This window comes from Musca domestica, unplaced genomic scaffold, assembly GCF_030504385.1.
Source record: "Musca domestica strain aabys unplaced genomic scaffold, Musca_domestica.polishedcontigs.V.1.1 59, whole genome shotgun sequence".
NCBI lineage: Eukaryota > Metazoa > Arthropoda > Insecta > Diptera > Muscidae > Musca > Musca domestica.
In genome coordinates, this window is record NW_026712362.1 from 9,224 (window position 1) to 81,312 (window position 72,089).

Consider the following 72,089-nt stretch of genomic DNA (forward strand, 5'->3'; position numbering starts at 1 on the left):
AAATAATAGCTAAAACGCTGTAAACTCAATATTTAAGGAGTTATGGCCATTTTAAAATTCTCAATAATTCATGCCTATAAAAGTGATCACAAATAATAGCTAAAACGCTGTAAACTTAATATTTAAGGAGTTATGGCCATTTTAAAATTCTCAATAATTCATGCTTCAAAAAGTGATCACAAATAATAGCTAAAATCGCTGTAAACTCAATATTTAAGGAGTTATGGCCATTTTAAAATTCTCAATAATTCATGCCTATAAAAGTGATCACAAATAATAGCTAAAAACGCTGTAAACTTAATATTTAAGGAGTTATGGCCATTTTAAAATTCTCAATAATTCATGCTTCAAAAAGTGATCACAAATAATAGCTAAAATCGCTGTAAACTCAATATTTAAGGAGTTATGGCCATTTTAAAATTCTCAATAATTCATGCCTATAAAAGTGATCACAAATAATAGCTAAAAACGCTGTAAACTCAATATTTAAGGAGTTATGGCCATTTTAAAATTCTCAATAATTCATGCCTATAAAAGTGATCACAAATAATAGCTAAAATCGCTGTAAACTCAATATTTAAGGAGTTATGGCCATTTTAAAATTCTCAATAATTCATGCCTATAAAAGTGATCACAAATAATAGCTAAAAACGCTGTAAACTTAATATTTAAGGAGTTATGGCCATTTTAAAATTCTCAATAATTCATGCTTAAAAAAGTGATCACAAATAATAGCTAAAATCGCTGTAAACTCAATATTTAAGGAGTTATGGCCATTTTAAAATTCTCAATAATTCAAGCTCAAAAAAGTGATCACAAATAATAGCTAAAAACGCTGTAAACTTAATATTTAAGGAGTTATGGCCATTTTAAAATTCTCAATAATTCATGCCTATAAAAGTGATCACAAATAATAGCTAAAATCGCTGTAAACTCAATATTTAAGGAGTTATGGCCATTTTAAAATTCTCAATAATTCATGCCTATAAAAGTGATCACAAATAATAGCTAAAAACGCTGTAAACTCAATATTTAAGGAGTTATGGCCATTTTAAAATTCTCAATAATTCATGCCTATAAAAGTGATCACAAATAATAGCTAAAATCGCTGTAAACTCAATATTTAAGGAGTTATGGCCATTTTAAAATTCTCAATAATTCATGCCTATAAAAGTGATCACAAATAATAGCTAAAAACGCTGTAAACTTAATATTTAAGGAGTTATGGCCATTTTAAAATTCTCAATAATTCATGCTTCAAAAAGTGATCACAAATAATAGCTAAAATCGCTGTAAACTCAATATTTAAGGAGTTATGGCCATTTTAAAATTCTCAATAATTCAAGCTCAAAAAGTGATCACAAATAATAGCTAAAACGCTGTAAACTTAATATTTAAGGAGTTATGGCCATTTTAAAATTCTCAATAATTCATGCCTATAAAAGTGATCACAAATAATAGCTAAAATCGCTGTAAACTCAATATTTAAGGAGTTATGGCCATTTTAAAATTCTCAATAATTCATGCCTATAAAAGTGATCACAAATAATAGCTAAAAACGCTGTAAACTCAATATTTAAGGAGTTATGGCCATTTTAAAATTCTCAATAATTCATGCCTATAAAAGTGATCACAAATAATAGCTAAAATCGCTGTAAACTCAATATTTAAGGAGTTATGGCCATTTTAAAATTCTCAATAATTCATGCCTATAAAAGTGATCACAAATAATAGCTAAAAACGCTGTAAACTCAATATTTAAGGAGTTATGGCCATTTTAAAATTCTCAATAATTCATGCCTATAAAAGTGATCACAAATAATAGCTAAAATCGCTGTAAACTCAATATTTAAGGAGTTATGGCCATTTTAAAATTCTCAATTATTCATGCTCAAAAAAGTGATCACAAATAATAGCTAAAATCGCTGTAACCTCAATATTTAAGGAGTTATGGCCATTTTAAAATTCTCAATAATTCATGCCTATAAAAGTGATAACAAATAATAGCTAAAAACGCTGTAAACTCAATATTTAAGGAGTTATGATGACCATTTTAAATTTTTCAATAAAGGTGGGTCCTCTTCCGAACAGCAGATGACCTGAAGGGTCTCTTCTGTTGACCTGATTTGTTCTATTTTGTAAATAAAAAGTACTTTTTTCTGGTACCCCTGATTGCCTGACATCGTTTGTTTTGGTCATCCTCGTGTTTCTCTCTTTCTCCCTCTCGAAAATAGGTCAATTTTTTGTTGTCCAAATCAGAATTCAATCTATGCGACAGAGTAACGTTCCTTGTTAAAAATATAAAGTAGCCCAGCTCCAAACACTTGCCATTAAAAGAAATGCGTAGCACATGCGTACGTCTTCTGTTTTTCCAAAGTCCGGCTGAATGGATGGTTGGAACAGGTTGTAGTGGTGGCCGGTCGATCGGTCGCTCTTGTGCGTAAGCATAAATCATGATGACACCAATTTTTTAGGTCTTCATGTGCTCTGTGGCCATTCCGTATGCCTTCTGCCCAAAAAAAAACATGAACGAAACACAACACGTTCTCTGCTTGACAGTCCGCAGGCATGGCGGCGGCATGCATTGGCATTTTGAATAGACTTGTTTAAGTTCTAAATTGGTTTCAATGTTGGAAATGCATAAAACATGAAAGAAAGACGGGGAAAGAAAATAAAGAGTTACATGTTTCGTTTACTTGGCTTGACATACTTGACCGTGGAACAGGTTGGCTGGCTGGCTGGTTGGTTGGGTAGAACTGTTATAGGCCAAAATCAAAGCCAGACCAAAAATAGGCCTCCAAAGCAACGAAATAAAAAAACGTTTAAAATGTTGTTGTTGTGAATTTTTGTTGTTGTTGTTAAGCCTTCTAGTTTGATGTTGTCTCGCATAAAATATTGCGTTTGACTCGTCCGTCTGTCTGTCCATACGCTCTGTCACATGTTGCATAGTAAGTAGCCGAGACCTAATTTCGTGGCCACCGTTTATTATTATTTTATGTTTGTCTGTCTGTATGTCTATCTGTAAGTGTGTTGTTGTGCCTTAATTTTGTGTAAGACTTAACAAACAACCACTAAATGCCAGCCAAACAGAATAAAAGCAAAAGAAGAATTTCACTTTTTAACAAAAATAATCAACAGCAAAAAATCACAAAAATAACTGTGCGTTCAGTTTATTTAACAAAAACAACAACAACGTCAATGATTCAAACACACACACTCATTAATGAACTTGCAAAAAATTCACACAACTACTTGGGAAGATGTGTGAGCAGAGCACGAAGCCGATCGGCTCGCAGTCGGCGTGCAGCCGCCGCCGACTTTTTTTAAGTGATCTGAGCCGCCGCTGATGTATGCGGCTCTCATCGGCTCAAATTTTTAGCCGACTGAGTCGGCTAAGCCGTTGAAAAATATAAATTTATACAGCAAATTTGTATAAATATGTCTTTTAATCTTATCGATAAATTAACATATTATAATGCTCATTATTGGACGATAATTTACATTGTGCGCTCGTCTTCGAGAGGCTAAAACGTGTAGGCTATTTATATTAATTATACCCTACACCACATAGTGGTAAGGGTATTATGACTTTGTAGATTTGTTTTTTTATCACAAAACCTTTGGCAACCTTTTGTAACTTACGAATTTTTTATGGAGTGGCAACCATATTTTTTGCCAAAGATTCGTTGTGTTTTTGCTTGTTCAAAGAAAAGAATGCAAAATGTGCCAAAGGAATATTAAAAATTATTTTTCCGCTAACTGAAAGGGTCAAACAGTTTTGACTAAATCAGAATCCGATTCTGACGAATCTGTTGATACTGAAATCAATATTTCTCCATATGCAGATGTATCTCAATATGAAGATCTTTTTAAAAAGAAAAATGAATTTAAAAATTTGGCAAAGGTTGTTGTAAATGAAGGTGGTATATCAATGTGTTGGAAATATTTTGGTGATCTCTATTTTAAAAAGAGGCATATTCTTCAAAAATATAAATTTTGCAAATTGTGTTTGGATGAAAAGACCAATTTAAAAAGGTAAGAATTTCTAATTTTTTCCATTCGCATGTGTGTAAATGTTTATGATTTTAGTTTTGGAAAATCAACATCAACCACAAATTATATGAACCATCTACGAGCTGTACATAACTTGGACGTGAAATCTTTAAATAACCTGAAAAGTTCAACAATGACACAAAATGCATTGAAATCCTCAACAAGTTGTAACAACAAACAACAAAATGCTCGCCGGGTCGCCGAAATGTGCTGTTGGGATTTGCAACCGTTTAAAATTGTTGAAAGGCCAGGATTTAAGAAATTGGTATCTTTCTTAAACCCAAAGGCTATATTCCCCACAGATAGGACAATAGCTACGACGGCTTTAAACGATGTTTATAACATATATTTGGACCACGTAAAAACAAGCCTTAAAGAGTCGCCCAAAAATGTTACACTTGTATTGGATATGTGGTCAGATAAACATAAGCACTTGTCTTACATAAACATAAAAGTGCATTTCTGCCAAAATTTTCAAATGCAAATTGTAACGCTCAAGACAGAGATCTTTCCACGACCTCACACTGGACTAGCAGTTGTAGAAAAAATTGAAGAAGCTTTATGTGAATTTAATCTGTTGGAAAAAAACATATGTGCTGTTACTGATGGTGGAAGCAACATCGTTTCAGCTTTAAAAATTAAAAATATACCAAGATATGGTTGTAAGGCTCATGTTTTACACAGATTTTTGATGGAAGATATACTAAACAACAAGTCATTTGAAAATATTAATAACATAATATCAAAATTAAAAAAAAATTATGGCAGCTTAATGTATAGCTATGAAGAAATATCAAATATTCAAAATATGGAGGAACAAAACGATTTAGAAAAAATATTTACAGAGGTTGAAATAATTTTGGAGAGTTTGGATAGTTGCGAACAATTTCCACATGGAGATGACTATTTTACTGAACAATATGAAGCAACTTTAAACGTCAAGCACCACACCTCTTTGAAAATTCCGTTGCAACACGTTGGAACTCTCTGCTTGCAATGATTCAAAGCTATACGAATAATATATCCACTATAAATGTAGCATTAGTTAAAGCTAAAAAGGAACTGTTAGTGATTGGGACAATGGAAAAGCAAATTATAACGGAATTTGGCACGTTTTTAAAATTTTTTGAGGACGCCACAAAACACCTTCAAGGCCAAGATTATCCGACGATATCTTCGTGTATTTATTTTCAGGAATCCATTATGTCCTCATTGAAGAAAGAAGAAGAAAAAGCGTCTTTTGAACTAACAATCAATTTATGCAATTTCGCTGTGCAAAACTTCACGAAGCGATTCAAAGTATATAGAATGTATGTTGTAGCTGCGCTTATGGACCCATGCCAAAAAAACTGGCCTGTTTTAGATAAATATATACTACAGATACCCAAACAATCGCCAAACTCCTTGGAACTTGTGCATGATGTTCTGTCTCCAATTTCCAAGGAGAACTTGATTATGGAAGAAATTGAAAAATTAAAGGAAATCGATGACACATTATTAAATGAGCCATCAACGAGCACTGAACCAAATGCAAAAAAACAGGTATTATGTTTTAATAAATGTAAAGGTAAACTTAACTGACGTATATTTTACTTGCAGAAAATATCAGCTAGTCGTCAAAGAATGTTGGAATTTATGGGACCATCGCCTTCTAATGTACAAAATAACGTAGAGTTAGAAATAAGAAAATATTTGGAAATGAAAGTCGAGGCGGTTGAGCCTCTAGATTGGTGGCGACAGAACAAACAAGTACGTTAAAGATTCACATCTTAAACTTGTTTTAAGCAGGTTACGTTTTGACCATTTACTTTTTATAGATCTTTCCAAATGTTGCTACTGTAGCAAATATGTGCTTTGGAATTCCAGCCACATCAGCATCTTCAGAGCAAGCATTTTCATATGCCGGGAATTGTGTAAATGCAAAGAGAAGCAGCCTGCATCCGGCAACAGTAAAGAAACAATTGTTTGTTCACGATAACAAGGCAGTCGTCGAACCATTTTTATCAAATTAAAGTATTTTTATTAATTTTTAATGAGCAACAAATGTGCATATAAACTTATATTTTCATTTTTATTTTAAATTAAATGAATTGACAGTTATTAAAACAACCGAAATTATTTGTTCACGTTAAAGTCGTCGTCTGTAGCCGACTTTTAGCCGCCGCCGGCCGTATATTGCTTTAGCCGCCGCCGCCGATTTTCTTTCGGCTGCAGTCGACTTTTAGCCGCCGCCGACTTTTTTATGCTTAGCCGCCGCCGCCGAGAATTTCACATCGGCTTCGCCCTCTGTGTGTGAGTGAATTGTGTTTACCTTTCTTCTCTTTCACATCTCTCCCTCTCTCAGAGCAAACTCCTAATGAGAGTTCATTGCTGGATACATGTTCGTGTCTTAAGTCTTTTGTATTTAACGCAGGCAATGTTTGTGTTTTAAGTCTTGGGACTATTAGGGTTTTTTTGTGAAAAAAATCAAAGAATTTAATTATTACTAAACAAATAACTACATATTTTTGGAAAATTTGAAAAAAAAATACAATTTTCAGGAAAAAAATAAATAACAAATTAAAATGTATCAGTCGGTTTTGCCCACGAATGTATACCCTTGTGTTATGATAATTCAAATTGTTGACCCTCTATGGAGTAGGTTCGGAAGGAATGGGCCAATATTGTCCATTTCGTGTCGGACCTAAATAAATGTGATATATTTATTGCGATGTGCCAGGTTTGGACTATATCGACATCTTCCTTCACTTTATATATCTCATATAAAGTGATAATTTTTTAGAACTATTCAAATATGCGTGAGGTAACCGATATAGTCGACCCAAGTATTACATTTTCATATTTCATCTAATACAGATTACAATATTGGTATGGGCAAAATTACAAAAAATCGAACATTTGTATCCAATGCGGAATCATAAATTTCATATTCATCTCAAGGTTTCTGGTTGAGAGAAATATTTAGATATAGCTAAAGTTGTAAAGAATCGCTGACTTATTTCACAAATTATGGCAGATATAAGTATTGGAAATTGCAACCATTTGCGGGTGAGGTACCAGAAGGGGTTCGCAGATATATATCATCTTCACAGCTCTTACGTTAGCAAAAACATTTGGATGTGTGAAAGTTGAAGAGAGTTGGATGCTTTTTTCTTTTTATTTGAGTGTTTTGTTTTTCAAAATCTGGAAGCCTATGTGTGGATGGTACCAGAAGAAATGGTCCGATCTCTAGCATTTTTATAACAGGCCTCGTCTTGATGGAAATATTGAGATGATACCAAGTCTAAATGGAATCGGTTGTTAATTTCGCATTTTATGAGCTTCATGGTATTCAAAATTTTGACCCTTTGTGAAGGAAGTACCAGAAACAGTAGATCATTAAAACCCAACTTCACACCACACCTTGGGTTAATAAAAATATTGTGACGTGGGTAATTTGAAGACAATATAAATTAGTTAAGACAATCGGAAAGTTAAATTTATTCAAAATTTTGACCCTTTGTGGGGGAGACACTTGATGGAATGGACCGATATTGTCCATTCCTAACCTAGCACTGATGCAAATATTAGGATTTTCCAAGTTGGAGGAAAATCGGATTAGCCTTTCTTTCTGTGCAGTAATTTTCCCCCGTTTCCCATTGGGATCTTAGTTCTCCCATAAAGAATCTTAGTTCAACTTATAAGAACGTGAGTTCTAATTAGTATGTTGATTGCATTTGAAAAATCAAGGACTTGTCACGATTCTAGTTATGGAAAAATATTCTGTAACAAATCTTTCATTTGTACAAATCCTTGAAAAATATTTGTAAAAAATCCTTATTTAACTGCTTAATTACCTTTTTTGAATGCTCACAATTACGGTTTGTCGTCGCACCTTACTGCTCATCTTCTATCTACAAAAAAATCTATTATTTTATCTATAGAATATCTTATTGTTTTTCTACTTATAACTTACTAGATTTCTTCATATACTCATTTCTCTTCGAATATTATCAGAATTCTTCATTGTATTACTTGTCCATGGCATTATTGACCATTTCAAAAGCAGAAAAAATAACGCTTCTTGAAAAGTCATCATTCACAATAGCTCAGTGGCAGAAAAATCCATCAAGCCAACAGCCATTTCTCTCCACATATTTTTCTGCATGATTCGCGTTATTTAATTTACTTCACAGATCAACTTTTGACTTTTCACATGTCTATTAAACTTAATTACACGTATTTATTATTTTCATAGCAGTTATTTCATTGCAAAACAGTAAATTATATTTTTTACAATATCCCACCAAAAATTCTAACTGACGCTGACTTATTGTGATTGATACACAACACACAGAGTTGTATTTCTACCACAAGTTGAACAAAGGCAAGGTGTAAACTATTGACGCCGTTATCTTTGTCGATAACAAAACTTAACAGACATGTTATCGTTCAACGGTGGTAAATCGATAAGGACTATGTTTACATTGTTCATATTTTATCAAAACAAGTCGCTTGACACAATTTTAATGGAATAGAGAATTCAATAAATTTTAATAAAACATATCTTTATCCCAAGGCCATATTAACCTTAAATGTATTATATTTTATTATAAAATGTGCCACTACTATACGCTGTTTTAACTGTCAGTAATATTATTAAGGTAACCCAGGGCAATGAAAAATTATATAAATGTTCGTAATTCCACTTTGAACATTTCAAAATACGCATCTTAGATATTACATTACATTAAGTCTACGTTTTGGTGTTTCCGGCAGATTTAAGGTATTTTAGGTATTTCAGTTACAATTTTAAACCGATTCCACTGAAAATTGGCAGTTTGTGTTCCTATAATCAAGGAAACATGTTTGCAAAGATCAGTATATATAGGTCCAAGTTTTAGTATAGACCCCATATAACTGTACATCCAAATATTCGTCATTTTGATGATTTGTGTCGTACTTTTCAGAGGAATATTGTCACATTTGATATTTAAAGTTCGTAATAGATTCCCCATCTTTGTGTATCCAATTTTGCCGATTTTAGTCCCCTTTTATACGAAATTATGTAAAATTTTAGTATTTTCTCTGGCAAATATTGTACATACAGATCCGTATTTTCATGGAACCCCCATATAATTGTGCCACACAATATTCGGTATTATTATTATTTTTCTTCGCTCCATTTTCAATACTATTCAAAAGGAATAATAATTAGAAGAAAATTCATTGTTGTTCTGTTCCAAACCTGAATGTACTAGTATGACATTTTTTCTATATCATAGAGGAAAATTTGTTATCGTAGTAAAAAAGTTTTACATTCTTGCAGTTTGGGACAAAGAACTTCTTGCAGGTTCTGGAACAGACCATGTGTCCCAAGTTGTTTGCGATTCTGGAAAAAATATCACTTTCAAAGTCAACTGAATGGCAGTTTCTAATTTCACTTCCGAAGTCAAATGGAACTCACTTTCCCAAAAGACTGACAATGTCGACTGGTTGTATTTATAAATCTCTAATCTTTAAGTCGCGTGGTATATGATTACTATTCATTTTTTATATTATTTTACTTCAGTTTTATTGATTTTTATAAAAATCTATAATAGTTGTGTTCCAGTACTTTTTTAGTAGTAAAACTAGCAGAAGAGAGAACAGTTCGAAATGTCATTCTCATTTAGGTTTGCTCAAAAAGTAAGGGAACGGAAAATTAGCAGAAATGCGATAAAATGTCAAAATTCAAAATTCCAAAAGTAAACAGCCTAAATCGGACTGGTGAAACCTTACTGAAAAGATCATTTTCTTTATTGAAATGTATCAATACATTTTTCAACCTTGTTAGCCCTGCCAATTATATGTCAAATTTACAATATGCGCATTTCTGCTCGGCCAAATTCATGTAGCTAAAACAAGCAGAAATGTGCACCACTCAGCGCCATTTTTTTCTCGAGAGAGCTGCAAGTTTTGCTAATTTTTGGAGTACGGGAACGCGTTGTAGCAGAATTAGTGCTAATTAGTACTAATTTGCAGGTTCTGGAACACAACTAATGTTTTTCCTTTAATATGTTTAATATTTCAATGAATAATCGATTATCTTTTAGATTTCCATTATCGACAACACTAATTCGCTATCAATCGTTCTCCATATCAAAATGAACGCCGTTAACTAGAGAAACGCGTCAACTTCGTTATTTCAAAATCGCCTTTCATTTTGTTATTCATTTTCATCAGTCATTCTTCAATGTCTCATTCGTCATGGAACGCTTTTAAATTTGTACATTTCGTACAGAAAACATCGGTGAATGATAATTCTGCTTAATAAAAATTAAATAATAATGCTAAAAAGTGTCAAGTGATATTGTGTGTAACTTCAAAAGAAAGCTAGAGAGGCGTACGTCATAATATTGTTGTAAAATTCATAAAAAATTAAGCAGAAAATAGTATTGTTGAAGAGAAAGAAAATTGTTGGCCATTTGTCAAAGTACGCCTTTCCTCTTGTGTGTGCCGTTTCGTTCGGGCTGTGTGGAGTGCTGCTGCTGTATAAAGTGTGAGTGTTTGTTCACTGGTGTGCGTGTGTGAGCAAGGAAAATTTTTTTCCAAGATAGAAAAAAAAAGAATAGTGAAATATGATTAACTATTAAATTACAACTGAAAAAGTACCAACAAGATATTGTGGAAATAATTGACAAGAGTCGGAAGAAAAAAAATCAATCCAAAACGTGAGTGCGTGTGTTTTTGCAGTCATACGATACGATTGTCAACGGCAGGCAGCAGGCAGGTGAAAGAATCAACCAACCAACCAACAGCTGAAAGGTAAAAAGAAAATGCACAAAATACGAAAGAACGAACAACAGTATAAAAAACAGCCGTACAAAGACGCCGCAATGAACAATTTTGTTGCAGGAAATTGCATTTGTTTATGATTTTTCTATGAATATATTTATTTAAAAACAAATTAAAGATTTCAAGAAATGTGAGGCATGGGTTGCAACAACACCAACAACGAACAATGGGCTTTTCGCGTTATATTTCTTTCTTCAAATTCTTATTGGATTTTTTTTTTCTTGTCAAATCTCAATCTCTTGGTTGCTCTCTTCTCTTGCATTGTGGTTTGTTCTTTCTGCTGAACAGCTGTCATTGTGTTTGCTTGCTGGCTGGAATGGAAATGTGGAAATGTATGATGGCTAGTTTTTCAACTTTAATTTGTGAAAAGTAAATCGTATTGGTTGGCTTTTAAGATTAAATTTTTAATAATGGAAAACTTTAATAAATACATGAGTGTGAGAGTAAAAGAGCTGTGGTGGAGAATTAATGTCAAGCATTTCTTTGGCAAACAAGAGCAAAGTTGATCAGACAAAGTCAGGCCATTTTTTCCCTTTCGGGCAAAAAGTTTACCAAAGTATCCTTGCAAACTTTTGTGTGTTTCGTGTTAATAAAATGGCTAAGTGGAGTGGAATATTTGCATGCTTATGCCAATTATGAAAGGGTCAAAATATGCTGGGCGTAACATTAAATTAAATACAACATGTGGAAAATTGTAAAACAACTTTAAAATCCACCCTTCAGAAAAATGGCACAATTTTTTGCTGAAATCAATTTCAACATCTAAAATGACAAATTTGCTTTGTCATGTTTACCCTATGTATTGGATATTTATAGCTAAAATAATTTCCCAAACTTAGGACCTTGGGTTTTAATAGATTTTAAGATATAAAGGTAATTTTTTTACTAGAAGACAATATCAATATGGTCATGTATAATAATACTTTTATTTATATTCCTTTTTAGAAGAACTCCATGGTATAGTTAATTGTTTTGCCATGGAAGAACTCATAGTCGAAACTTATCATAGATTCTACAAAGTATAAACTACCAATAAGAAATTTCTTTCAACCTGAGTGTCCGAAATGAAATTTAAACAACAAAAACAAACAGCGTAATATGTCCCTAAATTTCAGAAATGTAGTATTCTAGGCTTACCTTCAAAAAAAAAATGCAACAAATTGAAATATTGAAATTGGATGAATTTTTAAGACAAGGATGTTCTAAGAGTGTGATAAAAGGTAACTTTTAATTCAATCACAAATTGTATCCCTATTTGTTCTTCTACTCCAGTTACCATCATAAATCTACAGGAGTGAGTAGGGTATGGGAAATTGAAGAAATTAAATTTCCTAATTATCATTTAATGCCCAATACAAATTAGAACCCACCGTTGTGTAGTTCTGTGGACTTCAAGAACGGTATTTATACTGCATTAATCATATTAAAACTTATGTAATTAGGCTCTTTGACATAGATCTATCTTATATATTTGGTCCTAACTCCTATCTGAGATGTCTGGGATACTTTTTCCTCTATGTGATGGATAAATGATTCTGACATTAGCACCCAATCAAGTTCGTCAATAAAAGCATGTGAATCTACTGACGTGTGGGATTCAGTCTTATGCATCAGAATTTTATCGTAGCTCCTGTGCAAGTTTAAAAAGCTACAAAGTGATCTCTTAAGCCAAGAGAAATGAGCCGAATTTCAAAGCTCAATTGCTTGTTGCTGGTCAACATGCTGGACATGTTTGCGCTCAGGACCACCAATCCAAACAAGTAAAGAAGCTGTAAGTTCGGCCGGGCCAGCTTTGAATACCCTCCACCATTTGAACGAATTTGACAATTTTCAAATAAATAAAAATTCGGTTAAAATTTTAAAAATTCCGAATGTAGCCGATATAGGCATGGGCAACTTTTGTCATAAGTCATTACAATACTCAATTGCGAAACTTGAAAAAAAAATTCTGTGAATAATGAAGCTAAAATCATCAAAGTACCGAATATCGGGAAGTACCTTTATATGGGGGCTATACGAAGACGTGCACCCGCACAGACAATTTTCTGTCTTTGGGCTGTAGTATCCATTACGAACTTCAAATACCAAATTTGAAAGAATTCCGGTGAAAAAAAAAAACCATCAAAATACCGAACATTGGGAGGTACCATTATATGGGGACTATACCAAAACGTGGTCTTACGTGACTCATTTTCAAGACCATAACTCCTGCAGACATAATATACTTTTGAGTAAAATTTTATAAACCTACTTCATTTCGTTCGGAAGCTACTGTGATTTCCACAGAAGGACAGATGGACGGACATCACTAAATCGACATAGAATTTTATGCTGATCAAGAAATGTATATTTCGAGGTGTTACAAACGGAATGACAAACTTAATATACCCTCCATATTATGGTTGAGGGTATAAAAATGCGGCTACAACATCCCAATTCAGAACTATTCAGTTGTTGCTGTAGCAGCTTGTACTGAGGTGATCTTTGCAAATAATTTGCTTCTGCTTTAAATTGTAAAAAACGTCTGGCGTTCGTTGAGTAGTTTTTGCGGCACAGTTAAAGAGGTGCAGGGTGTCTATTAACAGAAGCCAAATACGAATTAATGCAGCTGTGCTATATTGCTTTCAGTTGATCTTAAAATGCTCCAGTTTGTCGAGACAGTTTTCGTTCTTATGCTCCAACCGATCTCCGGGAAGGTATTCATTCTACATTCTCGAGTTGCTTTCCTAATCACACCAGTATGGACACAAATCAGTCTTGCTTTGAAGGGATACCAGTCGAGGGACTCTCTTTGGATCTCTATTTTTGCTCTATTTCTAGATTATAAATGTCATTCCTAAAGCGCCAGGAGAATGTTGGCCAAGCTTTGGATTTGGATGGCTTCGACACCCCATATTGGGGTCATTTAAAAGCATTTTTTCGGCGGTTGCCAGAACAATATTCTGACTTGTCAGGTCATTATTTTCCCTTGTGTAACAACTATTTTGGCAGATCACACCAGTGCCTTATAGCTTAGAACAGATCGGTCTATATCGTTTTCATCTCTCCAAGGGCTGCCGACAAGAGCCTTGAGAAAAATATGCCCATTTTTGATTTTATGGGCGAACGATTTGTACTGGCTATCGGATGTGACTCCAAGGACTTTGGGTAGTTGGTATCCGCAATTAACAATCCATCAATTCGCACCTCTGCTGCCCCTGTTGTCATCGACTTTGTGGCGGATTTTTTAATATGCGTTAATTTTTTAGCATGCAGTAGACGACGGATCGTTCTCAAATCTGTAACAAGATCAGTTTGGTTTAACCTGTCATATCTTTTGGAGTCGAATTATGGTTTTCCACAGTTGTTGACCCAAAATTGAGACTTTTAGTTGTTAAAGAATTTTTACGAAGAAGGATTAGATTTGCCGAATTACAATCTCCATGAAGAGACCAGGATTCTGTTAGTCCGATTACTGACTAGACAGTTCATTGATGGAAGATCAACCACAGATCCTTCAGGACTTCTGATGTCGACATTGGACTCCAGCAATGGCTAGTAGTCCATTTCTAGAACAACGATTGATGTATAACCAAGAGAATTTTCTGGGACACTTAATAGAATGGCTATATATGTAGAGATATATAGACTTGGTGATGGCCTTTTGTTGGATAAAGGACATTTTCTGAGCGGAGTTTTAAGTTTTTCTTCGTTTTCTTTTTTTTTACTAAATTTGACGAGGAATGTTAAAAATTGATTACCTAGAGTATCATCATATTGCAGGGGCCCTTCGTTTTACATACTTTACTACCTAAGCCATTTCATTGTTAAAAACGAACTTCCCAAATTGTCTCTAACAACAACCTGCCCACAATAGACCTTTTTATAGATACAAAACACCCCCCTCAAATTTCAATTGCCCGACAATAACTGATCATATGATTACGCATATTATACAACCAAACGAAAATCATTTCCATTCATAATAACGATATGCCTTTTATGGTATTTCAAACATCCGTCCGTTTTTTGCTTTCTTCCAAAAAGAAAAAGCAACAAAAATAATAACAAGCACTCAAATTGAAAAAAGTATTATCAACCAGCAGTGTGGAGTGTTGAGTGGCTCCCTGCATAACCCACAACACCGGCACCCAATCTACACTTATCATTCGAAAAGGTGTATTAAGTTCCGGTAACATCATTCCATGCCGTGACATAGACGACAAAAAGCAACGACATTCAAAAAGTAATAACCAACACTATTTCGACCAAGAGTAACAACAACAACAACAACATCAAGCAACAACATTTCTCAGTTGCATTGAAACATTGTACGTTGCTGCCTGCTCGCTGTGGCTGTTTGCCACAGCTAGCTAATGCCTCTACTTATATTTTTTGTATGAATGGATGGATTCTTTTAAAGCAAAACAACAAAAAAAATAAAACTGCAAAACTTTGTTTCTCCACATATCGTCGTCGTCGTCGTCGCCGTGTAGTCATGCAGTCAATGCGATAAACAATTCCATTCTTCGATTTCAAAGGCGTGTCTCATGCAGGGGGAGCGTTTCTTCTCCCCTCGCCCTCTCCCTCCTTTCCTCATGTGGTGGGCTCATGAATAACCGTAACCTTTGATGAGTAAGAAATTCGATTATTGCTGCCATTGAGAACTTGGTAGGTAGGTCGGTAGGTAGGAAGGTGGGTGGGTAGTCTATCTAAGACAGTAATTGTAAAGCAATTAACTTGTAAATTATTTATTGTTTTAAACGCCTCAAGCAATGAGTGTTCACATTCAGCAATGTCACAAAATAAATATAAAATGGAAATTACACATCAGCGAATCTTTTCCAAAGGAAAAAATTTTTGAAGAACGATTTTTATATTGGAAGGATATGTTGTTATTTGTCATTCGGAGACCAAAAAGCTTTATTTATTTGCAATCAGCATACAAATCTAAGCCAATTCAACAATATCTGTTGAAAACTAGTTAGAGGTTACGGTTTTAATGATAAATGAATAAAATTGGACATAGTTGTTTGCAGCTAACAAAATGGCAATATTGGTCTACATTAAGATATAGGCCTCATGTAATTGATTTTCGATATTTCAAAGGTGTTTATTCCCACCATAAATATTCTAAGTGGGTCCAAGTTTTGGTATAGTCTCCATATAGCGGTGCCGCCTAATTTTCTGTATTTGGAAGGCCTTAACCTCAAAATTCCAAACAAATTAGCTACCTCGTAAAATATTTGTGTTCTCCGTGGCTATTGTAACTCCTTGCAAAATATATTCGATGTGGGTCCACATTTTGCTGGGTCCACATTTTGGTATAGTCCTAATATTACGGTACCTCCTGATTTTCAGTATTTTTCGACCAACTCATAATTTGACATTTCTAAAATGAAATTTCGGTTCTCGGTGTTCAGTCCTCGCAAGAAATACTTATTGTCGATAAAGCCACCATATAACGAAACTTCCAAATTTTAAGGATTTTGAGAATAGCTATTTTGACCACACATCTAATTTTCACATGGTAAAGAACATAAGAAGTTCGGCACTTAACAAAAGTATATAAAAAATGAACCTTAACTACGTTTTTCTGCAGGAAAATTAGAATGTTTTCTATTAAGGATCCTTTAATCAAATTAAAAGGTCGCTTTAATGAAATTTTCTCCTCCAAATAATGTTTTTATGGACTTTATTTCAGAAATGATACTTCAAAGAAACCTTATTTATATCGAGAAAATTTGTCTTTGGGGAGGATTTTTTTCCTAAAAGGAGCCTTCAAGGGCTCCTACTTCTACAAAATTACACCTCTAAACGCCCTCCCCTAGAAAGACAGCAAATTTGATACTTTTTTGGAGAAGGGACCTCATTATAAAAAATATCATCCAAAAAGTTACTCTTAAGCAGATAGTCTCATTTAAAAAGGAACTTTTAAAGTTTTTTTTAAGTTTCTTTAAATGGTGCCATAAATGTTTTCTAGTAATTCAAAGAAATTTGTATCCAGGAAGGGTAACTTAAACAACTTTTTGACTCATAAAAAGACTTCAAAGGACTTGCACACCGAGGAAGAACTTTATTAAGGAACTCTTCTCCCACACAGGGTACCTTAAAGGGCATTTTTTTTAGATTGGGTGCTTTAACAGCAATTTTAAATCTTGCTTTTGGAGATGGATTCTTCAAAACCCTGCTTCTCCATGAAGTGTGCTAAAGTGTGGTTTGGTTTAATGTGTGTGCTAAAGTGTGGTTTGGGGAAGTCATCTTTTAGAATGGAAATCTGAAAATACAAAGGCTTCAAAAGTTAGTATTAGGGTCATTTTATTTTTCATAGGGCACGTTTAAGGAACCTCTCGTTAGGGAACGTGCTAAGGGCACCTGAACCTTTTTCTCTAATAAAGGATGATTTTTTTCTTTGGAGGATTATTTCTTCCGAAAAACCTGTCTCTGAATAGACCATTTTCACAATGGAAGCCTGGGAGACTCTCAGAAAAAACTATTAAAAAAGTATTCGATTATGGCTCTGAGAGTCGGTTGGAAACACCAAGATTATTTTTCTGATAATGGTTCAGAAAATATTCTTTGAAAATCCAGGATTATAGTTTAAAGAGTCCTTCTTCATCAACTAGGTGTTGTCCTGGCCGACGCTTTTTTTCCAAGAAAAAAGAAGATTTTAAGGACCCTTTTATCCAGAGAGAATGTCTTTCTCGACTCTTTCTTCCATTAAAAAAAGTCCCTTTATTCCAAAGTAGGATATTTCCCTACTTGAGGATCCTATCCTAAAGGAAAAGAGCATTTTTAAGGGAACCTTTTATCCAGAAGTTAACTCTTGTGAAATGGTGTTTTAAAGGACCTTTTATTCCTGAAGCGGTCTTTCCCCCCAATACAAGACGCTTTTGACGACCAACTCCTCAAAGAGGGTTATATAGAAACTTTTTCTTTTCTAAAGGCTACTCTGAAGATCTATTTTTCCATTAATAATAGCTTCGTCGAAACACGATTTTTCTTCCAAAAAGTTTTCTCCCAAGTATTCTTCTAAAAAGGTTGTTATTCAAAGACCGTATCTTCCAGAAAAAAGTGTCGTTCTCTTCAGAAAGTTGGCTCTTAAATAGCTTTTACTTCTGATTGAAGGTTAGGAAAAATTTACCGCAGAGGTTTTCCAGTAGGGGTTTATTTAAGAACCCTCTTCGATCAGAAGTGGTGTTTTTAAGACTCTTCTTTTCAGAGGGGTTCTTCTTAAGGACTCTCTTCCAGAAAGTCGGTTTATAATCATTTATCCTTTCAGAATAATTGTTTTTGTGTTTTTTTTTTTTGAATACGTTCTTTCAAAAATGTCCCTAATGGGGAACTCCTTAGGAAGGATGATGTTATTTTTTTTAATTCTCAAAAAGACCTTCAACAGAAAATCTCTCCGTAAGTTAAGCTATTAAAGATATTGCGTCTCTGCTTACATACGCAATATAGGATCTTACCCCCAGTAAGGGTTTGTTTTAAAGGCACCAATGTCTAAGAGGTGAATTTTTGTAATGACCCCTTTGTTGAGAAGATTTGAAATTAGGGGTCATTTATTCACCAAGGATTTTCCTTTACATCAGGAAAGGTTGTTTTTGGAGACCATTCCTTCCAGAAAACTTGTTTATAAGGACTCTTTCTTCTATACATGCGGTGTGTAAGACATCCCTTTCAAAAAGGGTATTCTTAAGGAACACTTATATCTTCAAGAAAGTATGCCTTCAGTTATTCCTCAAAAGTAACTTCCCCCATAGACTTAGTCCTCCAGCCAGACGCACCTGCTGTTCTTATTTATTTTGTTGGTTGCATTAGCTGCAGTATTTCTATGGCCAGTCAGTGTGTTTCCGCTAACTATGCCGTCGCACGTTGCACAATTTCAAAACAGCAGAAATATTCACACAGGCACATACACACATGTATGCTCACTAAGGTGTGCGTATGTGTGTGTGAGTGGTGTAATAGGCCCTTAAGATTTCCACAACAATTTAAAAATATAAACCTTTAAGTAGGCTGCTGCTGCTGTTGGCTGCAAAGCCATTTCCACAATGTTTATTGTTGTTGTTGTTGTTGTTTCTTTCGCCATTGCCAGTGTTGTTTTTTCTGTTCCATTCATTAGACCTGGTATTTGTTGTTGGGTTGTTCTATTCACCAACATACATACACACATACATACATACATTTGAAATGCAGTCACAACAACAAACCAAACCAAAGCGTTTGTCTGCAATGCAACACCACACCACACCACCACCCACTACTGATCTGGCCAGCTATGTTCCTCCGTTTCTGGCCATACAAATTACACGTGTGTCTGGTCGACTATAGTTTCCAATGTCTGTTCTCTTTTTTGGATTTTGCCCTTCCACACGAAATGAAAGCGGCGACAGATACCAAAAAAAAAAAAGAATCCCATCAAAGGAAACCAAACCAAAATGGCAAAGCAGTAGTCTTGGTGGGTATTATGGATAAGCTTTTTTTTGCCGCTACTGCTGCTGCAACCATAATTTGTTGTCTTCCACACACACACACACACACACACACTCATACACATGTATGGTGGACAATTTGTTGTTGCTGTCGTAGTTTTTTGTATTCTATTTTTAAATATTTTTTAATTGTTTTGTCTTGGTCGATGGTGTTGTAGTTGTTGTTGTTGTTGCCACAACTACTAGGGGTACCATCGTCGTCGTCACCATCATCATCATCATCGGAGGGATATCATTGTCTTCGTGTGGCTGATTGTTCCAGTCAAGTTTGGGTGCTGCCTTCTCATATTTTCCCATTTTTATACCCTACACCACAAGGTGGTCAGGATATTATGTATTTGGGCATTTGTTTGTACCAGGCAAAAGGAAACGAGATAGACCCATAGTTCCTTTTGCTGATCTGCATAGAATCACATTCGGATTCCATTTATGCATGTCCCTCCGTCCATCCGTCTGTCCATGTATTTTTGTGAACAAAGTACAGTTCGCATTTATTACCCGATTCAGATGAAATTTTGCACAAATCATTTGTTTGGCCCAAGGACGAACCCTATTGAAATTGAGGATAATCGGTAAAAATTTAAATACAGCTCCCATATATATCTTCGTCCGATTTGCCTTCGATTGTGCACCAAACGTGTAATATCAGCCCGAATAGTATGGAATTTTGAACATACAATCAAATTAGGCCTGAAAATAAGTATACCAAATTTCATCGAAATCGGTTCAGATATAGCTATAGCTCCCATATATATTGTTCATCCGATTTGTTATTTTAGTCCACCGCAGCCGTAATATGCACTCTGTAACCATGATATTTGGGGAAATATATCAAATACAGCTCAGAAATACCTTTGCTAAATTTTATCGAGATCGGTTCGAATTTGGATATATCTCCCATATTTAACTTCGTCCGATTTACCTTTTATTGTGCACCAAACGTCTAATATTTACCCAAATGGGATGAAATTTGGCACTTACGACTGAATTAAGTCTAGAAGCTAATATGTCAAATTTGGCGAAGATCGGTTCAGATATAGCTATAGCTCCCATATATATTGTTCATCCGATTTGTTATTTTTGTCCTCCGCAGACGTAATACGCACTCCGTAACAACGATGTTCAGGGAAATATATCAAATACAGCTCAGAAATACATTTGCTAAATTTTATCGAGATCGGTTCAGATTTGGATATATCTCCCATATATAACTTCGTCCGATTTACCTTTTATTGCGCACCAAACGTCTAATATTTGCCCAAATGGGATGAAATTTGTCACTTACGATCGAATTAAGTCTAGAAGCTAGTATGTCAAATTTGATCGAAATCGGTTCGGATATAGCTATAGCTCCCATATATATTGTTCATCCGATTTCTTATTTTTGTCATCCGCAGCCGTAATATGCACTCTGTAACAACGATATTCAGGGAAATATATCAAATACAGCTCAGAAATACCTTTGCTAAATGTTATCGAGATCGGTTCAGATTTGGATATATCTCCCATATATAACTTCGTCCGATTTACCTTTTATTGTGAACCAAACGTATAATATTTGTCCAAATGGGATGAAATATGGCACTTACGACCGAATTATGTCTAGAAGCTAATATGTCAAATTTGGCGAAGATCGGTTCGGATATAGCTATAGCTCCCATATATATTGTTCATCCGATTTTTTATATTTGCTACCCACAGCCGTAATATGCACTCTGCAACAACAATATTTGGGGAAATATATCAAATACAGCTCAGAAATATCTTTGCTAAATGTTATCGAGATCGGTTCGAATTTGGATATATCTCCCATATATAACTTCGTCCGATTTACCTTTTATTGTGCACCAAACGTCTAATATTCGCCCAAATGGGATGAAATTTGGCTCTTACGACCGAATTAAGTCTAGAAGCTAGTATGCCAAATTTGGCGAAGATCGGTTCAGATATAGATATAGCTCCCATATATATTGTTCATCCGATTTGTTATTTTTGTTCTCCGCAGCCGTAAAATGCACTCCGTAACAACGATATTCAGGGAAATATATAACAAATACAGCTCAGAAATACCTTTGCTAAATTTTATCGAGATCGGTTCGAATTTGGATATATCTCCCATATACAACTTCGTCCGATTTGCCTTATATTGTGCACCAAACGTGTAATATTTACCCAAATGTGATGAAATATGGCACTTACGACCGAATTAAGTGTAGAAGCTAGTATGTCAAATTTGGCGAAGATCGGTTCAGATATAGCTATAGCTCCCATATATATTGTTCATCCGATTTGTTATTTTTGTCCTCCACAGCCGTAATATGCACTCCGTAACAACGATATTCAGGGAAATATATGAAATACAGCTCAGAAATACCTTTGCTAAATTTTATCGAGATCGGTTCAGATTTGGATATATCTCCCATATATAACTTCGTCCGATTTACCTTTTATTGTGCACCAAACGTCTAATATTTACCCAAATGTGATGAAATAATAAAAACTTTTAATTGCTATGTGGAGCCCTACTAAATTAGCAAAGTGGTGTATGGTATCATAAAGTCGGCCCCGCCCGTCTTCAAGACTTTCTTTACTGGTTATTTCTTTGAATGTTCTTTGCAGACTGCCTTTGGAAACAAACTTCTTTTTTATACAAAACACGTATCAACAACTAAAACGCTGCTGTCTTTCCAGCTAAGTGACGGGCTGACTGTCTGACTTCTGTTTACAACTCCCTAGCTTGCAAAAAAAAAATCAACTTTAAGACGACAACAAGCAGAATTGCTGCTGTGTAATATTAGCTGAACATCATTCAACTGACAACAACAACAACAACAATATCCACATTCATTGCTACAACAACAATAACAAAAACAACAACTGAGTGTTTTCCCCATTGTTGCTGACGACACAATTGTTTTTACGTTCCACACATTTATTGTTTGGGGTTTCGTTCTTTCATTTTTTTGTGTGTCCTCCGTTGTGTTGTGTTGCTCCAAGTGTAGCCAGAAACTATTCCTTTGTCCCACAGAATTCCATTCTCTGTCGTTGAGTACGGAAATAGTTATATTTAAATACATATTTCTAAAAAAGGGATATTTTTGAAAATTGACAAAGCTTGGATTATCAAAGGGTGCTACAGAAAGGATTGGGATGACGTGGATACCACTTCAAGGAAAAACGCATTTAAAAACAAGTAAAAAAACATTAAGTTCAAAAATCATTAAAATACCGAATATAGGGAGGTACCGTTACATGGGGACTATACCAAAACGTGGACCTATACATACAATGTTTCGCCACACGAACAGCTGGGACCCATTATGACCTACAAATACCAATTTTTACACAAATCAGTAAAAAAGGGGTTAAAAACCATCAAAATACCGAATGTCGGAAGGTACCGTTATATGAGGACTATACCAAAATGTGGACTGATATATTATCATTTTCAATACCTACCATCCTAGGCAAAATACAAATTACTCTGCTAAATTTTGATGCACTACGTCAAATAATGTGGGCTGTATCGTGATTTCAACAGACAAATGGACGGACATCGTTAAATCGACTTAGAATTGTATATATATACCTTATGGGGTCTACGACGAATGTTTAAGGATACTACAAACGGAATGACAAAATTAACATACCCTCCTTTCCAAGATATTATTTGAAAGCCTGTCCAACAAGTGGTTCCATGATGGGGCTTTATAAACGGTTCGGGAACTATAGCACAAACATTAATTTTTAAAATCCCAATATTTTTATGAAACTTTAAAAAAAAAAATCGGAAAAATAATAGACGCTTTTTCAATTTTTTACGTTTTGATTTCACAAAATATTTGCCAAATTATAGCTGATACCCAAAACTTGCCAAAATGCTTACCAACTTTCCCGCAAACGGAATTATTTATCGTGTTGTGGTGTAGGGTTCTATGCAGTTTTAAGGTATAGTGTACGGACCAATTTCCAATTACTGCAGAAATTAGAAAGCGCACTTTAACAATTCCTTTCTGAGAGTGGGTGATCTTAAGAGGGCTTTCTTATATTTTTCTTCCTTAAAATGCTAGTTAAAGGCTTCTTTCTTCCAAAAAGATTGACTTAAATAACCATTTGATGTAAAAGAGTGCCCTTCAAGACACCTTCACGGACACTCTTTGCCTGTGAGTATTCTTCATTTCGTAAAGGTGGCTTTCTGATTTTTTTCTTCCTTTAAGGATCCTCTCCTCAAAGAAGGGTGTTTTTAGACAAGTCTCTTCCATAAAGTATTCCATAAAGGATTCGTTCTGCCAAAGAGAATTTTTTACAGGAACCATTCTTCCGGTAAGGCAGCTTTTCTTCCAGAAAGATTGGCATTTAGGAATCATTCTTCTATGAAATGCGCCTTTAATGACATATTTTTCAAAAAGCACTACCTGCTCTCTGATATTTTCTTCCTTAAAAGTGGAGAGAGTCCTTACCTCAAGGACACCAACCGTTTCTCCTTTTCTTTCTGCCAGGAAGGATATTTTAGAGGAATCATATAATTTTATTTCGGAAGGGTGTATTTAAAGTGCCCCTATCTCTCTTGCTTTCAGAAAGATTGGCTTTAAGGACCTTTTCTTCCATAAAAGATACCTTTAAGAACACAACCTTCTTAAATGAGTCTTCAAGGACACTTTTTCTAGTTTTTACACCTTAAAAAACCGCTCAGAAAGTAGATCTACTTTTTACCTCTAATAAGGCCCTTAGAAAAGATTATAAATCTAAGAGTACTTTAGGAATTCTTTACACTGAAAATATTACTTTTAAAAGCCTCTCTCTGGTTAGAGCGTTCTTTAAGAGTATTACTTTAAAAATCTTCTCGCTGAGCAGAGATTCCTTTGAAAATATTACCTTAAAAAGCCACGATTATTGTCTATTAAGACCGTAAAACATAATCCTTTTAAAAACCACGACTTAACTCAGGAATTCCTTTACTAAGTCCTTCCGAAAAATATTCTTTAGAAGTCTACGTTTTCTTTTCCTTGAGAAAATATTCTTAAAAAATTCCCAATTGTAACTCAGGGAGTCCTGTAGAAAATATATTTTTAAAGTCCACACTTATAACTCAAGAAGCCCTTAGTGAAAAATTCTTCAAAAATATCTTGAACATTTGAACTCTGATCATTTTTATGAAAAGATTCCTTAAAATTGCACCATTGTAACTCGTAAAGACCATTTTTAAAAACTAATATTAGGACATTTTTCAGAAAATTTAATTAAATAACAAATTTAATAAATATATTTTAAAGTCCACAATTGTAACACTCTTTAAAACTCCAAAATTGTTGCCAAGGGAATTCTTAAAAATATTCCTTTAAAAATCAAACATTTTTTTCCCAAGGAGGGACTCTTAGAAAATACTTCTATTAAAATCCTCCAGTACTTTAGGAATTCTTTACACTGAAAATATTACTTTTTAAAGCCTCTCTCTGGTCAGAGAGTCCTTTAAGACTATTACTTTAAAAATCTTCTCTCTGATCAGAGATTCCTTTGAAAATATTACCTTAAAAAGCCACGATTATTGTCCATTAAGACCGTAAAACATAATCCTTTTAAAAACCACGACTTAACTCAGGAATTCCTTTACGAAGTCCTTCCGAAAAATATTCTTTAGAAGTCTACGTTTTCTTTTCCTTGAGAAAATATTCTTAAAAAATTCCCAATTGTAACTCAGGGAATCCTGTAGAAAATATATTTTTAAAGTCCACACTAATAACTCAAGAAGTCCTTAGTGAAAAATTCTTCAAAAATATTTTGAACATTTGAGCTCTGATAATTTTTATGAAAAGATTCCTTAAAATTGCACCATTGTAACTCGTAAAGACCATTTTTAAAAACTAATATTAGGACATTTTTCAGAAAATTTAATTAAATAACAAATTTAATAAATATATTTTAAAGTCCACAATTGTAACACTCTTTAAAACTCCAAAATTGTTGCCAAGGGAATTCTTAAAAATATTCCTTTAAAAATCAAAAATTTTTTTTCCCAAGGAGGGACTCTTAAAAAATACTTCTATTAAAATCCTCCAGTTTTTAGATATATTCTTTTAAAAGTCCTCGAATCCTTAAAAATATTCTTGCCTTAAAAATAGTCCCTTTTAAAATCCGCGATTTTTATTCAGGGAGTTACTAAAAAAAAAATATTTCTTAAATAATCTGCGATCGTAACTCAAGAAATCCTTAAACAAATATTATTTTTAAATCAACGTTTGTTGGTCTGATTTTCCTTTAGAAAATATTCTTTAAAATCCAAGATTATAATTTATGTTCATTAAGAAGCGATTTCTATAGTCCCCATATCCCTCGAAAGAATATTCATTGAGTATCCGTGATTATACCTCTGACATTCCTCTCGAATATAGTCATTAAAAAATCCACGATTGTAGCTCTTTCCTCAAAGAATATTCTTTTATTTTGATAATACCTGAAAATATTCCCAAAAAATTACATGATAATTCTTAACAAATCCTGGATCCTCACATCGTTGACTTCACCATTCCACAATAAGATTTACTTGCATTCCAAAACAAAAAAAAAGAAAATTTTATCTAAAAATACAAATGTTTTATCTCTGTTTTTTATTTCAGTACAGAACATTAATTTTAAATAGGTCTTAATTTCTTGGTGGAACACACACACTCACACACATACAGAATTGCTCTGATGTTGTCTTTTGCATATCTCTCTCTTTCACATTGTATGCAACTCATTCACCTTTTGTTTTGACGGCCCTATGTGAGCGCCACACTCACTCACTAACAGCACACACACACACTGTTCGCTGCTTCTTTGGCACTATTGTGCCACATTTCCACAACACTACCAACACCCGGCTGTCGCCTTCTGTGTCCCTCCAGCAGTTTTCCCTTCAATTCGAAAAAAAGACAGGCACGAAACACCAGAAGAAGAATAACAAGAACAAAAACATACTTGACTCGCACTCTCAATGGATAAGTACCGCCGTGTGTTATATTTTTGCTTGATTGCCTGCTGCTTCTTCTTCTTCTACGTTTTCGACTTGTTTTCCATAATGCCTGCCACAAAAACCACCGCCATCATCATCATCGTCGTCGTCGTCATCATCCTCATCAACATATTACACGTTCCACACGTAGCAAGCAGCAGTAGTAAGAAGAAGTATCTCTTGGTCGCATGGCTGGCTGGATGGTTGGTTGGCTGTTGCCTCCAACCGAAGTGCAGCAGCCTCTAATCTCTGATCCCCCGCAACAAAAAAAAAACACACTTATGCCTGCATATATCGGTGAAATAGCACCACCACCACCATTTGTGGTAAGAAGACGAGGGGAGGGTAAATCAGTTGGGGGATTTTTAAAGAATATTTTCCTGAAGGACTCCAAGACAAACAACAAAAGATTTTTTAAATTAATTTCTCAAGGACTATCAGGACCAACAAACGTGGATTTTTATAAGATTTTAATTTTTTAAGAATATTTTCCGAAGGACTTTCCAGGACCAAAAAACCCGGAGTTTTAAAAGTATTTGCTGAAGGACGAATAACGAGTTTTTGAAAGAATATTTTCTCAAGGTCTATCCAATATTAAGAACTCCCTTAGATTAAACAAAATGTTCTGAAGGACTTTTCAGGACCAACAAAACGTGAATTTTTAAAGAATATTTTCCTAGAGTTAATATATTCTCTATTGGCCAAGAAACGTGTTTTTGCAGGATAATTTGCCAAGGACTCAAATGGTTTGATTGTGGATTTTTAAAAAATATGTCTCCAGGACCCGGATAGTGCAACAAAAATGGAAATTTTCTGAAGGAATGCCAACCCCGCAAACTTTGATTTTTTTGGACATTTTTCAGAAGGACACCCAGCTGCATTGACTGTGGATGTTTAAAAATATTCTCTGAAGGACTATCCAGAAGCTGCAAACGTGAACCACTATTTCCCAGGACCAACATACGTGGATTGTTAAAGAATATTTCCTGAGAGCTATTCAAAACCAATAAACGTGGTTTTTTAAAGAATATTTCCTGAAGGACTATTCAGGATCAACAAACGTGGATTACTAAAGAATATTTTCTCAAGGACTGTACAGGACCAATTAACGTGAATTTTAAAGAATATTTTCCCAAGGACTATCCAGCACCAACAAACGTGGAATTTTATAGATTTTTTCTTAAGAACTATCCAAGGACCAAGAACTTTTCAGGACCAAAAAACGTGGATCTTTAAGGAATATATTCCAAAGGACTATCTGCAAAGAAACGTGATATTAGAATATTTTCTCAAGGACTCAAATGGTTCGATTGTGGATTTTTACAAAATATGTCTCCAGGACCCGGATAGTCCAACAAAAAAGGGTATTTTCTGAAGGAATGCCAACGCCGCAAACTTTGAATTTTTAGGATATTTTTCAGAAGAATATTCTTTGAAGGACTATCCAGTTGCAACAAACCTGAATCTCTACTTCCCTGGAAAACTAAAAGTGGATTTTGAAGAATTCAGGATCAACAAACGTGGTTTTTTAAAAGATATTTTCTCAAGGCCTATCCAGGACCACTAATCGTAGATTTTGAAGAGTATTTCCTAAGCACTCAGGATCAGCAAACGTTGATTTTTAAAGCCTATTTTCTCAAGGACTATCCAGGATTAGTAAACGTGGAATTTGAAGAATATTTCCTAAGCACTATTCAGGATCAACCAACGTGGATTTTTAACGGATATTTTCTTAAGGACTATACCACTAAACGTGGATTTAAAAGAATATTTCCCAAGTACTATTCAGGATCAATAAACGTGGATTTTAAAGGATATTTTCTCAAGGACCAGTAAACGTGGATTTTTAAAGGATATTTTCTCAAGGACCAGTAAACGTGGATTTTTAAAGAATATTTCCTGAAGGACTATGCAGGACCAATAAACAAAGATTTTAAAGAATATTTCCTGAAGGACTATTCAGGACCAATAAAAGTGGATTTTTGACAATTATTCTCTAAAAGACCATCCAGGACCAAAAAATGTGGATTTTAAAGATTATTTTCGCAAGGACTATTCAGGACCAATAAACGTGCATTTTTGAGGAATATCTCCTGATCAGGACCAATAAACGTGGATTTTGAAGAACATTTCCTAAGCACTATATCAATAAACATGAATTTTTAAAAAATATTTTCTCGAGGACTAAACGTGGATTTGTAAGGTATATTTTCTCAAGGACTATACAGGACTACTAAAAGCAGATTTTAAAGAATATTTTCTGAAGTACTATCAGATCTACAAAGAACAAAGGTTTTTTAATAATATTTTCTCAAGGACTACCAAGGACCAAAAAATATGGATTTTTAAATACATTCTCTAGAGGACTATTATTTCAACAAATAAGGATCATTTAAGAATATTTTCTTCAGTACTATTTTCTTCGTTGGTTTTTGAGATAATTTTCGGGAGCCAAGAGCTGTAGTCTTTGATTTTTGAAAACATTTTAAAGACAAGAAGAGTCACAATTTTTGATTATTAGAGTATTTTTCAAGGGCTTTTAGAGCCGTAATTGTTAATTTTTAAGGATATTTTTCAGGAAATATCAGCGTTATAATCGTCGCTTTTTAAGGATATTTTTTCAAGGACTATCGGAGTTAAAATCGTAGATTTTCTATGATATATTTCAAGAAAGTTACAGTCGCTGATTTTTAAAGATAGTTTTCAAGGACTGTTGCAGCGATAATCGTGAATTTTTATGGATATTTTTTCATGGACTATCGGAGTTACAATCGTTGATTTTTAAGGAAATATTTAAGGACATTCAAAGTTATAGTCGTTGAATTTTAAGAATTTTTTTAAGATTTGTAATCTTTAATTTCAAGGACATTTTTAAGGACTATCTCAGTTATAATTTTCAAGGATATTTTTCAAGGACTCACAGTTATAATCGTGAATTTTTAAGGCTATTTTTCAAGGACTATCAGAGTGTTATAATCGTAGATTTTCTATAATATATTTCAAGGTAATTCAAAGTGATGGTCGTTGATTTTAAAAGATATTTTTCAGGGACTGTTGGAGGATATTTATTTTTAAGGATATTTTTTCGAGAACTATCATCAAAATTATAATCGTAGATTTTCTAGGATATATTTCAAGGACATTCAAAATTTTGATTTTTAAGGATATTTTTCAAGGACTATCAAAGTTATAATATCGGATTTTTAAGGATATTATCAAAGACTTATAACCGTAAATTTCAAGAACATATTTTAAGGACATCACAGTTATATTTTTAAGAATATTTTTCAAAGACTTATAATCGTAGATTCTAAAGAAATGTTTTAAGGACTATAACAGTTATAATTTTTAAGGATGACTTTTCAGGACATTATTTAAGGACTGTAAGATTTATAATAGTGGAATTTAAATATTTTTTTTAACTATCAGAGATATAATCTTCAATTTTTGATGATCTTTTTTGAGGGTCTGCAGGAGTAATAATCGTGGATTTCAAGGATATTTTTTCATAAACCAACCATAATTGTCAATATTTCAAGGGCCATAACCATACATTTTTAAGAATATTCTCTGTGGAACTCTCAGTTTCGTAATTATGGATTCTAAAGAATCTATCTGCGGCACTGTCAGACCCATAATTGAAGATGTTTGCCGAATCTCTTCTGTCATACTCTTAATTTTTTTTTTTAGAAAATGTTCTTATAAGTGTGCTGTTTTATTTTTGGTTTATTTAAGGACATTCAGGATAATTTTAAATTTAATAATTTTTATTTAATAATAATTTTTATTTAATAATAATTTTTATTTAATAATAATTTTTATTTGTTAATAATTTTTTTTATCAATTAATTAATATTTTTTTATCATTTGTTTTTGTTAATTTTATTTTGTTTATTATTCCATTTTCATTCTCACCAAAATTTTCCATACCACCCCCTGGTCCTTTGGTGTTGTGTTAATTTTATATCTCATATTTTCCACGACAGTCCATAAAACTTTGTTCAGTTCATAGTTTCCATTTGCATCGGCCTCGGTCGCCTCGACAGCTAACAGCTAACAACTGTTTCTGATACGCTTGGCCTTTGTGGATTTTCTCTTAATTTGTTTATGTTTTCCCATCATCATCATCGTCGTCGTTATTATTATTGTTTCCTCAAGCATCTCCACTAGTTTTTCATTCTTAAAGTGTCGTCTTTCTTTGCCATATTTTCTTGAGGTTATATTTTATTGTTTTGTTGTTGTTGCGATGTCAACGTCAGCAGTGTCGCGTTTGGGTCTCCTGGCACTATACACAGGTATGAGCGTCATAATCATCATTATCAGAAGAAGAACACACATCGGACGCTTTTTTAGGAAGCAAAAACAATTTTATGCTGTCTTTACGAATGATTTTCTTGCTTTTTGACTTTTTCTCCTCTTTGGCATCTTCCATTTGTTTTTTTTTCTATCTTTTGAAACTATTGAAAAGTTAAAAAAAATCAAAACAAGAAAAAATAGAATTTTTATTTTTGTCGTGGTCTTTGCAGATTTGCCCAATTATGATTGGTTTACTATTGGTTTTGTTGTTGTTGCTTTCATTAATAATTCGTTCATAATTATCTAATGTAGTGGTACCTTTTATGTTTGAATATTTTTTTTAATTCAAATTTGTTAGTCTTATAATCCTGGAAAAAAATTCCAAAAAAATTAGGTTTGTAGTCCCTGGAAAATATTCTCTAAAAATTCACGTTTGTTCCACGGAAGGTTTTTTTTCGCAAATATTCTTTAAATATTGACGTTTCTTTGTCGGAAGGTCCTTTCCCAAATATTCTGTAGATTAAATATTGACGTTTCTTGTTTGGAAGGTCCTGATCCTTTAGAAAATATTCTTTTGTTTGTCTGCTGTCCATGTTTAAAAGTCTGATAGTCCTTTATTTCTAAAAAATCAACTTTTGTTGGTCTGAAGGTCATTTAGAAAGTATTCTTCAAATTCCATGTTTAATTCACTTTTGTTGGTCAGAAGGTCCTTGAGAAAATATTTCTGAAAAATTCACATTTGTTCGTCTGAAGATCCTTGAGATAATATTCTTAAAAAAGCCACTTTTGTTGGTCTGATGTCCTTGAGAAAATATTCCTTAAATACTACGTTTGTTGGTCTGAAGATCCTTTAATTTCTTCTGTTGGTCTGCTAGAAAATTCTTCAGAAAATTTTTCCTAAAAATACATTTTTAGAAGTCCGATAGCCCTTTAAAAAGTGTTAAAAAATCAAAATTTGTTGTTCTGAAAGTCCTTTAGAAAATATTCTTTAAAAGTCTATGTTTAGCAGTCTCATGGTACTTCAGAAAATATTTTTAAAAAATTTATAATTGTTGCTCTGAATGTCCTTAAGAAAATATTCTTCAAAAATCCACGTTTGTTGGTCTAGTTTCCTTGAGAAAATAATCTTTTAAAAAGACGTTTGTTGATCTGAAGATCCTTTAGAAAATATTCTTTAAAAATTCAATTGTTTGGTCCTTGTTCTCCTGGTCCTTCAGAAAATATTCTTTAAATATCCGCCTTCTAGGTCTGCTGATCCTTCAGAAAATATTCTTTAAAAATCAACAATTCTTGAACCAAAGGTCCTTAAGAAAATATTCTTTAAATGTCCATATTTTTAGATCTGCTGAAGGTGCTTTAGAAAAATTCTTAAATATCCACTTTTTTGGTCTGAAGATCCCTTAGAAAATAATCTTTTGTTGGTCTGGTTATCCTACACAAAATTTTCCTTGAAAATTCATGCTTAAAAGTCTGACAGTCCTAGAACTTAAAAATTACATTTGTTAGTCAGGAGGTCCTTGAGGAAATATTTAAAAAAAATCCACGTTTTTTTGGTCCTGGAAAGTTCTTCAAAAAAAATTCTTTAAAAACCCCGTTTGTTCTGAAGGTCTTTTTTGGGAAAAATTCTTTAAAACCCCTTTTTGTTCTGAAGGTCTTTTGGGAAAAATTCAGAAAAAATTCTTTAAAAACCCCGTTTGTTCTGAAGTTCCTTTTTGGAAAATTTCTTTAAAAATACTTTTTTTTAGTCCTGGATAGTTCTTCAGAAAAAAATCTTTAAAAATTCACGTTGGTTGATCCTGGATACTCCTTCAAAAAATATCTTTAAAAATCCACGCTTGTTGGTTCGGAAAATTCTTTTAGAAAAAATTCACGTTTTTCGATCCTGGATACTTCTTTAGAAAAAAGTCACGTATGTTGATCCGATACTTCTTAAAAAAACTTTAAAAATTCACGTTTGTTGATCACGTATGTCGATCCTGCATACATCTTAAAAAAAATCTTTAAAAATTCACGTTTGTTGATCCGGGACAATCCTTCAAAAAATTCTTTGAAAAAATCATGTTTGTTGATCCTGGAGAATCCTTCACAAAGTATATTCTTAAAACCCACGTTTTTGGTTCCTGTATAGTCTATGAGAAAGTATTCTATAAAAATCCACAACAAAGATAGTCAGGCCTTAAGAATATTTTCATTTACGATTCAAGTTTCCTGATTGTCCCCGAAGAAATATTCTTTAAAAATCCACATTTGTTGATCCTTTTGGCTTGATAATGTTTCAGAAAAACATATTTTTTCATCCTTCTTCTAACAATGATAGGTCTCCTTAAACCACTTTCCTTTGCATTTTCCTTCAAGAGTAATCCCATCACAAAATAGGCACCTATCACCAATAAAACAATTTCCTTTTCACTTAAAACATGTCATCGCAAAGTATTATCGTTACCACACAGACATACACGCACAATCACACACAGGCAGTAACAAATTTTCGCATTTCGCTCGAAAAGTTTCCCCCTTTTTGATGTTGTATTTTGTCGACTTGCAGACAATTTTTGCAATGAATCATCGACACAGCGCCCTTGTCGCCGTTGTCTGTTTTTTTGCTGTTGTTGGTAGTTTCCTTTGTCGTAATACATGTTTTCTTATTATTTTTGTTGTTGTTTCTGCTGTGATGTTAGTCGTCAAGTCGTACGTTGCACGTTGTTGTGCGGCCACAATGACGTCTTCAGTGGGCGCTTTTAGAAATAAGTCGGTAGGTGGTGGTGGTGGTTATTCCAAAACGTTTCTTGTCTCGCTTTGCTATCTCACTTCTCTGCCTTTTGTCGCCATTGAACCAGCTTCGAGTTCGTGTTTTATTGAATGAAACTTATCTCTGAGATGCGTGCAACAGCATGTCATGACTTGTAAATGAAGACAGCAGAAATCGACGACGACGACAACAACAACAACAAAAGTCGAGTACCACATGAACCCTGTTCAAGTACTCAAACACATCTCTTTATTTCTTTTTTGATTTCTTATTCTCCCTCAGTCGAATGAGAGTAAATTGTGAGTAGTAACTCCAGAGGGCATGCACGCACACAGAAACACACGTACATGTACAATGAGAATGAATATCTGCTTATTAAATTCCTTAATATTTTTTTATTATTCAACAAGAAAGGCTGCTGCTATTGTTGATAACAACAAAGAATGCGGAAATGGACAGATATTTTTTTTTATTTTTACAATGGATTGTATATTCGGGTGCCTCAATGGAACAGAAATGAGAAATGGGAGAGGTTTCCTCCTTGAAAAGACAGGACGTGTAAAATTGGACGAATAGTACTCCCAAAATTCGAAATTGTATTAAGTTCTTCTCATCCGGGAAGAATTTTCAAGAGGTCTTCTATAGGCAGAGAATATCTATGGGTGTTTTATATGAGCTTTAATTGAGGTGATGGGATTACTCTTGAAGGAGAATGCAATGGAAAGTGGTTTAAGGAGACCTATTTTGGTTGGCTGAGGGACGAAAAAGCTTGGGAATTGTCCGATCTCTTCTATATTTATTACAGATCTTGTGTTGATGGAAATATTGGGATGTGCCAAGTCTGAATGGAATCGAATGTTAATTTCGTGTTTTATTAGCTTCATGAATATTCAAAATTTTGACCCTCTGTGAGGGAGCTACCAGAAGGACTGGACCGATGTATTCCATCTTCACACCAAACCTTGGGTTAATACAAATATTGTGATGTGTGTAATTTGAAGAGAACCAAATGCTTATTTCGAATTTTATGATCGTTTTTGGTTTTCGAAACTTTGACCCTTTGTGCGGGAGGTACCAGAAGGAATAGTCCGATTTATAACATTTTTATAACAGATCATGTGTTGATAAAAATATTTAGATTTGCCAAGTCTGAATGAAATCGGATGTTAATTTCGAATTTTATGAGTTTCATGGATATTTAAAATTTTGATACTTTGTGGGGGAGGTACCTGAAGGAGTAGACATATATATCCCATCTTCACACTAGACCTTGGGATAATGAAAATATTATGATGTGTGTAATTTGAGGAGAAAAAGATGCTTATTTCAGATTTTATGATCGTTTTTGGTTTTCGAAACTTTGACCCTTTGTGCGGGAGGTACCAGAAGGAATGGTCCGATCTCTACCATCTTTATAACAGATCTTGTGCTAATAAAAATATTGAGATGTACCAAGTCTGAATGGAATCGGATTTTATTTTCGTGTTTTATGAACTTCATGGGTATTCAAAATTTTGACCCTTTGTGGGGGATGTACCAGAAAGAGTGGATCGATGTATTCCATCTTTACACCAGACCTTGGGTTAATACAAATATTGTAACTTGTGACATTTGAAGATATTCGGACTTTTACATCACATTTTTCAAGATTTATAATTATTCAAAAATGTTTGCCCTTTGTGGGGGAGGTAGCGAATGGAGTGGACCGATATTGTTTATTTTCTCACCTGACCTAACACTGATGCAAATATTAGTATTTGCAAAGTTGGAGCAATATCAGATTATCCTTTCTCGTTCTGCGCAGTAAATTTGAAATTAAATTTAAATTTTCTTTGAAAATATTTAGATTTATATATTGTCCATATTTTAGGATGAACACAATGGACCTATAGGTCTCCGAGTGGAGTGGTTGCCATATGGTAACCTTTAACCTAACCTAACCTATATGTGGATCTACATTGAATATTTTTTTGCTCGAAGTCAATCTAGCAGAAGACAATCCGAAATGACTAATTATAGCGCTTCAAAAAACCCATGATATGGTGGTTGGTAATTGGCTGGATCCCAATTTCAAAATTTCGAAAACTTTCAAAATAGCGAAAATCAGGAGATACCCTAAACAAAACCATAAATGAGAAGTTACAACTGATTTGACTGAAAACTGAGACTGAGACCTTCAAAATGCTAAAAACCGGGAGGAACTGCTATATGAAGGCCATGGAGACCTAATGTTGGACCTATATATATAATTTCCAATACCAAACAAAGTGTCCTTCAATAGAAAGAAGCTCTACGGATGGGAAATACTTCAACTTTTCTCCCTCATTTTTCAAAATTTCGAAAACTTTCAAAATACAGAAAATCAGGAGTCCCCTAAACAAAACCTGAAATGAAAAATTGCAACTGATTTGACTGGAAACTGAGACCGAGACCTTCAAAATACTAAAAACCACGAGGAACTGCTTTTTGGAGGCCAGGGAGACTTAATGTTGGACCAATATATAATTTTCAATACCAAACATTTTAGGAATAAATTTGAAACAATATCTTTAGACAGACAGACTAAATCTGCATTTGGTAAATATACGTAGAATTTTACGTGGATCATGAATAGCTATGCCTTATTCGTTTTTCGACGACCATGTTGAGGTGTTGCAAACGGAATGACAAAATTTAATATACCCTCCATTTTATGGTGCAGGTCATACGAAAGGGTCCTTCAATAGAAAGAAGCCATCTAAATGGATCCTCTACGACTGGAAAATACTTCCACTTATCTCCCTTATTTTTGTTCCCATTTTAAAATACGATTTATTTTACTTTGAAAAAAAAAATGGTAAAACCATGACTGTTTATTCTAAAGCGATTGGCGGCAAGCCGGCCGGCCGGCTAGCCCTCGTCTCAGCTGATAAGAAAATTAAAAGAATAAATATTTATATAAACACCACAGAAATATATGGGGAATATTTTTTTGTTGTTGTTATATTTCATTTTGACGCCAATACCATCATTGATGACACAAACGTTGGAAACGAAAACCCCCCCAAAAAAAAGAAAAGAAAACACACAAGAATACAGATAAAGAATATGTGTATGTATGTGTGTGTGTTTTTTGTTTCATTTGAAATGATATTCTTGTAGTACTTTTTTCTTCTTCTATAAAATTTCTTATTAAATTTTTGTAGTGTAAATTGAAGTGTTTTCAATTTAATTATTACTCACATTTTGTTAATCATATTGTTGTTTTTTCTTCCATTTTTAGCTTGACAAATCACTCCGAGGAGGAATTGGGAGAGAGAATCGCCAGAGTCTAAAAGAAAGTGCACGGCACAGACATTGAATTTGGAATTCGTAAAGAATTATTAAACCAGTTATTGCTGTTGTTTTGTGATACGGTTGTTTGTTGTCTCTATTGTTGTTGCTGTTGTTGAGAGTGTATCTGTTGGGGGAAAATGTCCAGCGAAGAAGATAAACCACCGGCTCCACCAGTCCGTCTAACCAGCAATCGTGGTGGCGATCGGGTGGGAGGTTCCATAACGGGTGGCGGTGATGGACCACCAGTCGACATGAGACCCCTGCCAAAAGGTATTTCCACTAAACAAATATCCCTCAATGTATGTTATACTCATTGTTCTTTTATTCTCTTCACAGAACCCGATGATCCTGATCGCAAGAAAAAAACTTTAAAAAATAAAATCAAAGGCTCCAAGCCATCACATCAGGATTCCAAGCCGAATATATCGTATCCCACAAATTTCGAACACACAGTCCATGTGGGTTTCGATGCGGTTACAGGTGAATTTACGGTAAGTTTGCAATTTTAGTTAGTTGCCGCCCCCGGTAGTTTAGTGAGACAATTGTATATAAGTTCTGCCCCCCCCCCAAAAGTGAGAAAAACCATTCATTGAAAGAAAGAAAAACCAACTCTTGTTATCATGTGTTATGCATTTTGTTATGAATTTTTGTTATATATGCATTAATTATGTAAAAAACCGAATTATACATATGTTTGACTTGTTATCCTTTTCTCTCTCTCTCTCTCTCTTTGAAAGTCATGAAAAACATTTCACCGAATTGTATATTTAATATCATGATAATTGTAAAAATGAATTATTTTGCAGTTATAAAAAATGTAAGGATAACATCAGGTTGGGGAATTCTATTTTCTATTGTTAGTTTCGAAATGATATTCAATTGAATCCAACCCGATCATTTTAAATTGCATATAAGGTCAAACCTAACTTGCCTCCCCCTTAATCCAAATCAATGTTCTTTACTGAAAATATGGTTTTGCTTCGAAATTCTCTGTACGATTTACATGGAAAAGTCCTCTTTAAATATTGAGGTAAAATTTTGTTTCTGAAACCTATCAAGATATATAATTTACAAAATAGAAAGAACATTGGAAATTCCATTATATGAAGATTATGCCTATATAGAATATTTTGGTGGAGTTGAATCTCTCTCTCTAAAACCTTCAAAACACCCAAAATCAGGAGGTACCGCTACATGAGGGCTATACCAAAAAATAGACCTACATTGAATATTTTTTTAGAAGTACTTCCTACAACGAACCCGAAATTTCAAATTACAGCTGATTGGTTGTAGATTGGTAGAGAGACCACCCATGTTTAGAATTTTAAAGCAGCATAAACGACAGAAGTGTCGCAACAGAATCTGCTCTTAGACCCTGGTTTTATTTCAAAAATTAAGAACCAAAAAGGTGTTTTAAAAGAATAAAAGTGAAATCAAAACTTGTATGAGAAAAGCAGGAATATGCCAAATTTAGTTCGCATACACGAAGAGTTTGTCCTTCGGATTTATTAATTTCATAGCAAAAGGATTCAGGATGCAGGATTCTGCAATCTTTTGAAGTTGAGTGGCATTTCTGTTACTATTAGACAATAGCAACATACTTCCCCGTAATAATCGTATCCTAAATTAAATTGTTGTGTAGTTTTTTACTTTTACCCTGATGCGATTGTAAAGGTGTTGTAGGACAAAATCATATCCCAGTCTGAACCGATTTCAATATAATATGAAAAAAAATTATTTTTGCTCCAAATTCCATTACGCACTCCAAATTTTGGAGACTATATCTGTAACCGATCAATAGATATGTTTATACTAAAACTAAATTTTTTGGTGGTGCCCTCGATTCTGATGCTATATTTCCCGTTCCAAGTGAAATTTCAAAAATTTATATAGCCTATGTTTCTTTCAGGCTGGACCTTTTCAGAATAATCTGGTCAGCCGTTCTTGAATCTATAAATTACAAACAAACAATCAAACGTACAAACATTTTCATCTTTTATAGATATATAGGGTGAGATAAAATAAAACTGCAACAAAGTTAAACGCCATAATTTTTACATTTTTTTATTAAATGACATGTCGGAAATAGCATCAAATTTTAGAATAAATTTAGATTTGTTCGAATTGGTCACCTTTGGCATGAAACGACTTCAAACGACCATTGAAACCGTCACACGCTGCCCGAATGTTGCTCTGCGGTATTTTGGCCCATTCCGGGCGAAGAACTTGCTGGAGGTGTTCGACACTTTGGTATTTTTTAGTGTCAACCTTGCTTTCCAAAATACTCCAGACAGAATAGCCCAACGGATTGGTATCCGGGGATTTTGGTGGCCATTGTGCACTGGAAGTAAGCGAGGAACCTCATTTTGTAATCATTCTTGGGTGGCCCAAGGCTTTAATACACCCACCAGAATATCTTCGAGATAATATTCGGCATTTGTTCTGATGCCACGGTCGATTAATACGAGCGGAGTGGAGAACGACTATCGGCTGTTATGGCGGCCCACACCATCACCATGGCCGGCACTTGAGTTCTGGTGGCCAACCGAAGGTGCACATTTTCAGTTGACCTCTTTGCTTACAAACTGCTGGACAACGAATTTTTTCTCATCGGAGAAAACCAAATTCGGCAGTTCACCACTTTCGGCCAGTCTGAATTTGGTTGTAGTTTTTTCATCTCACCCTCTATTTCCACAGGTCTCGACTTCAATTACCTTGGCGTAACGATAACTGATAGGGACGCTGAACGGGTTTGGCCATTTATACAGACGGTTATAAAATGGATAGTCACGTGTGCTGGAGTATTCTGCACTAACCCAATCATATAAGCGTACTGACAATCACAGCGTTTTTTCAGGCGAAAATTCTTGCATTCAGCAAGGCAAGAGATGTCTGCAATTGCATAATAGGACCAGTGACTATAGCATGTCGAGTTTCGCGGGCTGGCTTGCCTGAAAAATTGGAATTGGAAACAGGTTGGATTTTATCTAAGTCCATTTGGCCGCTAATCTCGAGAAGTAGAAAAAGCTCCCTTCTATTACTAAATAGGTCTGATCCCAGAATTGCGGTTAGCATTGCCATATCTGATATCTGACCTCAAGATGGATTACAATGTTTCTGAATAATGTATACCATGTGAAGATGGGGGAGATGTAGTAGCGGTTAAACACCTACTATGCAGATGTCCCATGCTGTCGCCCAAAACTCTAACATTCTTCTTAGATAGAGATTCTAATCATCTTCTACAAGCAGAGCACTCCCTGGCTTGGCAGATCACCCAGCCGACTGTATTTATTTCTCTAGGTTATTTTTCTATGTCCTTCCTATCACCAACAAATGTATTTTTCCGAGAATGAACTCAATGGACCAAAGGTCTCCGAATGAAGCAGTCACCGACTATCGTACAACTGCGCACCCTTAAGCAAAAATATAGCCTCCACCCCGTCCCTGTGAATATTTTATCCATATCTTTCCTATCGCCAATATATTTATTCTTCCTAGGATGATCACAATGGACCAAAGGTCTCTGAGTAAAGCAGTGTAGCTGCGCATCCTTAAATCAAACCAAATATCTGCCTCCAGCTCGTTCTTGTGGATCTTTTCTAGTTTCAAGACTTCTACATCAATTCCTTAAATTGCCTAGAGCCAATATACTGCCTGGAATTTGAGCAAGGCAGGACTGTTTGTGACACTAAAATACGAACCTTGTTATAACACTCCAATCTCAATCTAGTTATGTCGACTTTTCTGTCATGCCTTCTTCGTCGTTTTCTTTGTGTTTTTTTTATGAATGTCCTCTTTTGAAATTTGGATAAATATCTTCTTGTGGTTTAAAATTAAAGGATTCACTTGAAACACCCCCCCCCCCCCCCTTCCAAATTATCGCGAGTGATTCATCCCACACATACCATCTTGGTTTCGTATGGTCTTTGAGTCTAAGTCTGACTTTCCTCAGTATTGGGTCTTTAAAATTCAAAACCTCATATCACTTTTTTTTTGCTAATCGCGTCACATTTTCTCGGAGACTCCTCCTTCTTTAAACAATCGAATAGCGGACATATGGCGAGTGGCTGCATCAATAATTCTCCTCATATGCAACGAAACGTTATGCTATAGCCAAAAAAATCTGATAATCTGTTAAGAAAAAAAAATACTCCAATTTTCCCCCTTGTCCTTCCAAAAAAACATATATTTCCATCTTAATTTTTTAAAAATTGAATCATCTAGGACACAGCTGTTGCAAATATTTGCTAAATCTGCACCTTCTAAGATAATAAGGACCAAAGATAATAAGGAATTTATTTGATTGGAATAGCAACTTGTATTGAAAATGCTTTTGCTTTTGGGCTGCGATCAATGCTAACAATTTTCTTTATTTTTGGCAAATTTTGTTTTCTTAATTTTGCTGGAAAGAACACTATTTATGTGGAAATAAGCCACTGTTTATTATTGCTGGCTTTTTTTATTTTTCACTTGCGCCACTCCACGAAAAAATACCAAAACGAAACAAAAGAAAACTACAAACAACAAAGTTAGTTCTGCAAAAGTTGGAACACACATTTCCACATTAACAATTTAATTTTTCTTTTTTGTGTTTTTATTATTGTTGTTATGTTGTTTGGTTGAAACATAAATCCTTTTTCTGAATGCAAAACAAAAAAAAATGAACAAAAACAAATCATAAACATTATATGCAACAAGAGCAATACCAACTCCTTCTCCTCCGTCCCCCTCTCACCCACTTCTTCTCTCTTTCTTCTTTTCGAAAGCTAACCTCACAAAAAAAAAACGTTGATTTCTGTGTTGTTACTCGAATATTATTTGTGTTTTCTGTTTTTTCGTTTTCTTTTTTTTTTTTTTTCTTTTTTCAACTATTTTTCTCTACTCTACTACTTTGTATTTGAATCTTTCGAACAAAATCGAAACAAAATCCAAACTTTTTTTCTCTCTCAGCTGCCAATGAAAGTAAGTATTTGGTACTTGGGTTACCTCTAACTATCTTCAGCAACATCTGCGTTATGTTATGCGTATGTTTCTGTCACCAAATCATTTTTAATTCATATTCGGTTTCAGTATGTGTGGACCGTCGTTCTATAGGATAGTGCTATTAGTTAGGCCTATTTCACATTTTCGAATAAAGAGAATAATTACCCACCTGTTTTTCAGAAATGAAGAAGGGTATTACTCGAAAATGTGAAACTGATCCTTAGTTTTTATTTTAGTCGATTCTTTCTGTGTTTTTTTGGTTACATATTTATTTGTTACACTAGTCTACAAAACACTTTACACTTAAGTCATAAAACATCCGACACAATTCATGTCTGGCTTTTAGCTACGTGGGCTTTATTAAGTGTTTTAGTGCTTTTTAAAAATGGATCATAGAAAAACCATTATATATATATATATATATATATATATATATATATATATATATATATATATATATATATTTAGACACTAACATATACATAAATGTGTATATAGAGATGTTTTATAGTAATATCGAAAATTCCAAAAAAAATATATATTTATATGATAATAGTTATTTGTTTATTACTAGATGTTAATTTAAAATTAATATTCAATTAGGTTGACTAAATAAAAAATATGTAGTTTTTAAAAGTATATGTTAAACAAGTAAAATAGTATCAGTCGGTTATGTCGACCGACTTATACCCCCAGCCGTGAGTTATGATCATTCAAGCTGTTGACCCTTTGTGAGGGACGTTCCGAAGCAGTTGTCCAATTCGTATCTGACCTAAGACGGATATAAATATTAAAACGTGCCAGATTTGGACTATATCGACTATTTCCCATACTTTATGTGAGATATGTGCAACTTTTTGGAAAATTTGGAAATATGCCTGAGGTAACAGATATAGAGCGGACCGAAGTATTCCATTTAGATACAGATAATACAGATAAAAATATTGGTATGCGAAAATTTTAAAGGAAATCGAATATTTATTTCCAATTCTATGCGAAATCATAAATTTCGGTTAATTGAGGGTGAGATGAAAAAACTGCAAGCAACTTCAGACTGCTGTCATTTCTAAGCCACTCGTCCGACAGCAGTTAAAATTATTCCAGTGACAGCTCTTTATATTGTTTACAAGCGTACAAAAGCATTTTGGTGAGAATTGTTCAGAAAAAAAGTTATTCGTGATGGAATTCAAGCGTGATAGTGTGATTTCTTTATATTTGGCTGGAAAACCACAAGTGGCTGTGGTTAGAGCACTCCAGTATTGAAATGCGAATAAATCTTTTTTGTCTCTTACCATCACTCGTTACCGTGATACTGGTAGCGTAGCCCGACGTCAAGGAAGTGGATGGAAGAAAACAGCAAAATCAGCAGAAATGGTTCGAAAAGTAAAGAAGCGATCACAGCGTCGCAGTGGCCGAAAAATGGCTTGTGAGCTGAATATATCGCAATATTACATTCGGCAAATATTGAAAAATGAGCTCGGGGTAAAGCCATTGAAATTCCAAAAAGTGCAAGAACTTACACCGCAACAGAAAGAAAATAGACTCAAAAGAGCTAAAGAGTTGCTTCGCTTGGCCCAAAAGTGGTGAACTGCCGAATTTGGTTTTCAACGATGAGAAAACATTCGTTGTTCAGCAGTTTGTGAACAAACAAAATAATCGGGGTTACTTGCCAAAGAGGTCAGCTGATAATCTGCACCTTCGGTAGGCCACCAGAACTCAAGCGCTGGCCATGGTGTTGGAATGGGCCGCCATAACAGCTCTACGCTTAATCAACCGTGGCCTCATAATAAATGCCAAATATTGTCGCGAAAATATTCTGGAGGGTGTATTAAAGTCTTGGGCATGCAAACTTTTTGACCGCAGACCTTGGACATTCCAACAGGACTCGGCACCATCGCACTCAGCACGCGCCACCCAAGAATGAGGTTCCTCGCTTCATTTCCAATCGGCACAATGGCCACCAAAATCTCCGGATACGAATCCGTTGGACTATTGTGTCAGGAGTATTTTGGAAAGCAAGGTTGGCACTTAAAAATACCAAAGTATCGATCAACTCAAGCAAGCGCTTCGCCGGGAATGGGCTAAAATACGGCAGAGCAACTTTCAGGCAGCGTGTGACGGTGTCATTGGCCGTTTGAAGACCATAATTCGTGCCAAAGTTGACCAATTCGAACAAATCTAAACTTATTCTAAAATGTTATGCTATTTCCGATATTTTTTGTCATCATTCAATAAAATTAAAAAAAAAATGTAAAAATTATGACGTTTGACTTTGTTGCAGTTTTTTTATCTCACCCAATATGTAATTTGAAGAGAAGCGGATGCTTATTTCGGATTTTATGACTGTTTTGGTTATTCGAAACACTGAAACTTTATGGGGGAGGTACCAGCAGGAATGGTCCGATCTCTACCATCTTAATAACAGATCTTTTGTTGATGGAAATATTGAGATGTTCCAAGTCTGAATGGAATCGGATGTTAATTTCGTGTTTTGAGGGCTTCATGAATATTCAAAAATTTGACCCTTTGTGGGGAAGGTACCCGAAGGAGTGGACCGATTTATTCCATCTTCACACCAGACCTGGGGTTAATAAAAATATTGTGATGTGTGAAATTTGAAGGGAACAAAATGCTTATTTCGGATTTTATGATATTTTTGGTTATTCAAAATTTTGACCCTTTGTGGGGGAGGTACCAGAAGGAATGGTCCGATCTCTACCATCTTTATAACAGATCTTGTGTTGATAGAAATATTGAGATGTGCCAAGTCTGAATGGAATCGAATGTTAATTTCGTGTTTTATGAGCTCCATGAATATTCAAAATGTTCACCCTTTGTGGGGGAGGTACCCGAAGGAGTGGACCGATGTATCCCATCTTCACACCAGACCTTGGGTTAATAAAAATATTGGGATATGTGTAATTTGAAGACAATCGGAAACTTACATCACATTTTATAAAAGTTATAAATATTCAAAATTTTGCCCATTTGGATTCGACCGATTAATGGATTCGACCGATATTGGCTATTTTTGCACCAGACCTAGCCCTGATGCAAATATTAGGATTTGCAAAATTGGAGCAAAATCGAATTATCCTTTCTCTTTCCGTGCAGTAAATTATTTTCTTTGAAAATGTTGACATTTTGTGAGGGAGGTACCAGAAGGTATATGGTTCCAATATTGCCCATCTCCAAACTCGATCTAAGTTTGACAAAAATATTGCGATGTACAAAGTTTGTATTAAAACGAATACTCTCTTCGAGAGTTATCGTGCGCATCAGCCAGCCAAACAGACAGATGGACGTACGGACGCCGCTAGATCGACTCCAAATGTCGTGAAACGGATTTGGCCCAAAGAGACCTAGGACCTTAAACCGTTAGCAAATGATATATTCCCCCTCTAGCCATATGGCTGAGGGTATAAAAAGTGCTATATACTTTTTCTTATCGTCTATCGCGGACATTTTTAAAAATTCAAAAATTAAAGCTGAATTGACAAACCTCTAACAAACAGGGCTCAAAATTGCATTAAATAAATTTAGTAAAAAAATCAATATTGTGGCTTTGATAAACTTCCAAACTCTTTAAAATACCCACAGTAAAAATATGTTAAAAGATTCTGATAAATCGGTTTCTGAAAATTTACCACATTCTACATGAGAAAAAATTTTAGAAAAAATATATTTTAATTTTGAGAAATAAAGCTTATATTCAGATCTTAGATGCCATTTTATTTAAAAAAAAAAAAAAAAAAAACCTAGAAAAAATTTAAGCATTTTCATTATTACCGTTTGGAAACACTGTGTCATGTAATGTCTACATTTTACTCACATCGCAATACCATTTTCGGCTAATAGAAAGTAGTAACAAGTAAAATATTCGAATTGGTTGGCTAGCTAGCTGAATGGCACAAAAGGGCTTGCTGTGTGGTGCGAACTCAGACAGACATTTTGGGCATTTAAAGCCTCTTTTTGTTTTCGCAAAGCAGCTCGTCGTCACCCGCAGCCCTCCCTCCATATATTCATCACATATTGTAGAAATGTACTTCTCATCGATCATTCTCATTCACTAGCCAGTACTCTCATATCGAATTTTATTTCTTCGATTTGTTTACTTTTACTGAATTGAGAAGAGCTGTTTCCATAATTGTCTTGTCGTCGATACTCATCGTTTTCTGTTCTCCTTCAAAATTGTCATTTCATTTTAGGGTATGCCGGAAGCCTGGGCACGTTTGCTTATGAATTCGAACATAAGCAAACAGGAACAGAAGAAAAATCCTCAAGCTGTATTAGATGTGCTCAAGTGGTTCGATAATACCACCAAACAGAGGCCAAGTTCCAAGTACATGACAAATGCCATCACCACACATTCGGGTGAGTAGGAAACTCCAGTGGAATTTCTTTCTTTTTTTTAATAATGAAAATATATTTCCTTGTTTTTCAGGATCCTCATTGAGTCGAGTGAGCAGCAGCAGTCCCAGCAGTACACCCACAGACAGTGAATTGCATGGCTCAAACAGTGGAGGCAATTTAATTGGTGTCAATATTGGCAGTTTGAATATTGGCGGTTCCAATTCCAGTGGCTTGATAACGTCTGGCGGTTTAGTTGGCAATCACCATACACCTTCGCATCATCATCTGGCACAGATACCACATCAGCCACCACATCATCTTCAACAACATCAGTCACCACAAAATGCCTCGTCGCACCATCATCAACATCATCAGCAACAGCAGTCCGCTGCCGGTCAACATGCTACAATTAGTCAATCACATTCATACAACTTTGGTGGCAATACAGCCTCATCATCATCGCAGCATTCGTCGGCGAACGAAGATGACATCTTGGGTACACCTCAGCCGCCACCACCTCCAATTGCTTCACGTCCCGAACGTACGAAATCCATTTACACACGACCCATAGAAGATGTTGTACCACAAGCACCTGCTGTCACGCCCATACTACCACCGCCCACAGCGGCACCTGCGACCACACCAACAACACCGCAACACAACAATGTGGCCCAGCCACAATTTAAAACGCCAACATCCGTTGCCGCCTCAACATTGGACAAGAACAAAAACAATGCGAGTAAGTTTTGCTGGCTGATGTACTATTCCACTTATTTTCCAAGCTTTCTTTTTTATTTCGTTTGAAGTTGTAGTTTTTTTGTTGTTATAATTAATTATTATTTTAACACACGACTTTGATTTGACAATTTCATTTTTTTGTTTAATATCAAGAACATATTCACAAATGCATATTAAAAGGTGAGGGAGATAAAGCTGTGGCCTTAAAAAACTTCCTCATGAAAATAAACCTTTAGAAGTAGAGCAGACCTCTGGAAAAATAAGATATCTTCCATAGACAATGGAATACCTCAAGAGCCTGTATAAACAATTGAAGACAGTAGGGGACTTTAAGACCATGGAAGACCTCTAGATCTCTCAAAGGCATTGCTGACACTAGAATATCTCAAGGTCTGGTAATGGAAGACCTCTAGATCTCTCAAAGACAATGTTGACACTAGAATGCCTCAAGGTCTTTTATAAACAATTAAAGACTAAAAGGTCAATTGGTCTTAAGACCTCTAGATATTCTACGACAATAGGAAACTATTTGGTTTCGATAATGGATGAACTGTGGGTCTTCCATAATTAATAAAATAAGGCATGCTATAAAAAACATAAGACCCCCAAGTCCTCTATAGACAATAGGAGACATAGCCCTTCTATAGACAACTGGATATGTCTAGTCTTTTGAAGACCCCATAGATCTTCTACGACAATAGATAACTTTCGACTTTCTTCCAAAAAACATTTTTGGAGCTGATTGTTCTGAAAAGGTGAAGACCTCTAAGCTTCCTATATACAATGAATAAGCTATTGGCCTCCTATAAACAGTTGTATATATCTTGTCTTCTTCTACTTGTTGAATTCGACAATGCCATCGACTTTATTTCCTTTAAAGAGTTTTGGGACTGAAATGTCCTAAAAATCGAGGAGAGTCCCTCTAAAAGTTTTTTATAGGCCACGTTTATAGTAGAGCTGATGACCCTTCTGAAAATGTCTTAAAAAATGTAACCTTAGTCTTTAGAAATATTCTTGAAAAAGACTACGATTATAGCCCTGAAAATGTCCTAAAAATTTCAACGATAGTCCCTTAAAGTTCGTCAAAACGGCCGCGATTATAGACCTGAAAACCCTTCAGATAATATCCTACAAATGTCAACCATAGTCACTAAGAAAAACTCTTCCAAAAAGCCAATATTATAGACCTGATAGCACTTCTGAAAAAGTCCTAAAAATGTCAGACCTAGCCTCTAAGAAAAGTTCTTCAAAAAAGCCAATATTATAGACCTGGTGGCCCCTCTGAAATTGACCTACAAAAAAGTTCTTTAAATAGGCCACGTTCATAGATCTTATGGGCCTTCAGAAAATGTCCTAAAAATCAAGCGTAGTACCTTAGAATAGTTCTTAAAAAGCCAATATTAAAGACCTGATGGCCCTTCTGAAAAAGTCCTAAAGATGTCAGACCTAGCCCCTCAGAAAAGTTCTTGAAAAAGCCAATATTAAAGACCTGATGGTCCTTCTGAAAAAATCCAAAAAATGTCAAACCTAGCCCCTCGGAAAAGTGTATTTAAAAAGGCCACGATTATAGACCTGATAGCCCCTCAGAAATTGACCTACAAATGTCAACCATTATCCCTCAAAATAGTTCTTTAAAAAAGTCAATACAGAACTGCTTACCCTTCAAAAAAATTTAAAAAAAAAGTCAACCATAATCCCTTAGAAAAGTTATTTAAAAGGCCACGTTTGTAGACCTGATTGCCCTTCAGAAAATGTCCAAAAAAATCGGTTATGGACCGTAAGAAAAGTTCCTCTAAAAGTCCACGAAAACGTGATAGCCCTTCAGAAAATGTCGCAAAAATTCCAACCATAGTCCCTTAAAAAAGTTCTTTAAACATGCCACGATTATATACCCGATGACCCTTCAAAAAATGTCCTAAAAGCAACCCTGGTCCTTCAGAAACCTGATTTCCCTTCAAGAAATGTCCTAAAAAATCAATCACAATCCTTACGATAAATTCCTTAAAACGGCCACGATTTAGACTTGATGACCCTTCAGAAAATGTCCAAAAAATTTCAACTCTAGCTCATTACAAAAGTTCTTGAAGAAGACCACAATGTTAAAAAATGTTAACCCTAATTCTTCAGGAAAGTTCCTTAAAACGTCCACGACTATGGATTTGAAGCCACTTCAGAAAATGTCCTAAAAAAATCAAAAATCTAATCTAAGGAACTAGAAAAGTTCTTTAAAACGACCACGACTATAGATCTGTCCTAAAATATCAACTATAGTCCCTCAGAAATGCTCTTAAAGAAGGCCACGTTTATATACCTGATGACTCTTCAAAAAATGTTCTCAAAGCAAAACTGCTTCTTCAGAAATGTTCCTTCAAAAATCCACGATTATAACCCTGAGTCCCTTTAGAAAATAAATTCTGCTTCTGTTTTTTTTTTAAGAAAAAAATCTGAAAAACATTTACGAAAATGTCTTAAGAAATTCACGATTTTAGCTTAAATAGACCTTCTCAAGAATCCTCAAATTATAACTATATTTCTCTTAGAAAATCGCAACAAAAATCCATGATTATAGCCCCTATAGATCTTTGAAAAATTATAGCTTTAGTGGCCCTTAAAAGATTTCCTTAGAATTATACAATTATAGCTCTGAATATAGTCCAGGAAAAACATTTTCTTAAGTCCTTAAAAACCCAGAAAATTTCTTTAAACCCTACGTCAGATAATGTCTTTAGAAATCTACGACTTTAGCTTCTCAAGAATCCTCATATTACTGCTATAATTCCCTTAGAAAATCCCTACAAAAATCCATGATTATTGCCCCCATAGACCTTTGAAAAATTATAGCTCTAGTGGTCCTTAAAAGAATTCATTTAAATTATAAAATTATAGCTCTAAATATAGTCCAGGAAGGAAATTTTCTTAATTCCTTAAAAAATCCAACATTATTGTTCTGATAGTCCTTATTGTTCGATTTATATGTCCTCTAGGAAAATGCGTTAAAAATTTACAATATTAAAAATCAGAGTATATCCAAAAGAATCACCATAGTCCTTTAGAGAGTTCCTAAAAATACACAATTATGACCTGATAGACCTGGAAAAATTCCTTTACCTTCTATAATTTTTATTCTGAATGTTCTTTAGAAATCCCTAAGAATCGTCAATTATATCTCAGAGATTCTTCAAAAATAGTTCTTAAAAATTCACAACGATTCCCTGATAGCCACCAAGAAAAATGTCTAAAAAAATTCGAAATTGTAGCTATGAATCTCCTTCACAAAAATTTCTCAAAAGATATATGATATAAAATCAGGGTATATCCACAAGAACTAACATAGTTCTTTAGAGAGTTTTTAAAATCCACAAATATAACTTGATAGACCTGGAAAAAATCCCTTTCCACTCTATGATTTTAGTTCTGAATGTTATTCAGAAACTCCCAAGAAAAACTTCAAAATATTCCTTAAAAATCCACAACCCTGATAGCTTCTAAGAAACATGTCTTAAAAATCCGCGATTATAGCTATGAATATCCTTTACAAAAATTTCCCCAAAAAATCTATGATATGAGCCCGGAATGTCCTTTAAAATTTTTTTAAATTCAGGCCAATCCCCAAGTCCCACTTTCTTGGGTCCTGGAAAAATTTTCACTAACAAAAGAATCTCTCCCACCTTTAATATGCATATTTTTTATACAACCACAACATACTTACCTAATTCGCACAAGTTACTTTTTCTTCACCAATCACCCACCCGCCACTTCAAATTAACATAACCTCAAACAAAACAAAATGTGCAAAACTAATTTTCTAAACTCCTTCTATTATTAATTTTCTTGTGTGTGCGTGCGTGTTTTTGTGTGAATTTATGCTAACAAAAAATAATCAAAAAATAAACTCATTAACATTAACTAATCCTGCAACTGCTACAACACAAGCAGCTGGATATGACGCTACAACAACAACAACTACTACTAATCTTCTACTAACGACTGCTGCTGCTACTTCCTCTGTTGCCAATGAGACAGTGGTGGTGGTAGATGCTCCTCTTAATGCTACACCTAGTACTAGTAATCAATTGCAATTTATTGATTGTAATGCTACAACGACAACAACAACAACCACAACTAATCATGACTCTTCTGCTTCCTCCTTTTCATCGTTTCCTTCGTATCATGATGATATGATGATGGCCACATTACCACCAATTTATTGTCCCTCATCGTCGTCGTCGTTCATTGAATCGATTGCAATGCCGACACCGCCTTTACCCACGCCTACAACCGCCACAACAACAACAATAACATTGCAACAACAAACAATGGATGTTGCTGCAACACCACCCATTGTTGCTGCTGCTGCTGCTGCTGGGGCGGCCTCAACAATAACCACAATAACACCGGCCACCCCGGATGCCACATGTCATGCCCACGATACCCTCATTGCACCTGCTCCAACACCAACTGTCACCATTACAGATTTGTATGCGAACGATGCAAATACAAACAATCTAACAGCAGCATCGGCTGTGGCAGCCACAGGCTCACCAGCCGCTGGCGGACAACCAGCGACGGGGGGTACCACCAACACAACAGGTGGTACGACCACAACAACCACCCAACAACGATCTGGAGCTGCGAAAAAGAAGAAAATGTCCGATGAGGAAATTCTCGAGAAGCTACGCACCATCGTTTCCGTAGGCGACCCGAATCGTAAGTACACGAAAATGGAGAAAATCGGCCAAGGTGCCTCGGGCACTGTCTACACCGCCATCGAATCTTCCACTGGCATGGAAGTGGCCATCAAACAGATGAATCTATCGCAACAACCGAAAAAAGAACTGATCATCAATGAAATTCTGGTGATGCGAGAAAACAAACATCCCAACGTGGTCAATTATTTGGACAGTTATTTGGTGTCGGAGGAGCTGTGGGTTGTCATGGAATATCTGCCGGGTGGTTCGCTAACGGATGTCGTAACCGAAACCTGCATGGATGAGGGACAAATTGCTGCGGTGTGTCGTGAAGTTTTACAGGCACTTGAATTTTTACACTCCAATCAGGTTATACATCGTGACATTAAGAGTGATAACATTCTGCTGGGCCTGGACGGTTCGGTGAAGCTGACCGATTTCGGATTTTGTGCACAAATCTCACCCGAACAATCGAAACGTACAACAATGGTGGGTACACCGTATTGGATGGCGCCAGAAGTTGTGACACGAAAACAATATGGACCTAAGGTGAGTAGACATGTCGACATGATTTGCTATGGAAAATGTGGTCGATAATAAGATTTTCTATGGAAAATGTTGCCGATAACATGATTTTCTTTAGAAAATCTAGCCAATAACATGATTTTCTTAAAAAAAGTAATAATATTTCTATAAAGCATGTATCGATAACAAGATTTTCTATGGACAATGTTATCGATAGCATGTTTTTTAAGAAAAATTATAACGATAACAAGATTTTGCATGAAATAAGTAGCCAATAATAAAGTTTTCTTTGGAAAATATTAAAGATTTTCCGTAGAAAACGTTTTTGATAACATGATTTTCTATAGAAAATGTTATCGATAACATGATTTTCTATGGAAAATGTTATCGATAACATGATTTTCTATAGAAAATAGTGTCGATAACAATATTTGCTATAGAAAATATCGTCGATAAAATGATTTTCAATTGGAAATATTATCGATAACAAGAGTTTCAATAGAAAATATTGTCGATAAGATGATTTTCAATAGATAATACTATCGATAACAATTCTTTCTATAGAAAATATTGTCGATAAGATGATTTTCAATAGATAATACTATCGATAACAATTCTTTCTATAGAAAATAGAGTCGATAACAATACTTTCTATAGAAAATAGAGTCGATAAACATATTTTCTATAGAAAATAGTGTCGATAACAATATTTTCTATAGAAAATAGTGTCGATAAGAATATTTTCTATAGAAAATAATGTCGATAAGAATATTTTCTATAGAAAATAGTGTCGATAACAATATTTTCTATAGAAAATAGTGTCGATAACAATATTTTCTCCAGAACATAGTGTCGATAAGAATATTTTCTATAGAAAATAGTGTCGATAAGAATATTTTCTATAGAAAATAGTGTCGATAACAATATTTTCTATAGAAAATAGTGTCGATAACAATATTTTCTCTAGAACATAGTGTCGATAAGAATATTTTCTATAGAAAATAGTGTTGATAACAATATTTTTTATAGAAAATAGTGTCGATAACAATATCTTTTATAGAAAATAGTGTCGATAAGAATATTTTCTGTAGAAAATAGTGCCGATAACAATATTGTCTAAAGAAAATATGGTCGATAACAATATTTTCTACAAATAATATCGTCGGTAATAATATTTTTGCAGAAAATATCGTCGATAACATCATTCTCAGTGGAATATAGTCTCCATAACAGCATTTTCTAATATTCTATAGAAAATAGTTTCGATAACAATATTTTCTTTATGGAAAATAGTGTTGATAAAAATATTTTCTATAGAAATAGTATGGATAATAATATTTTCTATAGAAAATATTTTCGATAACAATATCTTCTATAGAAAATGGATTCGATAACAATATTTTCTATGGAAAATATTGTCGATAACTATATTTTCTATGGAAAATATGATCGATAACAATATTTTCTTTTTAGAAAATGGTGTCGATTTCCAGAACAGAGATTAATAGAAAATATTGATAACTAAGTTTTCAATAAAAAATACCATCGATAACAATATTTTTCTATTTAAAATAGTCTCGATAACATTATTTTCTTTAAAAAAACAGTGTCGATAACAATGTTTTCTACTGAAAATAGTCTTGATAACCATATAATCTATAAGAAATAGTATCGATAACCTATATTCTATTGAAAATAGTTTAGGTAACAATATTTTCAATCGAAAATAGTGTCGATAATATTTTCTATATAGAAAATCGTGTCGATAACAATATTTTGTATATAGAAAATAGTGTCGATAACAATATTTCTATACAGAAAATAGAGTCGATAACAATATCTTCAATAGAAAACATGGTCGATAGCAACGTTTTCTATTTGGAAAACAGTGTTGATAACAATATTTTCTATATAGAAACAGTGTCGATATGATATTTTCTATATAGAAAAAATGTCGATAACAATATTTTCTTTATAGAAAATAGTATCGATAACAATATTTTCTTTATGGAAAATAGTGTCAATAACCATATTTTCTATATAGAAAATATCATCGATAACAATATTTTTTATTAGAAAAGTGTGGAAAACAGTGGCGATAAAAATATTTTCTATTAAAAAATAGTTTCGATAACAATATTTTCTATGGAAAATTGTATCGATAGCAATAATTTATATAAAAAATTGTGTCGGTAACAATATTTTCTATTGAAAATATAGATGACAATGTTTACATTATCGATTACAGTGCTCTCTTTTGAAAAGCTATTTTCTAAGAAAATCTTGTAAAATTCAATGGCTTATATTGAAATGTCGATAACTTCATATCAATAACTTTTTCTAGTGTTCTGGAATATAAATTTTGAATGTAAACTTATTTTTCTCAGGTGGATTTATGGTCCCTTGGCATTATGGCCATCGAGATGGTAGAGGGTGAACCACCCTATTTAAATGAAAATCCATTGAAAGCCTTGTACCTCATTGCTACAAATGGCAAACCTGAAATTAAGGAAAAAGAAAAGCTGTCGGCAGTATTTCAAGATTTTCTTGATCAATGTCTTGAGGTGGAGGTGGATCGTCGTGCCAGTGCAATGGAACTGCTTAAGGTGAGACGAAATTATATTATTTCCTTGGCTTTGAGTTTTCACACATCTCTCCTTTTCTCTTTACAGCACCCATTCTTAAAGTTGGCCCGTCCCTTGGCCAGTTTGACACCATTGATCATGGCTGCCAAGGAGGCCACAAAGGGCAACTGATTAAAGCAGCAACACTGATTTCTGTTGAAACTTATTTCTTAAAAAAGAAAAAAAAAGAAAATATATAATTATAAATTTGTTTTAATTCAGTATACAAAATTCATTCATCATTATACCTTATTATTATTATTATTATGATTATGTAAAACAAAAGAACAATAGACAGACAGAATAATAATAATAATATTATTATTATTAATGCTAACTAGGAGAAGAAGAAGTGATCCCATGGACAAAGTAAACAATTACAATGGGAATACTTAAAAAAAAATAAAACAAAACACTTATATAAATATTTATATATACATAGATATTATTTGCGAAAAAAAAATTATGAAAATGAAAAATAGAAACGAAAACAAAACAATACTACTTATATAGATTTTCAAAATAACAAAAGCAACACCCCATAAGAAACAACAACAACAAAAACTCCCAAAATGCAAGTACTTTATATGAGGAAAAAAAGAAAGAGTAAACAAAAACCAACTAAAACATTTATTAACTATTATTAAATATAGAAACAAAAAGAAAACACGAAGAGCTAAGAAAGAAACCGACGAGAAATTTAATGAAAATAATAACATTTACTTTAATTTATATTTATAGTTATTATATATATTATATAAATATTAAAACAAGAAGGAACTTATTAATAATAATAACAACAACAACTAAGCAAAAAGGCGTTAAACACCATTGTATTTAAAGTAAACAAAAAAAAAAAAAAAAAGAACAAGCAAAACAACTTTATGAAATCATGTAATTCTTATTTCTAAACTATTATACTTAAAGTCAACCACAACTACCTAACCTAACATTTCTTTTGTTTTTCTTTTATTTAAGATTAAACAAAACAAAAATGTTTTTTTAGTATTTTGTTTTTTTTTTTTCAGGGTTTCATTTTAAATTTTTATTGTAAAATATTTAGAGGAAATCTGGTCCAATTCTTGTTCTATGAAATGTGAAATGGAAACTTTTATAAAGGAAAGAAATATTAAATGAAAAATTTTATAAAGGAAATATTTTTCATTCCATATTTTCATAGAACAAGAATCCAGCCCCTGGTCATGGAATGAAAAAGCTTTTCTAAAACCTTCTTGTTTATACCCTACACCACAAGGTGGTCAGGGTATTATGTCTTTGGGCATTTGTTTGTAACAGGCAAAAGGAAAGGAGAAAAACCCGCCCATAGTTCCTTTTGATGATCTAAATAGAATCACATTCTGAGTCGAGTCCGTCTGTCCATGTATTTTTTGTAAACAAAGTACAGGTCGCATTTTTTACCCGATTCAGATGAAATTTTGCACAAATCATTTGTTTGACCCAAGGGCGAACCCTATGGAAATTGGAGAAAATCTGTCAAAATTTAGCTATAGCTCCCATATATATCTTTGTCCGATTTTTCTTTTATTGTGCACCAGACGTGTAATTTTAGCCCAAATGGGATGAAATTTGGCATTTATGGCCAAATTGGTATGTCAAAATTATAGTATGTCAAATTATATCGAAATCGGTTCAGATATAGCTATAGCTTCCATATATATTGTTCATCCGATTTGTTATTTTGTCCTCCACAGCCATAATATGCATGTGGTAGTAACGATATTTGGGGAAATATATCAAATACAGCTCAGAAATACCTTTGCCAAATTTTATCGAGATCGGTTTAGATTTGGATATAGCTCCCACATAAATCTTTGTCCGATTTGCCTTTAATTGTCCACCAAGGGTGTAATATCAACCCAAATGGGATGAAATTTGACACTTATGGCCAAATTGAATCTAGAAACAAGTATGTCAAATTTGTTGAAAATCGGTTAAGATATAGCTATGGCTCCCATATATATTGTTCTTCCGATTTGTTAAATTTGCCCTCCGCAGCCGTAATATCCACTCTGTAACAACGATATTTGGGTGAACTATAGCAAATACAGCTCAGAAATACCTTCGCTAATTTTTGTCGCGATCGGTTCCGATTTGGATACAGATCTTTTTGCCGATTTCAAGTTAATTGTGCACCAAATAGGTAATATCAGCTTGAAATGAAAAAGGCACCAATGCCTCTGCAAAATTAGTAGAAATCGATTCAAAAGGAGGAACATCCTCCTTTCACATGTTACTTCCTTTGGTTTTTAAATTATAACTATAATCATAATTGGTATGATTTACTTCTCCCAAATTTCCAATAAAAACTTTTATTTGTTATGTGAAGCTCTACTAAATATGCAAAGTGGTGTAGGGTATCAAAAAGTCGACCCCACCCGATTTTAAGACTTTCTTTAGTGGTTTTTCATTAGGGTCTGGATTTTTAAATGAGATAATAATAGTAGTTGTAGTCAGTACAATTGGTGAAATATTTTGAAGAAATAAAAATAAAATTTATCAAAATTTGAATTTTTCCAACCTAAACAAGAAAAGATGCTAAATTCCAGCAGTTTTTCTTGAGCTCGAAAGAAAAACCCCATTCCTTGTACGTTTTTTTTTAATTTTTTATTTTTATTGTATTTAAAGCAATACCCACGAAAATGGTGTTTTTTCTTTTGAATCTACTTTCCTACAGAAACAGACCCTTAAATTCAAGAAAAATAAACCTAGCTCCAGCATTGAGCATATCTTTTTATGACCATGAAACCTCGGTATATTTGCTCTATGAAATTTAAACTGTATACCCCTTTATACTAAGTTTCTAAACGAACTCTTTTTAATTTCTTATATATTTCTTTTAATGTTTTACCATCTTTGTTTTTTTTTTCTTCTCTTTGTTTATTTTTTATTTCTTTTTCAAAATTTGTAAACAAAATTATGTGGCATTTTAAATGCCAACGTTTATATTTGTGTGTAGAACTTGTAATTGATGATCGATGACAATTATATATATATATATATTTTTATTATTATTATTATTATCATTAATGTTTAGTTTATTATTTTAGTTTCTTATCATTATGATTATTATTATTATTATTACTGTAACTATTTGAGACTAATTTTTAATAAAGCAAAAATTAATTAATCATTAATAACAAAATAATTTATAGTTTCAGTGTTTGGTAAATTAATCCAGAAATCCAATTTTGTCTTATTTTTTCGAAATTGTAAAATTTTGGCGAACTTCGTTTGAAAATATCATTAGTATTTTGATAAAGTTGTAGAGTATCATTAGAACAGCTAATATTTTTACTATGGCCAGAAGTAATTGGTTACAGGACGAACCCTTTCAATAATTGTTTCGGATAGATTAAAATCTTTCTAGGTTGAAAACTTTGCAATATTAAAGATATTCAGGTTTTTTTCTGAAGCGAATTGAAAGTGGTTTTTTAAAAGTGGATCTTCCCAAGAGGCTATCTGAAAATCCGCTAAATTATAACAGTAAAACCTGAATCCATTCTGGCGACTATCGCATAAAATGATTTGTTATTTGTTGGAACACAATATTGAATATATTGGATGGTATACCAGAATGATGGAGGAAAGCAGTGTATTATTAGAACAGCTAGTATTTTTACAATGGCTGGAAGTTATTGGGTGCAGGACGAATCCTCTCAATAATTGTTTCGCATAGATTAAAGAGTTTCAAGGTTGAAAACTTACCAATATTAAAGACATTGAGGTTTTTCTGATCGGAATTAAAAGAGTTTTTTTTTTTTAAGCGGATGTTCCCAGAGGCTTTCAAAAGGTGGGATTAAAAATAATCTTGCTTCCATTAATGGTGGCTATCGCATAAAATGATTAGTTACTGGCTGTAGGAAAATATGGAATATGTTGGATGGTATACCAGAATGATGGGAAAAAATACTGGTCTGGCTGGTCGCCTTTGAGTTATATAAAGACTAAGACTAAAAAGTCTTAGATGTCTCCAAAATTCTTAAATGGTTATGAAACAGGTCTGGCGATTTTTTTTCTTTCTACAGAGGTCAGGCAGCTTTGAATCATATTCTCTCATTTGATATTTAAAAACCTTCTCTTGAAATGATTTCAGTTTTACATCGATTTAATTGAAAATATCGATTTATATCGCTGGACCTCTCTCTCTAGATCATGCAGGTCCTTCCTGAAACGCCTGGGTGGGGTAGTTCTGTTCACCATATGGTAATTAGGATGATTGCCACGATAACACCCAATCAGGTACTGCAACGAAAGCATACGATTATGCTGACGTAAGGGAAGAACCTTCGTCTCCTCATGTAAATGGTCCACAGGGGTCATGAGGAGGCACCCTGTTGCAGTTCTCAGTGCGGCATTCTGACAGGTCTGAATATTTTTTCCACTGCGTTGCACAGGTATTCGCAGACCACACTGGAGCCGCATAGCTAACCACAGACCGACCTATCGCTTTATAAGAGGTCAACAAGGTTTCCTTATCCGCACCCCAAAAGCTGCCGGCTAGCGCCTTGAGAACCTTGTTTCTACTTGTCAGTTTATTGCAGATAGCTGTGGCTTGCGCGGAAGACTTGAATATGCAATCGAGAGTGACGCCAAGGATTTAGGGGTACATTCAGCTGTGTTCGCATCTCCGCAGTCCATGTGGTAAATAGTGTGGCCGTTGATTTAGTGGCGGATATTTTCATATTCCTCGCATGAAAGAAGGCAGCAAGCTCAGGCAAGAAATCGGATGCTTATTTCGGATTTTATGATCGTTTTGGTTATGGGAAACTTTGACCCTTTGTAGGGAAGGTACCAGAAGTAATGGTCCGATCTCTACTATCTTTATAACAGATCTTGCGTTGTTGGAAATATTGAGATGTGCCAAGTCTGAATGGAATTGGATGTTAATTTCGTGTTTTATGAGCTTCGTGAATATTCCGAATTTTGATCCTTCGTGGGGGAGGCACCAGAAGGAATGGACCGATATATCCTATCTTCACACCAGACCATGGGTTAATAAAAATATGGTGATGTATGTAATTTGAAGACAATCGGATACTTACATCACATTTTATAAGAGTTATGATTCTTCAAAATTTTAACCCTTTGTGGGGGAAGTACTGGATGGAGTGGAACAATATTGTCGATTTTAGCGACACAATTCACCGGAATTCTTTCAAATTTGGTATTTGATGTTCATAGTGGATACTACAGCCTAAGACCGAAAATTGTCTGTGCAGGTCCACGTCTTTTTATTGATCCCATATAATGGTCACTCCTATATTCGGTATTTTGATGATTTTAGCTACATTATTCACCGGAATAGTTTCAAATTTGGTATTTGAAGTTCGCAAAAGATATTACAGCCTAAGGCAGAAAATTGTCTGTACAGGTCCCAGTCTTCGTATAGCCCTCATATAACAGTACCTCCCGATATTCTTTGGTTTTTTATGATTTTAGCGGAATTATTCTCCGGAATTGTTTCAAATTTGGTATTTGAAGTTCGTAATGGATAATACAGCCTATGACAGAAAATTGTCAGTGCAGGTCAACGTCTTCATATAGCCCCCTTATAATGGAACTCACCTATTTTCGGTATTTTGACGATTTTAGCTACAGTATTTACCGAAATTGTTTGAGATGTCGTATTTGACAGGTCCCGGTCTTCGTATAGCACTCATATAACAGTACCTCCCGATATTCGGTATTTTGATGACTTTAGCGACATTATTCACCGGAATTGTTTCAAAATTGGTATTTGTAGTTCGTAATGGATACTACAGCCTGTGCCAGAAAATTATCTGTGCAGGTACACGTCTTCATATAGGGTCCATATACGGTTCCTCCCGATATTGGGTATTTTGATGATTTGAACTACATTATTGACGGAATTGTTTCAAGTATGGTATTTGAAGTATTCTTAATGAATACTACAGCCTATGATGGAAAATTGTCAGTGCAGGTGCACGCATTCTTATAGCTTCCATATAATGGTACCTTCCGATATTCGGTATTTTGATAATTTTAGCGACATTACTCTCCGGAAATGTTTCAATTTTGGTATTTGAAGTTCGTAATGGATAATACAGCCTATGACAGAAAATTGTCAGTGCAGGTGCACGCATTCTTATAGTCTCCATATAATGGTACCTTCCGATATTCGGTATTTTGATGATTTTAGCGACATTATTCTCCGGAAATGTTTCAAATTTGGTATTTGAAGTTAGTAATGGATACTACAGCCTGTAAGAGAAAATTGTCTGTGCAGGTCCTCGCTTTGGTATAGCCTCCATATAACGGCACCTCCCGATATTCGATATTTTGATGATTTTAGCTACATTATTCGCCGGAATAGTTTCAAATTTGATATTTGAAGTTCGTAATGGATACAGCAGCCTATGGCAGAAAATTGTCTGTGCAGGTCCACGCTTTGGTATAGCCCCATATAATGGTACCCCCCGATATTCGGTATTTTGATGATTTCAGCGCCATTATTCACCGGAATTGTTTCAAATTTGGTATTTGAAGTTCGTAATGAATACTACAGCCTACGACAGTAAATTGTCTGCGCAGGTCCTCGCTTTGGTATAGCCTTCATATAACGGCACCTCCCGATATTCTTTATTTTGATGATTTTAGCGACATTATTCAACGGAATTGTTTCAAATTTGGTATTTGAAGTTCGTAATGAATACGACAGCCTATGACAGTAAATTGTTTGTACAGGTCCCGGTCTTCGCATAGCCCTCATATAACGGCACCTCCCGATATTCGATATTTTGATGATTTTAGCGACATTATTCAACGGAATGGTTTCAAATTTGGTATTTGAAGTTCGTAATGGATTCTACAGCCTATGACAGAAAATCGTCTGTGTAGGTGCACGAATTTTTATAGCCTCCATATAATGGTATCTTCCGATATTCGGTATTTTGATGATTTTAGCGACATTATTCACCTGAATTGATTCAAATTTGGTATTTGAAGTTCGTAATAGATACTGCAGCCTATGGCAGAAAATCGTCTGTGCAGGTGAACGCATTCTTATAGCCTCCATATAACGGCACCTTCCGATATTCGGTATTTTGATGATTTTAGCGACATTATTCACCGGAATTGTTTCAAATTTGGTATTTGAAGTTCGTAATGGATACTACAGCCTATGACAGTAAATGCGCAGGCCCACGTTTTGGTATAGCCCCCATATAACGGCACCTCCCGATATTCGGTATTTTAATGATTTTAGCTAAATTATTCACCGATTTTTTTTCAAATTTGGTATTTCAAAATTGTAATGGCCTATGACAAAAGTTGCCTATGCAGGTCCACGTCGTCGTAAAGACTCTAACGGCTACATTCGGTAATTTTAAGATATTAACAGAATTTTAATTTTTATTTTTGAAAATTCCCAAATTTGTTCCAAATTTCCAGGCCGAACTTACCGCCTTTTTAATTGTTTGATCTTTAGATTTTTGTTTTTCTTTCCTTCTTTACTCCCCTATCCACCTCTTCCTTTTCCTCCCCCCCAAAAAAAAACTTAGTCACTACACAAAGAAAAAAATTCTAAACCACAAAAAAAAAAAATAACAGCATATATATCTCCCGATCCATAATTTATAACTTAACTATAATCGATTTTTACAATAAGAAATATTGACAAAACAATAAGAAATGTCTTCTTCGCAACAACAACAAAAAAACTTAAAAAATAATAACAAAACCGAATATTACATTTAAATAGAATTTAAAATAAAACAAAAAAATAGTATTTATAGGAAAGAACAAAACAACAACCATGAAAAATAGTGATGATAGTTTGTAGTCCTATTATATACAATTACAACAACAAGAAAAACAACAACAACAACCATACACATAACTAGAATACAACAAAAGACAAAATCTATAAATCTAAGTAACTAATTACAAATAAAAAGAAAATAATTAATTAAATCAATTAAAAGTAACGAAATAAATGACAGAGACAGGACAGACGAGAACAACAATAAATGCAGAACATTAAATAGGTATAGAGCTATGTAGAAAAGCAAAGTAAATAATTTAAAACAAATGTTATGGAAAAGTTGAGTTATGTGGTTCCATTGTTATCAAAGGTGGAGTCCTTATTAATGAACCGAATATCCTTGCTATACAACGTGGCCTTCGTATCATACCACACCCCTCTCGCATTTTCTATTGTTCCCGGAGACTTTTAGAAAAAAATGTTCTAAGAATGATCTTTTGAATCGGGAACTCACCTCAAAAGACCCTTAGAATGACATTTTTTTAAGGAAAGCTCATTCGAAACTCCACTATGAAAAGGAAATTAAAAGAAAACGAACTTTTTATAAGAAATTGTCCTTGAAAACACCTTTTTGGGGAGTAAGATTCCTTGAAAGCACGGTTTCTATAAGAAGAACTCTCCTCCTCAGAAGAACACCTTCTATTCTGAACATTTGCCTCGAACGACACACTCTGTAATAAAGGATGCTAAAGAGCCCTATTTCTATAGGGAAATGTCCTAAGAAGTTATATTTTTTTAAGTAAGGGTTTTTTTAAACCCCATTCTGAAAAGAAAGGTCCCTAGAAGGATCATTTTCTGAAGAAACAAATCATTTTCCATTTTTCAAATTTCATAAAAATTTCCTTTCGGATCACACATTTTATAAAAAAGGATCCTTGGAGGAGGCCCTCCTATAAAAAAAGATCCTTAGAAGCATCATGTTGTTTAAAAAATGTGCGTAGAAGCATAGGAGCTGCCCTAAAGGGTACTTGAGAGAAGTTTATTTTTAAAAAATGTTCACCAGAAGACGCTTTTATATGAGGAAAGAGTCTATAGAGCCAGGAAGTCGTTATACCCCAGCTGTAGGTTAAGGAGTCACAATAGACGAGCTAAAGTGTCAGAGAGCTTTAATGGACGAACTGAAAACCAGGAAGTCTCAACAAAGCAGGGAAAGACCAGGGGGTTCGTATAGATAGCCTAAAGGTCAGCTGGTCGATATATATCAGTTGAGGGCCAGCGAGTCCATTTATACCAGCTGAAGACCAGAAGGTCCATATATACTAGCTGAATCCCAGCTGGTCGATATAGAGTAACTGGAGGCCAGCTGGTCGATATAGAGTAGCTGAAGGCCAGCTGGTCCATATAGACTAGCTGAAGGCCAGCTGGTCCATATAGACTAGCTGAAGGCCAGCTGGTCCATATAGACTAGCTAAGGGACAGAGCGTTGCTACAGACGAGTTAAGCAATCAAGGAGCCTGTCCAGGGAGAATTTATAGCTAAGTTTTTAGAGAGGCTGAGATATTTAAAAACAATCAAATTTGGAATTATTTCTTGGTTTTTGTGACCTTCCCCACCATGAATCCACATAGCTCAACATTTCTACAACACCAACGATAGTTACAAGAAAAGAAACCCGAAAATAAAACTGAAATGTATTTTATTAGAAACATAAAAAAGGAAAAAAAAAGAAAACATACGTTGTGCCTAAGCATCAATCAATATAATTAACAAAAAAAAAAGAAAAATTAACAAAAAAAATCTCATGAAAAAATAGATCAAAATAGAGGCAGTTATATAGGAATGGTTCAAATATTTAGCAAAACAAAAGAGATAGGAATGCAAAAAAGAAGAACAAAACAAAAAAAAACTCAAACAAAAGAGGGAAGAGACTGGACGCGCGGTGTTCATGAGCTAACAATAGCCCTCTGGTTATTATAATTCAATTAATTTAGTTAATAATGTTTTTTATATATTTCAAGAAATTAAAAAAAAATGTTTTTTTTTTCCAATGGACTCTCTCTTTAGTTTCACACACACACACACTAGCCCTTAAGTTCCTAAAGACAAAAAACAAAACAAAAATTAAAAATTGAAATTTTTTATTAAATAATTTCATATTTAAAAGGAAAATAAAAAAACAATTACCAACACCGGAATGCTGAAAATTAAGGTATATTAATTTCAAATTTATTATAAAATATTTCTTATTATTATTAAAAAAAATAAAAAATAAAACAATGAAATATGTATTTGTTTATTTATAACAATCAATAATTTAAAAAAAGAAGAACAGCAGCAACAACAAAACAATTGGCAAATAAATAATATTACCAAAAGAAAACATTATATTTGTAAGCTATTATTTCGAAAAATGGCAACAACAAATTTAATGAAAAAAAAAACAACAAAACAAACAACAACAATAAAAAAGTACATGTATAAAACAAGTGGAATAAATAAAATACAATAATGAAAAGAAAGAGGAGTTTGTTTAAATCAAAATACACCGAATGTTTGGTGGGGAAGTAGATAAAAGGGGTCTTTACAGGTGAGATGAAAAAACTGCAACCAACTTCAGACTGCTGTCATTTTCAAGCCACTCGTCCAACAGCTGTTAAAATTATTCCAGTGGCAGCTCATTATATTGTTTACAAGCGTACCAGAGCATTTTGGTGAGAATTTTCCAGAAAAAATAGGCATTCGTGAAGGAATTCAAGCGTGATAGTGTGATTTCTTTATATTTGGCTGGAAAACCAGAAGTGACTATCCTTAGAGCACTCCAGCATTTAAATGCGAATAAATCTTTTGTGTCTCGTACCATCGCTCGTTACCGTGATACTGGTCGCGTAGCCCGACGTTAAGGAAATGGACGGAAGCAAACAGCAACATCAGCAGACATGTTTCGAAAAGTAAAGGAGCGACTTAATCGAAACTCGCGTCGCAGTGGTCGAAAAATAGCTCGTGGCTCGTGAGCTGAACATATCGGCGAATATTAAAAAACAAGTTAAAAAGTATCAGTCGGTATTGCCGCCAGATATATACCCTCAGCCTATGTTCGATTATTTAAATATATTTTGACTAGTGTTAAGATTATTCAAACGTTTGACCTTCTATGGAGCAGGTGCTGAAGGAGTGAGCCAATATTGTCCATTTCCTATCGGACCCAAAAATATGATATAAATATTTCGACAGATGTGCCAAGTCTAAATGGAATCGGATGTTAATTTGGCGATTTATGAGCTTCATGGGTACTCAAAATTTCAATATTTTGTGGGGGAGGTACTTGATGGAGTGGACCGATGTATTCACCTTTCACACCAGACCATGGGTTAATACAAATATTAGGATGTGTGAAATTTGAAGACAATCGGACTTTTACATCACATTTTATGAGAGTTGTAATTATTCAAAATTTTGACCATTTGTGGGGGAGGTACTAGATGGAGTGGATCGATATTGTTCATCTTAACACCAGACCTTGGGTTAATATAAATATTGGGATGTGTGAAATTTGAAGACAATCGGACTCTGACATCACTTTTTATAAAAGTTGTAATTATACAAATTTTTGACCATTTGTGGGGGAGGTACTTGATGGTGTGGACCGATATTGTCCATTTTCACACCTGACCTAGCACTGACGCAAATATTAGGATTTGCAAAGTTGGAGCAAATTCGGATTATCCTTTCTCATTCTGTGCAAAAAATATATTTTTTTTGAAAATTTCGACCTTTTGTGGGGGAGGTACCAGAAGGAGTGGACCGATATTGCCCATCTCCGAACTCGATCTAAGTTTGACAAAAATATTACGATGTACCCAATTTGGACCAAATCGGATACTCCCTTCGAGAGTTATCGTGCGCACCAGCCAGACAGACAGACAGACGGACGGACGGACATAGGTAGATCAACTCCAAATGTTCTGAAACGGATTTGGCCCATAGAGACCTAGGGTCTAAAACCGTTATTTCGACTAGGCACGTTTTGGCCGTATCAAATGATATATACCCTCTGTAGCCATATGGCTGAGGGTATAATGAGCGCGGGGTAAAGCCATTGAAATTGCAAAAAGTACAAGAACTTACACCGCAACAGAAAGAAAATAGACTCAAAAGAGTTAAAGAGTTGCTTCGCCGAAACTGGTGAACTGCCGAATTTGGTTTTCTCCGATGACATTCCGAAAACATTCGTTGTCCAGCAGTTTGTAAACAACAAAATTATCGTATTTACTTGCCAAAGAGGTCACCTGACAATGTGCACCTTCAGTCAACAGAACTCAAGCGCCAGCCATGGTGATGGTGTGGACCGGCATAACAGCCGAAAGCCGATTGTCGCTCTCCGCTCGTATTAACTGACCGTGACATCAGAATAAATGCCGAATATTATCCCGAAAATATTTGGCCGCAGACCTTTGACATTCCAACAGGATTCGGCACCATCGCACTCAGTACGCGCCACCCAAGAATGGTTACAAAATGAGGTTCCTCTCTTCATTTCCAGCGCACAATGGTCACCAAGATCTTCGGATAACAATCCGTTGAACTATTGTGTCTGGAGTATTTTGAAAAGCAAGGTTGGCACTAAAAAAATACCGAAGTGTCGATCACCTTAAGCAAGCGCTTCGCCGAGAATGGGCCAAAATACCGCAGAGCACAGTCGGGCAGCGTGTGACGGTTTCATTGGCAGTTTAAAGGCCAAAATTCATGCCAAAGATGACCAATTCGAACAAAGGGTCAACATTTTGAGTATCCATGAACCTCATAAGACGCGAAATGAACATCCGATTCTATTCGGACTTGGTACATCTCAATATTTCCATCTGTTTAAAATATGTTAGAGATCGGAACATTCCTTCTGGTAGAGATCGGACCATTTCTTCTGGAACATCCCCCACAAAGGGTCAAAGTTTCGAATAACCAATTCTTGTTACACATGTCCCATTATTTCTACTAACCCAAGGTCTGGTGTGAAGATCGGATATATCGGTCCATGGGATGGGATGGTATATATCGGAAATTTTTAATTTCCATGATGCTCATAAAACTTGAAATTAACATCCATTCAGACTTAGTACATCCCAATATTTCCACCAACACAAGATCTGTTGGAAATATGGCAGAGATTGTACCATTCCATCTGGTACCTCCCCCACAAAGGGTTACAATTTTGAATAACCAAACCGATCATAAAATCCGAAGTAAGCATCCGGTCCTCTTCATATTACACACGTCCCATTATATCTACTAACTCAAAGTCTGGTGTGAAGATGGAATATATCGATCCACTGCTTCTGGTACCTCCCCCACAAAGGTTCAAAATGTTGAATATCCATGAAGCTCATAAAACGCGAAATTAACATCCGATTCCATTCAGACTTGGCACATCTCAATATTTTCATTTACTCAAGATCTGTTGAAAATATGGTACATATCGGACCAGACTTTCTGGTACCTCCCCCACATGAGGTTCAACATTTTGAATAATTACAACTCTTATAAAATGTGATATAAGTGTCCGATTCTCTTCAAATTACACATATCACAATATTTTTACTAACCCACGGTCTTGAGTGAAGATGGAATATATCGGTCCATTCCTTCTGGTACTTCCTCCACAAATGGTAAAAGTGTTGAATATTCATGAAGCTCATAAAATACGAAATTGACACCCGATTCTATTCAGACTTTGTACATCACAATATTTCCATCAACACAAGATCTTTTATAAAGATGGGAGAGATCGGACCATTCCTTCTGGTACCTACCCCACAAAGGGTCAAAATTTTGAATAACCAAAACGATCATAAAATCCGAAATAAGCATCCAGTCCTCTTCAAACTACAAACATCACAATGTTTTTATTAATCCAAGGTCTGGTGTGAAAATTGGATATATCGGCCCACTCCCTCTGGTACCTCCGCCACATAAGGTTCAAGATATTTAAAAAACAAAACGCTCAAAGAAAGGGAGATAAGCATCCAACTCTCTTCAAATTTCACACATACAAACGTTTTTGCTAACACAAGATTTGTTGTGAAGATGATATATATCGGCCAACCCCTTCTGGTACCTCACCCACAAAGGGTTGCAATTTCAAATACTTACGTATGGAATACTTCGGTCTGATACCTCAAGCATGTTTCCACATTTTCCAAAAATTTTCACATATCTCAAATAATGTATAGGAATTAATCTATATAGTCCAAATCTGACACGTTGTAATATTTATATCACTCTTAGGTCAGATACGTATTGCTCAATATTGGCCAACTGCTTCGGAACATCCCCCACAAAGGGTCAACAGTTTGAATAATCGTAACTCAAGGCTGGGGGTATACATCTGTCCGCCAAACCGACTGATAATATTTTACTTATTTCAAGAACATTTCATCAGAAACTCTATAGACCCAAAAGGCGACCAGGGGATTCTGTCTCTATACAGACATGGGGCCTAATTAAAAAAACGCTATTTAATTTTATGCAAAATGCACGCTCTTTTGAATTTATTTATTAATTTAAAATTACATTTAAAACATTCTGATGTAATGTTAATACAATTCGAAATAGGTGTAAGTGTTAGGCAGATGTAATCATTTTTTTTCGTAATAATTTCTCTGACGTTAGATGTGGTGGTTTAATTTAAAAATATATCAGCTATTATTAATAGAAATCAATAATGTTGTTACAACACAAAATATTTCTCTTGAATGGGCAATTCCAAATGAAACTCATAACAGTATGGGAACCATTGATGAAACAAAATGTCGTTGTCATCCAAAACACATTTACTTGACACGCCGTGAGGCATCCGAGGCTGTGGGTGGTGGCGGAGGTCCACGTTTGTGTAATTCTTCTAGATAGTTTACCACAATGGTGGTACGTTCCTCAGCAATGTGTTCCAATATCAGATACCTTTGGACATGGAAAAGAATATTACATTAAAAGTAATCAAAACGAGAAATTACACTCATACGTACCTCTTATCCATTTTCAGGATATCAAGTATCTCCTTAAGATGATTGGGATTTTCCTGTACCAATTCATGACTTTTGTGTGTGATGAGTTTACATTCTTTGAGCAGCTCCTTGAGCGCCACCTTGGCTGCCATTTGCTTGTCAACCAAATAGTCACGGAATTCCCGTTCACATTTTTCCGAATTATTATATTTTAAGTAGCGGGGATCATCTTTGATAAGTTTCTTAACATCCTTCCAACTGCTGGTCAGTTCGAGGGTAGTAATTTCATCGAGCATTTCACGGAATTTTTCACGTTTCTTTTTCATTAGACCATCAATGTGTTCGTTGAAAATTCTGAAAAAAAATTGAGAAAGAGTGTTTAAAGTTTTTAGACGAGTTAGAAACAGCGGACAGTCTTTATAGTCTTCTCATGACGGGTATGAAGCAATACGTCTTCTCTAGACGAGTATGGAGCAACTTGTCTTCTCTGGACGAGTTTGAAACAACTTCTCTGCTATAGAAGAGTTTGAAACAACTCATCTTCTAAAGACGGGGTCTGAAACACCTCCACTTCTATAGACGAGTGTGGAACAACTCGTCTTCTATAGACGAGTGTGTAACACCTCCACTTCTGTAGATGAGTTTGAAGCAACTCATCTTCTATAGAGGAGTTTGAAACAACAACGCAGAGACCCGTATAGACGAGCTAAAGATCATGGAGTGTTCAACGACAAACTGTCACAGACATCAATCCTCTGTATATACAGGGTGAGATGAAAAAACTGCAGCCAACATGAGACTGCTGTCATTTTTAAGCCACTCGTCCGACAGCTGTTAAAATTATTCCAATGACAGCTCATTATTGTTGTTGAGATCAGTTTATTAGAAGTAATGAGGAAAAGAAATGTGTATGTACATATAATGGCGTATGACACAAATTTCAAAGTTGTAGACATTTGCATAAACATTAAGTGTCCTCACAGTTAATTACAATGTTGATTTGAGTGTTTATATAAATTAACTATTAACACCCCTTCTTAATATTACAAATATTATTTAAAATTAATTTATATAAGCTCAAAAGATATGTATGTATATAAAAATAACGAATTAATCTAAATTACATAATCCAATCAGTATTCGAAATTTACATATGTTAACCTTCTGTAAAGGCTTGGTTAGAATGTCTGCTAACATAGACTTTGTTGGACAATAATTAAATAATACGCTATTCGATCTATACAAGTCGCGAACAAAGTAAAACTTAACATCTATATGCTTGCTTCTAGGGCTTATTTTCTCATCTTGAAGTATCTTGAGGCAACTCTGGTTGTCTTCAAAAATGACCGGACTGGATATGTTGATTTCAAATTCCTTCATTAATTGCATAATCCATAAGAGTTCCTGAGATGCTTCAGCAAGAGCCACATATTCTGCCTCGGTAGATGATAAAGTTACATTTGCTTGCTTTCGACTAGCATAACTGATGACAGCATCACCAAGCTTAAAAATGAACCCACTTGTAGATTTTCGGTCATTGATGTCGCCTGCCCAATCAGCATCAGCAAAGCCGTTCAACTCCAATTCACTCTTAGATCCAACGAGCAATTTCAAGTCTTTAGTCCCTTTTAGATATTTTAGAACCCTTTTGACTTCAGTCCAATCTCTTTCATTCGGGCAAGTAATTTTCCGAGATAATATTGAAACGGCAAATGCAATATCTGGACGTGTATTGTTAGAGATATACAGCAGTGATCCGATAGCCTTCCGGTATAAGATATTGTTTTCAAGCAAATTATTCGTAGTTTCCTTCAAATATCCAGGATCCATGGGTATTGAAGAAATCTTAACATCTTGAAGATCAAACTCATTTAATATTTTTTCAATGTAACGTTCTTGTGACAAATAATATAAACCATTATTGTAGCTCACTTCTATCCCCAAATAGAGTCTTAAATCACCCAATTCCGTTATTGCAAAGTGGGATTTCAGAATACGTAAAACATCTTCAATTTGCTCATCAGTCTTAGATGCAACAATAATGTCATCGACGTAAATCAGAACGTATGTGATTGAGTTCGTATCACTTTTAACATATAAACAGGGTTCAGCCTTTCCCCTTCTGAATCCAGAATCAATTAGGATTTTGTTGATACGAAGATTCCAACATCTTGCCGACTGTTTCAGCCCATAGAGGCTTCGGTTTAATTTACAAACATAATTTTCTTTTCCAGGTATAATAAAACCTTCAGGTTGTTTCAAATATATATCGGTGTCCAAATCACCATAAAGAAACGCCGTTTTGACGTCAACGTGACGAACTTTCATATTTCTATAGCTTGCGATGGCCAACAGGCTTCTAAAAGTAGCTTGCTTTACAACTGGAGCAAAAACTTCGTCGTAGTTTTCGCCGTATTTTTGGGAAAATCCCTTTGCGACCAGTCTAGCTCTGTACTCCTTCTCACCATTAAATTTATGTTTAACTTTGAAGACCCATTTACAGCCGACCAAGTTGCCATCACGTGGCAACTCCACCAAGTCCCACGTTTGTTTTCATGCAATGCCCTCATCTCCTCTTCCATAGCCATCAACCATCTCTTGCCGTCCGATCTGGACATAGCCTCTCCAAAATTTGTTGGATCATCTTCAACGCAAATTTTGTACCCATACTTTTTAGGCGGTATACCCTTGTTTGATCTTGAAGAAGTTCGAGGAGTATCATCAGGATTAATTGTTACGTCA

The 72,089-nt window shown here is 34.5% G+C and overlaps 3 protein-coding genes across 5 annotated transcripts in view; 2 read left to right on the forward strand and 1 right to left on the reverse strand.

Annotated features, from left to right (window-relative positions):
- The first annotated feature begins 3,768 nt into the window (after positions 1-3,768).
- On the forward strand, positions 3,769-6,095 carry LOC131805630 (uncharacterized). Of its 2 annotated transcripts, none has more exons than XR_009343725.1 (3): positions 3,769-4,035; positions 4,090-5,595; positions 5,653-5,720. XR_009343725.1 is itself a non-coding variant. In XM_059129028.1 (3 exons), the coding sequence occupies exons 1-3, from the start codon at positions 5,050-5,052 to the stop codon at positions 6,063-6,065; spliced, it is 891 nt and encodes a 296-aa protein (XP_058985011.1). In that variant the 5' UTR covers positions 4,803-5,049; the 3' UTR covers positions 6,066-6,095. The 2 variants fall into 2 exon arrangements, 1 of the variants encoding a protein (XP_058985011.1); XM_059129028.1 differs by lacking the exon at positions 3,769-4,035 and adding an exon at positions 5,871-6,095 and having other exon boundaries at positions 4,803-5,595; positions 5,653-5,802.
- Positions 6,096-10,262: 4,167 nt separating this feature from the next.
- On the forward strand, positions 10,263-57,774 carry LOC101887822 (serine/threonine-protein kinase Pak-like). 2 transcript variants are annotated; one of them, XM_059129013.1, is made up of 8 exons: positions 10,263-10,839; positions 36,642-36,964; positions 37,031-37,185; positions 45,889-46,054; positions 46,125-46,772; positions 51,245-52,008; positions 54,372-54,590; positions 54,657-57,774. In XM_059129013.1, exons 2-8 carry the CDS (start codon positions 36,832-36,834, stop codon positions 54,738-54,740), a joined length of 2,169 nt encoding a protein of 722 aa, XP_058984996.1. In that variant the 5' UTR covers positions 10,263-10,839; positions 36,642-36,831; the 3' UTR covers positions 54,741-57,774. The 2 variants fall into 2 exon arrangements, with proteins under 2 accessions (XP_058984996.1, XP_058984997.1); XM_059129014.1 differs by having other exon boundaries at positions 10,263-10,573.
- An 11,086-nt stretch (positions 57,775-68,860) lies between these two features.
- Positions 68,861-72,089, reverse strand: part of LOC101891063 (transcription elongation regulator 1) — a 19,113-nt gene continuing 15,884 nt past the window's right edge. Inside the window, exons 8-9 of the mRNA XM_005184995.4 lie at positions 69,369-69,701; positions 68,861-69,303 (exon numbers count right to left, since the gene is read on the reverse strand). Of these exons, the coding sequence (XP_005185052.2) occupies positions 69,177-69,303; positions 69,369-69,701 (460 nt within the window). The 3' untranslated portion in view covers positions 68,861-69,176. The remainder of the gene's footprint in view (positions 69,304-69,368; positions 69,702-72,089) is intronic.

What these genes read in the sequence shown, in the direction of transcription:
- LOC131805630 (XM_059129028.1), top strand. Translation starts at nt 5,050, where the DNA reads ATGATTCAAAGCTATACGAATAATATATCCACTATAAATGTAGCATTA. An exon ending in AACCAAATGCAAAAAAACAG is followed by an intron (nt 5,596 to 5,652) that starts GTATTATGTTTT and finishes TTTTACTTGCAG; the next exon opens with AAAATATCAGCTAGTCGTCA. An exon ending in GGTGGCGACAGAACAAACAA is followed by an intron (nt 5,803 to 5,870) that starts GTACGTTAAAGA and finishes TACTTTTTATAG; the next exon opens with ATCTTTCCAAATGTTGCTAC.
- LOC101887822 (XM_059129013.1), top strand. Translation starts at nt 36,832, where the DNA reads ATGTCCAGCGAAGAAGATAAACCACCGGCTCCACCAGTCCGTCTAACC. An exon ending in CATGAGACCCCTGCCAAAAG is followed by an intron (nt 36,965 to 37,030) that starts GTATTTCCACTA and finishes TTCTCTTCACAG; the next exon opens with AACCCGATGATCCTGATCGC. An exon ending in GAAAACAATATGGACCTAAG is followed by an intron (nt 52,009 to 54,371) that starts GTGAGTAGACAT and finishes TATTTTTCTCAG; the next exon opens with GTGGATTTATGGTCCCTTGG.